Source organism: Oncorhynchus mykiss, chromosome 7 (genome assembly GCF_013265735.2).
Source record: "Oncorhynchus mykiss isolate Arlee chromosome 7, USDA_OmykA_1.1, whole genome shotgun sequence".
NCBI classification, from domain to species: domain Eukaryota; kingdom Metazoa; phylum Chordata; class Actinopteri; order Salmoniformes; family Salmonidae; genus Oncorhynchus; species Oncorhynchus mykiss.
In genome coordinates this window covers 30,456,138-30,528,226 of record NC_048571.1, presented here as the reverse complement: position 1 = coordinate 30,528,226, position 72,089 = coordinate 30,456,138, and the positions used below count along the sequence as shown (strand labels likewise).

The 72,089-nt window shown below is 42.1% G+C and overlaps 2 protein-coding genes across 3 annotated transcripts in view; both read right to left on the bottom strand.

Annotated features, from left to right (window-relative positions):
- LOC110527643 (charged multivesicular body protein 4b) overlaps positions 1 to 18,966 on the bottom strand; it is a 26,867-nt gene extending 7,901 nt beyond the window's left edge. The window contains exons 1-2 of one of the 2 annotated variants that reach the window (XM_021609051.2): positions 18,605 to 18,966; positions 503 to 680 (exon numbers count right to left, since the gene is read on the bottom strand). In XM_021609051.2, the coding sequence (XP_021464726.1) occupies positions 503 to 680; positions 18,605 to 18,788 (362 nt within the window). In that variant the 5' untranslated portion in view covers positions 18,789 to 18,966. Of the gene's footprint in view, positions 1 to 502; positions 681 to 17,966; positions 18,461 to 18,604 lie in introns of those variants that run through there. The other variant, XM_021609052.2, reaches the window with a different exon arrangement.
- A 9,701-nt stretch (positions 18,967 to 28,667) lies between these two features.
- On the bottom strand, positions 28,668 to 66,868 carry LOC110527642 (uncharacterized protein C20orf85-like). The gene is made up of 4 exons (XM_021609050.2): positions 66,753 to 66,868; positions 66,217 to 66,295; positions 62,339 to 62,437; positions 28,668 to 30,264 (listed from the first exon to the last, which is right to left on the bottom strand). Exons 1-4 carry the CDS (start codon positions 66,815 to 66,817, stop codon positions 30,109 to 30,111), a joined length of 399 nt encoding a protein of 132 aa, XP_021464725.1. The 5' UTR covers positions 66,818 to 66,868; the 3' UTR covers positions 28,668 to 30,108.
- Between the last annotated feature and the right edge of the window lie 5,221 nt (positions 66,869 to 72,089).

Sequence of the window (72,089 nt, the reverse complement as noted above, 5' to 3'; positions counted from 1 at the left end):
GTGTTACTTTTTATTTATTTTTTACTTTAGTTTATTTGGTAAATATTTTCTTAACTCTTTCTTGAACTGCACTGTTGATTAAGGGCTTGTAAGTATGCATTTCACGGTAAGGTCTACACTTCTATTAGGCGCATGTGACAAATAAAGTTTGATTTGATATTTCAGTTTTTTATTTTTTTATTCTAAAAACCTGTTATTGACTTGTCATTGAGGTATTGTGTGTAGATTGATGAGTGTGTAGATTTAATCAACGTAATAAAATGTGGAAAAGGTCAATGCACTGTATATAGTGTGTGACTTTATTTTCATATAGTTTACTCTCTGTTATTCAACACCTCTATAAACATTTGTGGGTGCATCACCTTGTGCTTTTTACTAGACAAATATGAAGTAGAACAATGTGGGCCTGGGTCAACAGAGGCACTCTGTTGCATTCTTGGAGGTGTGGGTGTGTGTGTCTTTCATGGAGCATTTGTGAAACAGAAGTGGAGGTGGCCCTTACATGTTTTCATGGGCTGCCTTCATGGCCTTGGCAGCAAAGCCCATGTTCTTCAGCACTTCGGTGTTGGTGTTGGCGTTCTCTAGCGCCTCCCTCTGGAACTCGATGGTGGACAGCGTGCCATCGATCTGGCCCAGCTGCTTCTCGTACCGCTTCTTTCGTTTTAATGCCTGCAGAGCAGCTGGATGCAAGAGGAGAGGAAGGAGAGACAACTGTGAGAGGATATGTGGGGTGGGAATACTAATGGAGCAGCATAAGCCTAAAGCACTGCAAGAGGAAATACAAAATATAACGCTGTTCATTTGAGTCGTTTAACTCTGTATTCACTGGGAGACCTTGTATAGGCTTACAATACGTATTTAATTGAGTCGAGACATTATCTGAAGTATCTTAGATGTGATAAGATGCTTTCACTGCATAGCTTGTAGATTTCTAGATCACATCTTACCTTGAACCTCCCTAGAACTAATTTCAGACATGGTTCAAATACCTGACTAAACTCAACAATATATACAGTTGATAGAATAATTTGTATGTTTAAGATGAAATGTGTTAGAGTCATAATCCAATAAGGTGTGTGACTAGGCCATTGTGTTACTATTTCGCAATATGAGCTGGGTATAGTTGAGACATTCAAGGACAACTGAACTGTCGACTTGTGATAACGGTAAAACTAATAACTGGAAAGAGGCCTCCCCACCCTAGGGAGGAGAAAAACAGTTAGAAATGTCTAGGCTTGCAGAAGATGATGAAACATGTTGCAGAAGGTTGATAAACGATGTATGTGAACTTTGGAAAAAAACAGCCCACCTAAAGAGAGGTGGAGTTTCAACTGATGCGAGTTCATTTCTGTGTTAATTTCTATTGCAGAATCTGAGACTTTGTCTAATTCTTTATTAACCGGAGATTTACGACCTCTGGGAAATAGACAAAGCTTGAGTGATAGTTGAGTTCAACCATTGAGATAGCAAAATTCTTGTGACAACAGTACTAGCCAAAAGTTTGGACATACCTACTCATTCAAGAGTTTCTTTATTTTTTAAATATTTTCTACATTGTACAATAATACTGAAGACATCAAAACTAGGAAATACCACATATGTAATCATGTAGTAAACAAAGTGTTATAAAATATCTAAATATATTTAATATTTGAGATTCTTCAAAGTGCCACCCTTTGCCGTGACAGCTTTGCACACTCTTGGCATTCTCTCAACCAGCTTCACGAGGTAGTCACCTGGAATGCTTTTCCAACCATCTTGAAGGAGTTCCCACATATGCTGAGCACTCGTTGGCTGCTTTTTCTTTACTCTGCGGTCTAATTCATCCAAAACCATCTCAAATGGGTTGAGGTCGGGTGATTGTGGAGGCCAGGTCATCTGATACAGCACTCAATCACTCTCCTTCTTGGTCAAATAGCCCTTACACAGCCTGTTTTGGGTCATTGTCCTGTTGAAAAACAAATGAGTCCCACTAAACCCAAACCAGATGGGATGGTGTATCACTGAAGAATGCTGTGGTAAACATGCTGGTTAAGTGTGCCTTGAATTCTAAATAAATCACATTGCCACCAGTAAAGCACCCCCACGCCTCCTCCATACACGGTGGGAACCACCAAAGGACAGATTTCCACCGGTCTAATGTCCATTGGTCGTGTTGCTTGGCCCAAGCATGTTTCTTCTTCTTATTGGTGTCCTTTAGTGGTTTCTTTGCAGCAATTCGACCATTCGCACAGTCTCGTCTAAACAGTTGATGTTGAGATGTGTCTGTTACTTGAACTCTGAAGCATTTATTTGGGCTGCAATCTGAGTCTGGTAACTAATGAAATTATCCTCTGAAACAGAGGTAACTCTGGGTCTTTCTTTCCTGTGGCGGTCCTCACGAGAGCCAGTTTCATCATAGTGCTTGATGGTTTTTGCAAATGCACTTGAAGAAGAAACTCTCAAAGTTCTTAAAATTCATTGACATTTCTTAAAGTAATGATGGACTGTTGTTTCCCTTTGCTTATTTGTTCTTGCCATAATATGGACTTGGTGTTTTACCAAATAGGGCTATCTTCTGTATACCACCCCTACCTTGTCACAACACAACTGATTGGCTCAAACGCATTAAGGAAAGAAATTCCACAAATGAACTTTAAACAAGGAACACTTGAAATGCATTCCAGGTGACTACTTCATGAAGCTGCTTGAGAAAATGCCAAGAGTGTGCAAAGCGGTTATCAAGGCAAAGGGTTGAAGAATCTAAAATATATTTTGATTTGTTTAACACTTTTTTGGTTACTACATGATTCCATGTGTTATTTCATAGTTTTGATGTCTTCGCTATTATTCAACAACGTAGAAAAAAGTACAACTAAAGAAAAAGCCTTGAATTAATAGGTTTGTCTAAACTTTTGACTGGTACTGTAGATTGTTTCTCTCTCTAATGTCGGAAGTCCGGTAGCCTTCACATGTAGATTGTTGTTTTTGCCAGCCAATCAGAGCGGCATTACTGTCAAAATTAGTTCCATGTGTAGAAAGTGAAGTGAGAACTCAATGCAAAATGGGATTAAAATTCAGGAACAAAAAATTTGCTCGCTAGCTACGTTAGCTCAGCTAGCTTCTCTAGGTTACTCGGATTTGATGTAGTCAGGCCAGGCATTGTCAAATGGGATGATAGATAGCCATGCCAATTTAATGTTATGTTGGCTACTGTGTCTCTCCCTCTCCTGTCCACTCTGCTCCACACACACACAAAACACTCCATCCCAGATATGTAAATTACTTAAGTAGAAATAATTGAAAGTACTAAAGTAGTTTTTTGGGGTAATCTGTACTTTACTATTTATATTTTGGACAACTTTTACATCACTACATTCCTAATGACAATTATATACATTTTTCCTGACACCCAGAAGTGGTCGTTTCATTTTTAAACGCTTAGCAGGACAGGAAAATGGTGCAATTCACACACATCAAGAGAACATCCCTGTTCATCTCTACTGCCTCTGATCTGGCACACTCACTAAACACAAATGCTTCGCTTGTAAATTATGTCTTAGCCAGGGCACGCTCCAAAACGATCCATCAATTTAAAAAACAAGAACATGGTGCAGTCTGATTTGCTTAATATAAGGAATTTTAAAATATTTATACACTTTTACTTTTGATACTTAAGTATATGCAAAACCAAATACTTTTAGACTTTTACTCAAGTAGTATTTTACTGGGTAACTTTCACTTGAGTCATTTTCTATTAAGGCATCGTTAGGCATAGCCTCTGCACAGGCTTTCAACAACATTATCTTTCGTCATGATTATGCATCCAATTGTAGCATAATCATGATAGGACAAAGGTTGACATCGCCCAACCCTAGTACATGATATCTTTAGGCAGAGGTAAGACCAAGTCACAAGCAAGTCTCAAGTCACAAGGTCCGAGTCTCAAGTCACAAGGTCCGAGTCTCAAGTCACAAGGTCCGAGTCTCAAGTCGAGTCCCAAGTAGGACAGGTCGAGCCTTGAGTCAAGTAAATCATACATTCTTAAGAGGAAGTCGAGTCACAAGTTCTAAGTCAAGTCAAGTCTGAAGTCAAGTAAAAAAAAAATTAAAAAATCTATATATGCAATGACTTGTTCAACAAAAAATATTTTTTGAGGCTATCAGACAGCCCTTTTCGTTATTTTGTCTTCAACACATTTTGATTCTGTGATTGTAAAATAGGGACCTGCATTCTGCATGAAATCAGCAGAAGGCAACGCAGGTTGACGTGCTCATTGTGTAGAGTCTTGGTAATCCAACGATGAAAGTTGATTTACCAAATATACACGTGCAATATCTCAAAATAAATAGCCTCTGTATTAGACTTAACATGTACTATTTGAACAGACACAGGTAGAGGGCAAGACTGCACAGTGTCCCCTTGAGAAACCAAATTGAATCTGTCAAACAGGTACATAAGCACTTAGCCCCTGCCAGGACCATACAATTACCCAATTACAACCAATACACTGATTCTACAATGTAAAAGGAAATTTCCACATACATTGGTACATTCGACTTAATCAGACTTAGTGATTATTAATTACATCAACATTAATACATTGAACAATCATTTTCTCTTATTCAAGGTACTGACTCCAAGGCTACAGCCTATTTCTATGCACACTGAGGCTTGCACTCCTATCACGCACAACCAGAATGACAGAGACATAGGACACAGCACTCCAATATAACCTGAGAAGTATGAACAAAGGAAACCATACATTAATTTAATTTAACAAAACTTATGCCTAATGAGTCTTGATCATTCATGTTCACAATAAACATTATGCCCACTCAGAGGGTAAGAAATGCTAGGCTAAATGAAAATGTATTGCATCAAACATGAAACAGAAATGTCTAACATGCTGGCCACAGCGTTTGCGTCGCGAGTAGAGGTCGACCGACTATGATTTTTCAACGCCGATACCGATTATTGGAGGACCAAAAAAAAGCCAATACCGATTAAATCGTTCGATTTAAAAAAATTTTTTACATTTGTAACAATGACAATTACAACAATACTGAATGAACACTTATTTTGACTTAATATAATACATTAATAAAATCAATTTAGCCTCAAATAAAATGTTCAATTTGGTTTAAATAATGCAAAAACAAAGTGTTGGAGAAGAAAGTAAAAGTGCAATTTGTGCCATGTAAAAAAGCTAACGTTTAAGTTCCTTGCTCAGAACACGAGAACATATGAAACCTGGTGGTTCCTTTAAACAGGAGTCTTCAATATTCCAAGGTAAGACGTTTTAGGTTGTAGTTATTATAGGACTATTTCTTTCTATACCATTTGCATTTCATATACCTTTTGACTATTGGATGTTCTTATAGGCACACTTTAGTATTGCCAGTGTAACAGTACAGCTTCCGTCCCTCTCCTCGCCCCTACCTGGGCTCGAACCAGGAACACATTGACAACAGCCACCCTCGAAGCAGCGTTACCCATCGCTCCACAAAAGCCCTCTGCAAGGGGAACAACCACTCCAAGTCTCAGAGCGAGTGACGTTTGAAACGCTATTAGCGCGCACCCCGCTAACTAGCAAGCCATTTCACATTGGTTACACCAGCCTAATCTCAGGAGTTGATAGGCTTGAAGTCATAAACAGCTCAATGCTTGAAGCACAGCGACGAGCTGCTGGCAAAACGCACGAAAGTGCTGTTTGAATGAATGCTTACGAGTCTGCTGGTGCCTACCACCGCTCAGTCAGACTGCTCTATCAAATCATAGACTTAATTATAACATACAGTAATACGAGCCTTAGGTCATTAATATGGTCGAATCCGGAAACTATCATCTCGAAAACAAGACGTTTATTCTTTCAGTGAAATCCGGAACCGTTCCGTATTTTATCCAATGGGTGGCATCCATAAGTCAAAATATTCCTGTTACGTTGCACAACCTTCAATGTTATATCATAATTACGTAAAATTATGGCAAATTAGGCAGCCCAAACTGCAAAAGCGCATTTGTTAAATCCTCCCCCGTTTGGCGAAGTTGGCTGTCTTTGGAAGATTTTAGATTTTAGATTTTTTCGCGAATACGCACCGCATCGATTATATGCAACGCAGGACACGCTAGATAAACTAGTAATATCATCAACCATGTGTAGTTAAATAGTGATTATGATTGATAGATTGTTTTTTATAAGATAAGTTTAATGCTAGCTAGCAACTTACCTTGGCTTCTAATGCATTCGCGTAACAGGCAGGCTCCTCGTGGAGTGCAATGAGAGGCAGGTGGTTAGAGCGTTGGACTAGTTAACTGCAAGGTTGCAAGATCGAATCCCCGAGCTGACAAAGGTAAAATTCTGTCATTCTGCCCCTGAAGAAGGCAGTTAACCCACCGATCCTAGGCAGTCATTGAAATTAAGAATGTGATATTAACTGACTTGTCTAGTTAAATAGATAAATAAAAGGTGTAATATATATATATATATATATATATTTTTTTAAATCGGCCAAATCGGTGTCCAAAAATACAGATTTCCGATTGTTATGAAAACTTGAAATTGGCCCGATTAAAACCGATTAACCGGTAGACCTCTCGTCGCGAGCGTTACAAAATAAACTTAAACATACATGTTATTGTCAAAGACCCCAGCCACCCCAGTCATAGACTGTTCTCTCTACTACCGCATGGCAAGAGGTACCGGAGTGCCAAGTCTAGGTCAAAAAGGCTTCTCAACAGTTTTTACCCTCAAGCCATAAAACTCCTGAACAGGTAACCAAATGGTTACCCGGACTATTTGCATTGTGTGTGTCCCCCCCCCCCCAACCCCTCTTTTACGCTGCTGCTACTCTCTGTTTATCTTATATGCATAGTCACTTTAACTATACATTCATGTACATACTACCTAAATTGGCCCAACCAACCAGTGCTCCCGCACATTGGCTAACTGGGCTATCTGCATTGTGTCCCACCACCCGCCAACCCCTCTTTTACGTTTCTGCTACTCTCTGTTCATCATATATGCACAGTCACTTTAACGATACCTACATGTACATTCTACCTCTATAAGCCTTGCTACTCTTTTTTCAAATGTCTTTCTACTGCGGTTTTATTTATTTCTTTACTTACCCACACACACACACACAACTTTTTTTTGGCACCATTGGTTAGAGCCTGTAAGGTAAGCATTTCACTGTAAGCTTTACACCTGTTGTATTCAGTGCACGTGACAAATAAACTTCGATTTGATATTCAATTATTGCGCCAATGAGCGTCTGTGTTGCCAAGAGCTAAAATAGAAGTCAGTCGTTCATGTAACTATGAAAGTTAGATGTCAATCGCCATATAAAGTCCAAAGAAGAAAAAGCCTGGAAGGAGGAGATGACTAGAAACGATTCGGTTGACCGTGTTATGTGTGGATTAATTGTCGGAGCAGAGGACCTTGTGCATTTCAGGTAAAATAACAACTGCAAGCTAGCTAGCTAAATAGCCATAAATGTTTAATGCTTTTTGACCTGTCCCCAAATGAATATAATTGGTTCAGAGTTTGTTTTTGATATTTTAACCTGTGTGTCGTGATTGTGCTTGGTGTGGGGGGACAAAATCAATTTGCGCACGATGTCATGCGGCCGGTTGGGGTACTACAGTGTAAGTGTTGCAATAAATGTTAAATCAAATCAAATTTATTTGTCATGTGCTTCGTAAACAGGTGTAGACTAACAATAATGTACAGAGAAAAAAAAGAGAAATAGAAAAGTAATAAATATACAATGAGAAATTATAACTTGGCTATATACATGGGGTACCAGTACCGAGTAGATGTGCAGGGGTACGAGGTTACGGAGAGGGAATGATGAAACGCTAGCAATTATTGTAGGATTAGATGGAATATACACTGATACAATATACAATATACAATATATACAGTGTACAAAACATTAGGATCAGCGTACTAATATTGAGATGCACCCCCTTTTGCCCACAGAACAGCCTCAATTTGTCGTATTCCATAGGGATGCTGGCCCATGTTGACTCCAATGCTTTCCACAGTTGTGTCAAGTTGGCTGGATGTCCTTTGGGAGGTGGACCAGTCTTGATACAGTGCCTTGCGAAAGTATTCGGCCCCCTTGAACTTTGCGACCTTTTGCCACATTTCAGGCTTCAAACATAAAGATATAAAACTGTATTTTTTTGTGAAGAATCAACAACAAGTGGGACACAATCATGAAGTGGAACGACATTTATTGGATATTTCAAACTTTTTTAACAAATCAAAATCTGAAAAATTGGGTGTGCAAAATTATTCAGCCCCCTTAAGTTAATACTTTGTAGCGCCACCTTTTGCTGCGATTACAGCTGTAAGTCACTTGGGGTATGTCTATCAGTTTTGCACATCGAGAGACTGAAATGTTTTCCCATTCCTCCTTGCAAAACAGCTCGAGCTCAGTGAGGTTGGATGGAGAGCATTTGTGAACAGCAGTTTTCAGTTCTTTGCACAGATTCTTGATTGGATTCAGGTCTGGACTTTGACTTGGCCATTCTAACACCTGGATATGTTTATTTTTGAACCATTCCATTGTAGATTTTGCTTTATGTTTTGGATCATTGTCTTGTTGGAAGACAAATCTCCGTCCCAGTCTCAAGTCTTTTGCAGACTCCATCAGGTTCTTCCAGAATGGTCCTGTATTTGGCTCCATCCATCTTCCCATCAATTTTAACCATCTTTCCTGTCCCTGCTGAAGAAAAGCAGGCCCAAACCATGATGCTGCCACCACCATGTTTGACAGTGGGGATGGTGTGTTCAGCTGTGTTGCTTTTACGCCAAACATAACGTTTTGCATTGTTGCCAAAAAGTTCAATTTTGGTTTCAGCTGACCAGAGCACCTTCTTCCACATGTTTGGTGTGTCTCCCAGGTGGCTTGTGGCAAACTTTAAACGACCCTTTATTGATATCTTTAAGAAATGGCTTTCTTCTTGCCACTCTTCCATAAAGGCCAGATTTGTGCAATATACGACTGATTGTTGTCCTATGGACAGAGTCTCCCACCTCAGCTGCAGATCTCTGCAGTTCATCCAGAGTGATCATGGGCCTCTTGGCTGCATCTCTGATCAGTCTTCTCCTTGTATGAGCTGAAAAGTTTAGAGGGACGGCCAGGTCTTGGTAGATTTGCAGTGGTCTGATACTCCTTCCATTTCAATATTATCGCTTGCACAGTGCTCCTTGGGATGTTTAAAGCTTGGGAAATCTTTTTGTATCCAAATCCGGCTTTAAACTTCTTCACAACAGTATCTCGGCCCTGCCTGGTGTGTTCCTTGTTCTTCATGATGCTCTCTGCGCTTTTAACGGACCTCTGAGACGATCACAGTGCAGGTGCATTTATACGGAGACTTGATTACACACAGGTGGATTGTATTTATCATCATTAGTCATTTAGGTCAACATTGGATCATTCAGAGATCCTCACTGAACTTCTGGAGAGAGTTTGCTGCACTGAAAGTAAAGGGGCTGAATAATTTTGCACGCCCAATTTTTCAGTTTTTGATTTGTTAAAAAAGTTTGAAATATCCAATAAATGTCGTTCCACTTCATGATTGTGTCCCACTTGTTGTTGATTCTTCACAAAAATACAGTTTTATATATATTTATGTTTGAAGCCTGAAATGTGGCAAAAGGTCGCAAAGTTCAAGGGGGCCGAATACTTTCGCAAGGCACTGTACACATGGGAAACTGTTGAGTGTGAAAAACCCAGCAGCGTTGCAGTTCTTGACACTCAAACCGGTGCGCCTGGCACCGACTACCATACCCGGTTCAAAGGCACTTGTTGGATTCTAGCTTGAAATATATACTTATTCATGTTACTATACTTGAACTACTTTACATGTATAATGTTATTGTCAAATCTCATGGATCCTATGGAGAGGGCCAAAGGGTAACAGTCTGGTTTCAGTCACTGATAAGGTTTGATAGCCGTGGATTAGGGAGGAGTGAGGAATGTGGGCCGAGGTCATGTCAGATGAAGTGACAAGGAACAGTTCTATTACACACACCACCTAAGTTTCTGCCTAGCAATAGAGACGTATTGGCTTTATAGACGAGCAAGGAGGAGACTCAGCCTAATAGGAGGGTATAAATACTTGTACTGATGGAAACAGGTCTATGTATTTTCAGCTGTTTGACCCAGTGGGTAAATAAACTTGGTTTCAGCTTTGACTAGTTGTCCGTTAGTTTTTCCCTCTGTTTGTCAAAACCTAAAACACTTAAATATTTTGTCTTGCCCATTCACCCTGAGTGTCTCAATTGTCTCAAGGTTTAAAAATCCTTCTTTAACCTGTCTCCTCCTCTTCATCTACTCTGATTGAAGTGGATTTAACAAGTGACATCAATAAGGGATCATAGCTTTCACCTGGTCAGTTTATATCATGGGAAGAACATGTGTTGCCGCCTTGGGTTATCTCAAGTTCAAGTTCGATGACCAAATAACTGAACTAAATATTGTTCAGAAACAAGAATTGGCAACGTCACTAAAGTTCAAAACATTAAGAAAGCACAAAGGTTTTGGGCTAAAGGGTGAGTAGTCATTTCAAATAGAAATATATCATATTCTTTGACGTTCAACAGATGTACAGCCGTTGGCAGGAAGAAACTCTCCCAACTGAGTTTAAAAGTCTCCCATTCAATGGTGTTTTCTTTCAAGTTGTGGGCACAAAGACCTATTTTGCCACCATGGGAAAGACACTCGACAAACAAAAGCCAAAGATAAATATATGCCAAGGCGGCATAAGTTCAAAGACAGATCACTGTAATTTATAATATACACTTTTATAACATTCATTTCATTTTAATAATGTTGCAGTACTAACAATGGAAGTTTCCCCTTACACTGTTAAGAGTCCTGAGTGTCGAGAAAGGTGCCATGTACAGTGGGGAGAACAAGTATTTGATAACCTGCAAAATCGGCAGTGTTTCCTACTTACAAAGCATGTAGAGGTCTGTAATTTTTATCATAGGTACACTTCAACTGTGAGAGACGGAATATAAAACAAAAATCCAGAAAATCACATTGTATGATTTTTAATGAATTAATTTGCATTTTATTGCATGACATAAGGATTCGATACATCAGAAGAGCAGAACTTAATATTTGGTACAGAAACCTTTGTTTGCAATTACAGATATCATATGTTTCCTGTAGTTCTTGACCAGGTTTGCACACACTGCAGCAGGGATTTTGGCCCACTCCTCCATACAGATCTTCTCCAGATCCTTCAGGTTTCGGGGCTGTCGCTGGGCAATACGGACTTTCAGCTCCCTCCAAATATTTTCTATTGGGTTCAGCTCTGGAGACTGGCTAGGCCACTCCAGGACCTTGAGATGCTTCTTACGGAGCCACTCCTTAGTTGCCCCGGCTGTGTGTTTCGGGTCGTTGTCATGCTGGAAGACCCAGCCACGACCCATCTTCAATGCTCTTACTGAGGGAAGGAGGCTGTTGGCCAAGATCTCGCGATACATGGCCCCATCCATCCTCCCTCCCCTCAATACGGTGCAGTCGTCCTGTCCCCTTTGCAGAAAAGCATCCCCAAAGAATGATGCTTCCACCTCCATGCTTCACGGTTTGGATGGTGTTCTTGGGGTTGTACTCATCCTTCTTCTTCCTCCAAACACGGCGAGTGGAGTTTAGATCAAAAAGCTATATTTTTGACCACATGACTTTCTCCCATTCCTCCTCTGGATCATCCAGATGGTCATTGGCAAACTTCCGACGGGCCTGGACATGCACTGGATTGAGCAGGTGGACCTTGCGTGCACTGCAGGATTTTAATCCATGACGGCGTAGTGTGTTACTCATTTCTTTAAGACTGGGGTCCTTCCTTTTTTTTTACTAGGCAAGTCAGTTAAGAACAAATTCTTATTTTCAATGACGGCTGGGAACGACAGATGTGTACCTTGTCAGCTCGGGGATTTGAACTTGCAACCTTCCGGTTACTAGTCCAACGCTCTAACCACTAGGCTACCCTTCCTCATAATCAGTGATACCCCACGAGACCTTGCATGGAGCTCCAGACCGAGGGTGATTGACCGTCATCTTGAACTTCTTCCCTTTTCTAATAATTGCGCCAATAGTTGTTGCCTTCTCACCAAGCTGCTTGCCTATTGTCATGTAGCCCATCCCAGCCTTGTGCGAGTCTACAATTATATCCCTGATGTCCTTACGCAGCTCTCTGGTCTTGGCCATTGTGGAGAGGTTGGAGTCTGTTTGAGTGTGTGAACAGGTGTCTTTTATACAGGTAATGAGTTCAAACAGGTGCAGTTAATACAGGTAATGAGTGGAGAACAGGAGGGCTTCTTAAAGATAAACTAACAAGTCTGTGAGAGCCGGAAATCTTACTGGTTGGTAGGTGATCAAATACTTACAGTGGGGCAAAAAAGTATTTAGTCTGCCACCAAATGTGCAAGTTCTCCCACTTAAAAAGATGAGAGAGGCCTGTAATTTTCATCATAGGTACACTTCAACTATGATAGACAAAAAGAGAAAAAAAATCCAGAAAATCACATTGTAGGATTTTTTATGAATTTATTTGCAAATTATGGTGGAAAATAAGTATTTGGTCACCTACAAACAAGCAAGATTTCTGGCTCTCACAGACCTGTAACTTCTTCTTTAAGAGGCTCCTCTGTCCTCCACTCGTTACCTGTATTAATGGCACCTGTTTGAACTTGTTATCAGTATAAAAGACACCTGTCCACAACCTCAAACAGTCACACTCCAAAATGCACTATGGCCAAGACCAAAGAACTGTCAAAGGAAACCAGAAACAAAATTGTAGACCTGCACCAGGCTGGGAAGACTGAATCTGCAATAGGTAAGCAGCTTGGTTTGAAGAAATCAACTGTGGGAGCAATTATTAGGAAATGGAAGACATACAAGACCACTGATAATCTCCCTTGATCTGGGGCTCAACGCAAGATCTCACACCGTGGGGTCAAAATGATCACAAGAACGGTGAGCAAAAATCCCACAACCACACAGGGGGGCCTAGTGAATGAACTGCAGAGAGCTGGGACCAAAGTAACAAAGCCTACCATCAGTAACACACTACGCCGCCAGGGACTCAAATCCTGCACTGCCAGACGTGTCCCCCTGCTTAAGCCAGTACATGTCCAGGACCGTCTGAAGTTTACTAGAGAGCATTTGGATGATCCAGAAGAAGGGAGAATGTCATATGGTCAGATGAAACCAAAAAATAACTTTTTGGTAAAAACTCAACTCGTCATGTTTGGAGGACAAAGAATGCTGAGTTGCATCCAAAGAACACCATACCTACTGTGAAGCATGGGGGTGGAAACATCATGCTTTGGGGCTGTTTTTCTGCAAAGGGACCAGGACGACTGATCTGTGTAAAGGAAAGAATGAATGGGGCCATGTATCGTGAGATTTTGAGTGAAAACCTCCTTCCATCAGCAAGGGCATTGAAGATGAAACGTGGCTGGGTCTTTTAGCATGACAATGATCCCAAACACACCACCCGGGCAACGAAGGAGTGGCTTCGTAAGAAGCATTTCAAGGTCCTGGAGTGGCCTAGCCAGTCTCCAGATCTCAACCCCATAGAAGATCTTTGGAGGGAATTGATAGTCCGTGTTGCCCAGCAACAGCCCCAAAACATCACTGCTCTAGAGGAGATCTGCATGGAGGAATGGGCCAAAATACCAGCAACAGTGTGTGAAAACCTTGTGAAGACTTACAGAAAATGTTTGACCTGTCATTGCCAACACAGGGTATATAACAAAGTATTGATATAAACTTTTGTTATTGACCAAATACTTATTTTCCACCATAATTTGCAAATAAATTCATTAAAAATCCTACAATGTGATTTTCTGGATTTTTTCCTTCATTTTGTCTGTCATAGTTGAAGTGTACCTATGATGAAAATGACAGGCCTCTCATCTTTTTACGTGGGAGAACTTGCACAATTGGTGGCTGACTAAATACTTTTTTGCCCCACTGTATGTCATGCAATAAAATGCTAATTAATTACTTAAAAATCATACAATGTGATGTTCTGGATTTTTGTTTTAGATTCCGTCTCACAGTTGAAGTGTACCTATGATAAAAAATTACAGACCTCTACATGCTTTAAGTGGGAAACACTGCCGATTTTGCAGGTTATCAAATACTTCTTCTCCCCACTGTAAGTCCATTCAGTTATTATTTAATATTTTGCCATCTTCCATAGCTTGAAGAACATGCTTTTGTACAGAGACGGAAACTGGTTAAAAAATACCAAGGTGGACTGCAGGGCTATAATAAACGTCGCCCACATTATCTACTTTCCTGTTTTGAAGCAATACTTCGGGATTTTGGTAATGAGGCCCTTTTACTACTTCCCCAGAATCAGATTCATTTTTATGTCACTGCATGCGGTTTGAAGGAAGTTTCTAACTAGTGCAATTGCTAAATAGCGCCTATTGAGGATAGTATATTCTGGCTGGGGGAGTTTTGTTAAGAGCCCAAATCTCTCATTCTGAACGTTAAAACGCATCAGTTGCTATACAGTTTTGGAAACATAAGGAACATATTTCATATCAGAGAGAAACAATTTTCTAAAAACAAAAAAAGGTTAAAAATGCACTATGCAGAAATCACTCAACTATTTCCTGGTTGCTAAAATTCTAATAGATCGCCTAATTCCAGTTTATGTGACAAAACAATCAAGTTGAATGTAGAGAATGATTGTACCATCTAAACCACTGTGAAATATATTTTCAGCTGTTTGAAGCTGGTGTACAAAACCGAAAGTAAAAGATGCAAATACAAAACAGATATATAACTAAAATGTCTATTTGTATTCGGGCCAGGATGCAAACAAGTTACATATTGCAGCTTTAAATTACTACAAACCTTTATTTATTATTTATTTTACCTTTAATTTAAACCGGGAGTCACCATTGAGGGGTCACAAGGGAGCCCTGCATATACAATTCAAATTCATCTTATATCAGATACAATGTAAAACAAACTAAAATACAGCACATCACAAATTTTCAAGAAAAAAAACCCATACAATTCTCAGTACTAAAGTCCCAAATCAATACTTTAAATTCCCAAATGGCACCAGAAAATTGAATTGTAATGTATTTTCTAGTTGGTTCCAGCATAAGGTGCATTAAAATTAAAAGCAGATTTACCTAGTCCAGTGGAGACCTGAGGAACCTCAACCCTGTGAATGTGTTTAGCATCTCATGTTTTTATACTTTAACAACAAAGTTGGATAAGTTTGAATCTCGTGAAGTAGAGCCTTGTAAACAAAAAGGGAATAATTAAGTGATTTAAGGGACTTTAATGAAGACCAGCCAACCTTTAGGTACAGGATGCAGTGGTGAGTATTTCAAATGGCGCTATGGTAGAAGGCATCCAAAGGTTTAAGAGTAGTGACTGCTGCAATCTGGTAAAGGATGTCACCATAGTCAAGAACTGGCAGGAAAGTTGACTGTGCTCTCTAAATAGCGGGAAGCAGATTGAAGCAAGATAAAAAAAAAAAGATGAAAAAAGAAATGTTTTAAAGTCCACTTTAAATCTTAGCTTTTTAACTAGCTCATCCATATGTTTTTTAAATATTAGTCAATACAAATGCCCAGATATTTATAGCTGGGGACCCGATCGATGGGAGAACCATCCAATGAATAAATATGTAGTCCATCTGAAAAATGTTTGGGAGAATTAGAAAACAAAATGTATATAGTCTTTACCGCATTAAGTACAAGTTTTAAACAAACCAGTGTTTTCTGTTAGAGCTGCAATCTGAGCTTGTTGCCTAACATAGCTTGGTCAATAGTTGGGGCCATGGCATACATACAGTCAGGTCCATAAATATTTGGACATTGACCAAGTTATTATTTTAGCTGTCTACCACAAATAATGAATATGAGGGTATTTACATCCAAATCAGATGAACGGTGTAGGAATTACAGCACTTTGTACATGTGCCCCCCTTTAATTAAGGGACCAAAAGTAATTGGACAATTGGCTGCTCAGCTGTTCCATGGCCAGGTGTGTGTTATTCCCTCATTAGTTAATTTACAAGTAAGCAGATAAAAGGTCTAGAGTTAATTTCAAGTGTGGCATTTGCATTTGGAATCTGTTGCTGATAACCCTCAAGATGAAGTCCAAAGAGCTGTCACTGCCAGTGAAGCAAGCCATCATTAGGCTGAAAAATTAAAACAAACACATCAGAAAGATAATTGATTTGGCCACACATAATGTTTCTACTATTTGGTACATTCTTAAAAAGAAAGAACACACTGGTGAGCTCAGGAACACCAAAAGGCCCAGAAGACCATGGAAAACAACTGTGGTGGATGACAGACAAATTCTTTCCCTGGTGAAGAAAAGCCCCTTCACAACAGTTGGCCAGATCAAAAACACCCTCAAGGAGGTAGGCGCATCTGTGTCAAAGTCAACAATCAAGAGAAGACTTCACCAGAGAAAATACAGACGGTTTACCACAAGATGTAAACCATTGGTAAGCCTCAAAAACAGCAAGACCAGATTAGAGTTTGCCAAAAAACATCTTTAAAAGCCTATGGACAGATTTTTTTTTTAATTTTTTTTATTTTACCTTTATTTAACCAGGCAAGTCAGTTAAGAACAAATTCTTATTTGTGGGTTAACTGCCTGTTCAGGGGCAGAACGACAGATTTGTACCTTGTCAGCTCGGGGGTTTGAACTCGCAACCTTCCGGTTACTAGTCCAACGCTCTAACCACTAGGCTACCCTGCCGCCCCAGGTGAGGCAAAGATCAACTTGTACCAGAATGATGGGAAGAGAAGAGTATGGAAAAGGGAAGGAACTGCTCATGATCCGAAGCATACCACCTCATCTGTGAAGCATGGTGGAGGTAGTGTTATGACGTGAGCATGTATGGCTGCCAATGGAACTGGTTCCCTTGTATTTATTGATGATGTAACTGCTGGCAAAAGCAACAGGATGAATTCTGAAGTGCTTAGGGCCATATTATCTGCTCAGATTCAGCCAAATGCTTCAAAACTCATTGGACGGCGCTTCACATTGCAGATGGACAATGACCCGAAGCATACTCCGAAAGCAACCCAATACTTTAAGGCAAAGAAGTGAAACGAAGGCGAAACGCCCAACGAACAAGCAGGAACTGAAGACCGCTACAGTAAAGGCCTGGCACAGCATCAACAGGGAAGAAACCCAGCATCTGGTGATGTCTATGGGTTCCAGACTTCAGGCAGTCATCGACTGCAAAGAATTTGCAACCAAGTATCAAAAACAATTTAATTTATTATTGTTAGTTTGTCCAATTACTTTTGAGCCCCTAAAATTGGGGGGCTATGTATAAAAATGGTTGTAATTCTTACACGGTTCATACAGTAATTTTGACAAAACCCTTACATTAAAGATGAAAGTCGACACTTTAAGCACATCTTGATCGTTTCCTTTCAATTCCATTGTGGTGGTGTACAGAGGCAAAATGAGGCAAATTGTGTCACTATCCAAATACTAATGGATCTGACTGGGTGTCGTCTGCATACATTACCGATTACCACTTTGCATTTGGAACGGTTAGTTTAATTATACCTAATAACCAAATCCTTGATGATCACTAGATAAAATAAAATGTCTCTCCTCTTCCCCTGCACACACATCATCACACTGTCTCTCCTCTTCCCCTGCACACACACATCATCACACTGCCTCATCTGATTGGTCGTTTAACGTGAACCGCAAGCCGAAATAAACGTCATCATACTCCTTGAACAGATTGGTTGAGTAGGCAGGCCTTCTGACTTTGTGGCTGTGGTATCTAGTGACGACCATTTCTATTGGAGAAGCAGTTTCTGCATATCTTGATACTGTATTGCAGGGGTTGGCAACCCAGTTGCTGGAGTGTCGCAGGTACTGCAGGATTTGTCCCGACTAGAATTGATCAGTTCAGTGATCGATTAATAATCAACATACCTGGTCTCAAGTGGCGCAGCGGTCGGTCTAAGGCACTGCATCTCAGTGCTAGAGGCATCACTACAGACCCTGATTCGATCCGGGGCTGTATCACAACTTGCCGTGATCTGGAGTCCCGTAGGGCGGCGCACAATTGGCCCAGCGTCGTCCGGGGTAGGCCGTCATTGTAAAATAAGAATTTGTTCTTAACTGACTACCCTAGTTAAATAAAGGTTAAATAAAAACGTTCCACTCAAAACCATGAAGTGCCTGTGGAACTCTTGGACTAGGGTTCCCTACCCCCACTATACCGTCTTTGCTTGAAGTTAGCTAAATCCATTACATTTGTACGATACAGCCTATTGACTTTGTGGCTGTGGTACTTCGTTCTTCCTGTGAAGTTGTTGGATAAAAAACTAGCCAGTTAGCTAATCATACCGCGTTCACGTGCTAGTCGGAACTAGGACATTTCCGTCTTGGAAACTCGTTTTAGAAACACGAGCTCCGAGTTCCCCGGTTGAAGGTTCCAGAATCAACTATTGCTATAGTATAAGAAGCTCTGCGCAAATACAACGTTCATTTTAACTAGTCTGGAGGTTCCGAGTTTAAGATAGTAGTTGAACATGGCATGATAAAACCGTATTTCTCATAGATCTCACCTCTTTTATTTTTTGTGCCATTCTTCTTCGCAGTGATGAGTTCCTGGTCAATCTTTTTCTCTAAAAAGTCCTGTTTCTTCGTCAACATTTCCTCAGTGTCTCGAAGTCGCTGGATCGCCTCCTGAGGGCTAGCAGATTTCCCACCTTTACCTCCAGCGCCAAATAACTTCCCCAACAAAGACATATTTGCGCTGAATAATAACAGCAACTGATATTACAAATTCTATAGCAATTAACAGGATTCAACTAGTCTCGTATTTTCTCTCTCGCTGTCACTCGCCCAGCAGAGCTGCTGTTGTTGTTATTTCTTCTTCCTCTTTCCAACCAGGCCTCGTGATGTCAGCACGTCACCAGGGCGTGGGTCAATGACGTAGTGAGAGGGAAAAAGTTAAATGTTTCACATGTTCCTATGTTAATGATCCCTTCACAGTATTCCTCCAACAGAAAGAAGATCACTGATCTGCCAGTATGGGTACACATCTGCATTACACATGGATTACTAATTTGTTACTTTTATTTTAATTGTTTTACTTATCTATTTTTTTTTACTCAACACTTATTTTTTTTAAATGCATTGTTGGTTAAGGACTTGTATGTAAGCAATTTCACTGTAAGGTGTTGTATTTGGCGTATGTGACAAATACAATTTGATTTGATTTGATGCAAAAGCTTATAGACCTATAGACCCTGTTGCAATAGCGATTTTAGCATGCAAATCTTGATGTGGCAATAACAACAAATATTAAGTGGGATGCATGCCAGCAAAGCCACAACACTAAACAATACATGAATTGCACTATAACGACAAACGGTGCCCACAAACTGTTAGGGCCTACATAAAGCTGTCCCAACATCTTAGCACTGCTACACCTTGCTATCAGCAGAGTTTTGTCTGGCAGCGAAACAGTTCATCCAGCCTCATTTACTGCCTTTAAAAAAAGCATAGCTGAATGGTTAACTTGCTTAAACAAATGTGGTTTCTAATGACAATTGAGATGTACAAACTATGGCATAAGGGGGATGACAAGCGGATAAGAGGCTACCTGTAATTTCGATTAAGACATTAATGGGTGAGCTAGGATGGACGTTGTCAATATAACTATTTTTTTTAGCACTTTTGAAATGTACAGCGACAGAATTCAGAACATGGGTCGTTCTTACAGTGTTCTCCCTGTACACCAAGTCAGAACCATAGGATGAATAAAGAGGGCATATAAGCAGACAATGAGAGCTCTAACAATATGTGATGATTACACTTCTCTAAAATAGGTTATAGGCTACATGTGCACCATCAAGTCAGAACAGTAGACAAAATTAAGAGGGGTAAATAGACAAAATTATGTTAGGGTGAGGCACAGGCACCTTGTTGTGCTGTGCTCACTTTAACAGGAAGGTGGCTCGGCGGTCCTTCATGGGCAAATTCTGTCATCAAAGTCTGGCATTCTCTGGATTTATGGTGCTTTCAAAAAAACTGGGAACTCAGAAAAAAATCAAATCATGATGACGTCATTGATCTTCAGGTCATAGCTCTAGAAAGAGGCCGGATGACCGTTCAAAACGTATTTTCCCAGGAGCTCGTTTATTCCCGACTTCCCAGTTGTCTTGAACTCACTGAAGTCAAATTTTTGAAGTTCCGAGTTAAAAGTTGTTTTGAGCACAGCACAAATCATGCTTCATTGACAGCATGGCCAACGTTGAATGTTTATGATTTTAAACTTGGAAAAGAGCCCCTTAATCCCAGATTTGGGCCCACACAGCCACTGTCACTGATTTCTTCCAAACCACTCATTGTTGAATTTGCGAATTCCAACTTGTTGTGTTTATGTCCAATGGCCGATGAGCACCAGTACATTTTATCTATAATTTTTCTTATTTATCTTCACATGACAAGGATTAAAAAGGATTTGTCAGTAGATTGTTAACTTGATTCATGATGATGACTGCTAGCTAAGATTTTGAAAGTATGATGTTGACATGATCAATCCAATCAAAGCAACTGTACATATAACGTGATTTGACGTCATTTTATCTGTGGGCAATGACATTGAGCCTTCTTGGATGGGCACTTCTAATGTAACTCTATGGCATCGCCCAAGGGGCTAGAATTGTCTAAGTCTACCCTTAGACTTGGCGGTGACGCAGTGTCCCCATGAGTGACAGAACACTGAGCCAATCACTGCGAAACGCTACATATTTTCTTCTGGCTTGCCCCACTACCACAGAAAGCACTGAAACACCTGCATTGTGGACCTGCCTTACTCAAGAAACCAAAATAAAGAGACCATGTTTGTATGCGGCTTTAATAACAAAATTATATCTATTTTTTGCATTGTTTGTAAACTGACACTTATTAATGCCAAAAAAACATGCTAAAAATGTGGGCACAAAACAGGTTGTCACGCGGGACTAGGTGTGTGTGCAGGAATCAGACGCAGCGAGAGAGTAATGGAGTAAAGTGCTTTACTATTGCACACCAAACTGATAACCCCAATAAAATACAGGGCGCAGGGCACTATACCAGACAACCCAAAACCACAGGGTGTCCAGTATAGAAAACAAAATACACCACGACCTAATATGTACACACGTAACAAAAGACAATCCCGCACAAAACAAGGGCGGGTCAAACTACTACATATAGGGAAGCTAATTAAACCAAAATACACACAGGTGAAACTAATAAGACAAAACCAACAGACAAACGAAAAAGGGATCGGTAGCGGCTAGTAGGACGGTGACGACGACCGCCAAGCACCACCCGAACAGGCAGGGGAGCCAACTTCGGCGGAAGTCGTGACACTGGTTGCATAAAAATAATGCTTTTTTAACTTTAAGTCAGTTGCACAAAACATTTTAAGGTGAATCCCCCCTTTGAAATTAAGTGAAAAAGTTAACTGTTTCATTCAGCTACTTAGCTAAACAATGGAAGATGCACAATCAATGGCAACAAAGCTAGCTAAAACAAGTTTATTAACTTCTGAATCTATTTGGTTATGCTGTCTTGATTGTAGAAGTTTTATTTTGCTCTCACAAAATAAATGCAATCTCTTTTTATGAGAGGTTTAGTCAGTGAATCAGGCCATCTCCACGGTAACCAGATACTCATTCTGCAGTACATGCCTTCCCTTACCAAAATGTGCCATGGTAATACTATGGTACGTTCATTCATACCATGATACTACTATGATATTTTCATTTATACCATGGTATAGTCTGAATCATGGAAATGTACCATGGTTTTAGCCTTGAAGTATGATGGTACTCCCATGCACCTAAATATTGCCATGGTATTGCCTCCTTTATACCATGGTATAGTTGTGGATCATGGAAATACCATGGTTTTAACCTGCATTAGACATTCTACCATGGTAACGCACAATTATGATAAATGTTACCAAAAGTTATCATTATGGTACCATCTTTATTAATTGTGCGTTGCCATAGTACAATGCTAGTATAATGCATTAAATAAGGTCAAAAGACGTCAGTTGGTTTTATATTGATTAATTTATACAACAGTATGGACTTGCTTCTGATAAAGTCAGAGGCAGGCTACTATTGTTGGTCCTAGTTTGTCTGTAACATCAAAGAAAAGGGGAAATTGTTTATGTTTTAATACAGAAATAGTAATACTTTCTGTATTAATAGTACCGTTTTTTCTCATGTTCCGTGTTGCTTGTTTCCACCCACAGAGGGAGCTGCTCGCTCTAGTAGTTGCTACAGTTGCACCATCGAGAGCATCCTGACCGGTTGCATAAGAGGGTAGTGAGGGAGGGTAGTGCTTACGGCCCAGTACGTCACTGGGGCCAAGCTTCCTGCCATCCAGGAACTATATAATAGGCAGTGTCAGAGGAAAGCCCATAAAATTGTCAGAGAATCCAGTCATCCAAGTCAAAGACTGTTTTCTCTGCTACCGCACAGCAACCGGAGCGCCAAGTCTAGGACCAAAAGGCTCCTTAACAGTTTCTACCCCCAAGCCATAAGACTGCTGAACAATTAATCAAATGGCCACCAGACTATTTACATTGACCCCCCCCCCCCCCCCCCCATTTGTTTTGTACACTGCTGCTACTCGCTGTTACTTATCTATGCATAGTCACTTCACCCCTACCTACATGTACAAATTACCTCAACTAAAGGTACCCACGCACACTGACTCAGTACCAGTACCCCCTGTTTATAGCCTCGTTATTGTCATTTTATTGTGTTACTTTTTATTATTTTTTACTTTAGTTTATTTGGTAAATCTTTTTTTAATTCTTCTTGAACTGCACTTGTTGGTTAAGGGCTTGTAAAGTAAGCATTTCACAGTAAGGTCTACACTTGTTGTATTCGGCGCATGTGACAAATAAAGTTTGATTTGATTTGATTGTTCACACACACTCCCTCTACAGTGGCTCTCGCACTAGCCTGTGAGTCAGTTGCATGAGAGCCAACTGAAAACTGAAGAGAGAAGTTAAACAAATGATTTTAAACGTTATTATCATGGTAAGTGAGTTATAAAGCATAGGATATGAAACACCAAGTTAAGCAGAGTGTAATGATATAATTGTTATTTATGACGTTTTGATAGTTTCATTTATAAAAGCATAGAAGCAAACCTTGGCTAAAGTTAGCTCCAGTCAAGCTAGCCTGTCGTCATGGCGACAAGACCAACAAACATTCACACAGTGTAAACAAAGATAAACATTTTAACTTGCTGTTTTTAGGGATATGTTGAGAATTATGCGATAAGATGCTAATGAATACCTTTTTCCAAATAGTTTTTTATTGTATGTTGGTTATTTAAGCAATAAGGCTCAAGGGGGTCACAAACCCCCGAGGTGCCTTACTGCTATTATAAACTGGTTGCCAACATAATTAGAGCAGTAAAAATAAATGTTTTGTCATACGTGTGGTATACAGTTTGATATACCACGGCTGTCAGCCAATCAGCATTCAGGGATCGAACCACCCGGTTTATAATTAGAATTATACAATGGGTGGGTCTAATCCTGAATGCTGATTGGTTAAAAACACATTCCAGCCGTTGTCTATTCCACAAGTTGCCAACAGCTAAATCTATGATGTTAAAATGCCTATTTAATCTGTTCCATTTGACTGCGCAATCCACCTTCTCATCAGCCCAGCCAGGCAAATTATAAACTTCATGTCCACTATAAAAAGCATCTAGACATTATCTCACATTTCTTTTAGACTAATATTAAGTTTTCAAAAGCGGAGATTTGTATAAACCTTGCTGTCTATTCAAATTTGATCTCTTGCTGTCTGTCCCATAGTAATGAACATGTCAGGAAGAGAGAGAGGCAGGCAGTGTTTCTCAGCCAGTCAAAATCATCAAACAGCTGGCATAATTTTTATGGATATATCCCAAAAAATGTAAATTAAATAATGTCAGCTAATTTGCAGTCTTTCCAGATTCAGTTTTAAGTGATTGGGTTACTGTTGTTGTGTTGTTGGTTAGCTCCTTTGAACAACAGTGTCCTGACGAGTCAGCACATTTTCTATGCCAGGCGACGACATCAACTACAATATGACTTGGGTTACCATGGAGAAGCTGGTGGGGAAGGGCATGACCAAGGCTATCGGCCTGTCCAGCTTCAACAGCAGACTTGCTCTCCGTAGCCAACATCAAACCTACTATACTTCAGGTGGAAAGCCATCCGTACCTGGCTCAGGTGGAGTGGCTGCGACACTGCAGGGACAGGGACAGGGACCTGTGTGTAAAATCGGAGAGGGCCTGTTGTCTGGTCCTTTGGCAGTCTCTATGGTGGTGCCACAGGGTTCAATCCTTGGGCCGACTCTTTTCTCTATATACATCAATGATGTCGCTCTTGCTGCTGGTGATTCTCTGATTCACTTCTACGCATTCAACACCATTCTGTATACTTCAGGCCCTTCTTTGGACACTGTGTTAACTAACCTCCAAACCAGCTTCAATGCCATACAACTCTCATTCCGTGGCGCAGCATCACTACCCTGGACGGTTCTGACTTAAAATGTGTGGACAACTACAAATACCTAGGTGTCTGGTTAGACTGTAAACTCTCCTTCCAGACTCACATTAAGCATCTCGAATCCAAAATTAAATCTTGAGTCAGCTTCCTATTTCACAGCAAAGCATCCTTCACTCATGCTGCCAAACACCCTCTTAAAACTGACTATCCTGCCGATCCTTGACTTTGGCGATGTAATTTACAAAATAGCCTCCAACATTTTACTCAGCGAATTGGATGCAGTCTATCCCAGTGCCATCCATTTTGTCACCAAAGCCCCATATACTACCCACCACTGCGACTTGTATGCTCTTGTTGGCTGGCCCTCGCTTCATATTCTTCGCCAAACCCACTGGCTCCATGTCATCTATAAAAGTATTTGCAAGGTAAAGCTCCGCCTTATCTCAGCTCACTGGTCACCATTGCAGCACCCACCCATAGCACGTGCTCCAGCAGGTATATTTCACTGGTCACCCCGAAAGCCAATTCCTCCTTCGGCCGCCTTTCCTTCCAGTTCTCTGCTGCCAATGACTGGAACGAACTGCAAAAATCACTGATGCTGGAGACTCATATCTCCCTCACTAGCTTTAAGCACCAGCTGTCAGAGCAGCTCACAGATCACTGCACCTGTACATAGCCCATCCAACTATCTCAGGATGACCTCAGGATGAGGTAGGTAGATTGGGTGGGCTATTTAGAGATGGGCTATGTATAACGGCATTGAACAAAGGCTGGTGCTACATTGTACCAACCATCACAGTTGATGGGAAGCCCGTCCCCAGGGATGCAGGACATCCACACGACACCTTCAGTGACCCCTACTGAGTAATGCCCCACACTGCTGCCCACTTTTGTGCCTTGGGAACACCCTCCCCTTCCTCAACTCCCTCTAATGTTGTGTCCCGATTCGATTAAATGGCTTCCTTTAGTCATCATCCTCCTGAGTGACTGATTTGAAAGGACTTTCTGTAGGGGAATGAAGGTTGGTAACAGGGAAATACTGCTTTTTGAGAGCATTGGGACATAGTATCTGTGTTCTTCGTAAATAAAAATGTTTTGCTACTGGCCAAAAATATATATATATTTTATGCAACCGGGCCCAGGGCCTATCTACAACTCTCCCAATGTATCAATAGTGTAACTATGTCTATCAGTCAGTAACACTGTGAACTTCAAACCTGTCTCTATTGTTTTAACATGGACCCTCTTTATTTTTCTCCTCTATCCATGACCCACTCCCTACCTCTGTCATGCACACATACGTGCACACATACGTACAAAGACACACACACATGTACAAAGACACACACACAAACACCGGCTTTGATGCTAATTGATTTATGTTTTTTTTTATATAATGCAGAAAGGAATGAAGAAATTCTAATAAAATCAATCAATCAATTGTATTTTATAAAGCCATTTTTACATCAGCAATTGTCAAAGTGCAATTGGCCTACAGAGTTTGCAATGCAGATGTAGAAGCACAGTGGCTAGGAAAAACTCATAGAAAGACAGAAACCTAGGAAGAAACCAAGAGTCGTGGCCAGTCCTCATCTAGCTGCACCGGATTGAGATGATAAGAGTATATGGACATTAAGGCCAGATCATCAGACGTTCATAGATGACTAGCAGGGTCAAATAATAATCACAGTGGTTATAGAGGGTGCAACAGGTCAGCACCTCAGGGGTAAATGTCAGTTGGCTTTTCATAGCTGAGCATTCAGAGGTTGAGACAGCAGGGGTGGCGGAGAGAGAGAGAAAAATAATGAGAGAGAGAGATCTGGAGAAATGCAGGCCATTAATGCAGTGGTCACTTCCAGGGTCCAGATTTAAAAGAACCATCTGAAAACGACTTGTATTGCTGTTATTGTGATAAATTAAATTCTCTGTTTCAAAAAACAAAGTTTACATGTGGTATTATGTCTGAATGCATTCTCCAGACTCACTACCCATTTGGGATCTTTCAGAACCTGACTGTCTGTCTTCTCTGCTGAGGTTGCACTCTGTTGCACTACTTATCCTACTCGTAGGCAAAACTGGAAAGATGGGAAGAAAGATGGCAGCTATCAGTATAGTTTCTTTAAAAAAACTAAAGAATGCTCCTGTTCATATAATTTAGATTGATGATAGAGGTATCAAAGTGTTAGGTATACAATACCTTCATAAAGTTTTTTTTTCTTCTCACCCATCTACACACAATACCCCATAATGACAAAGTGAAAACATGTTTTAGGAAATGTTTGCAAATGTATTGATAATGAAATACAGAAATATCTCATTTACATACAGTACCAGTCAAAAGTTTGGACACACCTACTTATTCAAGGGTTTTTCTTTATTTTGACATTTTTTACATTGTAGAATAATATTGAAGACATAAAACTATGAAATAACACATATGGAATCATGTAGTGTGCAAAGCTGTCATCAAGGCAAAGGGTGGCTACTTTGTTTAACACTTTTTTGGTTACTACATGATTCCAGTTTTGATGTCTTCACTATTATTATACAATGTATAAAATAGTAAAAATAAAGAAAAAAAATGTTTTTAGTCTCTAAAAGCTTTGCACTGAACCAGGTTATCCTCTAAGATTTTGCCTGTGCTTAACTCTATTCCGTTTCTTTTTTATCCTGAAAAGCTCCCCAATCCTTAATGATTACAAGCATACCCATGACATGATGCAGCCACCAATATGCTTGAAAATATGTAGAGCGGTACTCAGTAATGTGTTCTATTGGATTTGCCCCAAACATAACACTTTGTATTCAGGAGAAAAAGTTAGATGCTTTGCCACATTTTTTTGCATTATTACTTTGGTGCCTTGTTGCAAGGATGCATGTTTTGGAATATTTGTACAGGCTACCTTCATTTTCACTCTGTCAATTAGGTTATTATTGTGTAGTAACTACAATATTGTTTATCCATCCTCAGTTTGCTAATATCACAGCCATTAAACTCTGTAACTGTTTTAAAGTCACCATTGGCCTCAAGGTGAAATCCCTGAGGGGTTTCCTTCTTCTCCAGCAACTGAGTTAGGAAGGATGCCTATATCTTTGTAGTGACTGGGTGGGTGCATTGATACACCATCTAAAGTGCAATTAATAATTATTATGTGTAGGCCAGTGACACAAAATCTTAATTTAAACCATTTTAAATTCAGGCTGTACCACAACAAAAGGTGGAAAAAGTCAAGGGGTGTGAATACTTTCTGAAGACACTATAAGTAACCACCTACTTATGTGTCAAGCGTCTAGAAGAGTTTAGAATATTAAAAACAAAGTGGAACAGAATAAACACATTGTAAACACATTTTATTTAAAGGGGGTGCCCCTGGTAGAATATACTGTACCATGATGACTTCTGCTTCTGTACATCCACTTGATGGAGACATGTGCCACATTTTTTGAGTCATTAACTATTGAGTCAATAAGTATTCAACCCTTTTGTTATGGCAAGCCTAGATAAGAAACAACAAATATAATACAAATAATCTGAATATGAGGTGACCTGCATTCAATTACTCTATATGGGGCATTAGTCTCAAGGTACAGGGCTGAGTAACAAACACATACATACAAAAAATAATATGACTGGAATTACAAAACCTTTTGACATTAAAAAAATAAATGTTGTCTTCCAAATTCAAGTTATTCCTTTGAAAATGTATGGACCTGTGGCTACCCCCTTAGTGCCTGTCTGTGTTGTTACGTGAGAGACTAGGGTCTGTGGCTTTTTAACTCAGGGTAAGGGTCGCAGGGAGAGATGGTGCATGGCATGCGTGTTGTATAGATAGGTCAGTGCAGGGACAGGCCCACTAGTGTGTCTGTCTGACACATCAGTTTAGCAGACTGGGGGGAACGTTTGAGAGGAAGAGTCACCGCGTGGTCATGCTAAGAGTAGAGCACTGTCTGTGTGCCAAATTGCCAATACATCATAGCACATGCACCAATAACCATTCTATCATACTACCTTGACCAATGTTTTTGGCATTGTATGCATATGTACCCAATGTTACTCAATGGTGAAATAATAGTCAGAATACAAACATGTTTTCAGTTGTCCTCAATTTATATAACATTCACAGTAAAGTCACACTTCTAATAGAATATCAGTAGTCTCCTTAGCTTTATCTAGATTCATTGAGTCAGACTAGCTATATTCAGTAATAATAGCAGACATTTATCCAACATAATTGTCATTATTACATCCCCCTCTACTGTTAGACAGCTGTGTGACTTGAATTCCAGACAGCTTCATAATAGTAGATGGCCACATGTGGAATGTGTGTAATGCGTTGTGCCCTTAGGTAGAATTAATAAATTGCATAAAGAGAAAAAGCATGTCTGTTTAAATGTCAGTGCAGCTGTAGCTTTGCATTAAAAGCTCAGTGTGACACCGCCATATGTGTTGCCCTGATGGGTAAGACATTTGCCAGAATGAATCTGCTCAACACATCTTTTGATTGCACTTTATTTTGCTCTGCTGTTTTCATTGGTATTTAGGCCTACCTGGTATTTTGTAGGACATTATGAGTACTTTCTGGTACTTGGTAATCATTTAACGCAGCTGATAAATGGTGTCAAGTGATGCTTGATTTAATGAATCCACCAAAAAAGTAAATCTTAGATTATTACTATGTAATAACACTTTTCTATGTCATGTAAAATATTGCTACCCAGGTTTTTAATTTAATTCTTTCAAATACACTGTGCAAATAAAGAAATAAATATATTATGAAAGTGACACAAACAATTGCAAGATAAGACATTGATATTACTTGGTCAACTACTGCCATTGAAAAATTATACCAAAGTTAGCAAATAGAACAAACATTGTTTAAAATTAAAAATGTTATACCCTCCTAAAAATGCATCTAAATAAATATGCACTAATTCATATACACTTTGTAGCAACATCTTTTCAATAAAAATGTTGGCCCTTAAATGGGCAATCTGCGATTGCTACATCCATTTTGGACTTCAAATTCATGATATATGGCCAATGATTCTTGACAAACATGACTTATTATGCATCACGAGCTTAGTTCGTCTGTCGTACCCCACCAGAACCCAAAATATAAGCTTGTTTGAACTGCAGATTGCCCTTTAACTAATACATGACACTTGTGGGAATACAGCACCATTGGATATAGAATGAAATAACATAATATCCTATTAATAATAAAGTGATTTTCATTGGAGCAGCAAAATCAAGTACCCATTGCGCTAATTTTGTTGGATATAGTTTGCAAATTTGTGTTAAAAAAGTGTGAGAGAGACAGAAGTAAATAAAATCAGATTAAGATTGTGTATTGATTGAGTATTAATTGATTGCGTTAAATCAAATCCCAATGTGTTTTAGCTGACTGTGCTAATATCAGAGGACTTTAGAGTATTTGAGACAAAAAAGGAGGGAGCAAGAACCTGGACAGAGGGACACAAAGACAAACAAGAGCAGAGTATAAGGGAAAGTCATATATTGAGCAGCGAGGGCGGTGGGGGAGTTCCTCATATGCAGGCGTCGAAAGCCCAGCCAAGCTCCTTCAAAAAGCTCTTCTTCCCACACTTGACCTTTCCGTAGCGTTCCAGCTGCAGCTCGGGCACTGCTGAGCGCCAGCCAATCAGAGCCTGGGTGGTCTGCGGAACAGGGGGAGAGGGTCCCACCTGCAACAAACCTCAGTGTCACGCATGGCCAAGCATTTCCGTCTGCATCCCAAATGGCACCATATTCTTTACGTTTTGCAATACTATGTACACTCGCATCCATATGTATTTGAACAGTGAGGATAAAATAAAAAATCCATCAGTTTTGATTTGAGATCAAATGTTTCATATGCAGGCGACAGTACAGAATGTCACCTTTATTTGATGATTGTATGAAACTAACAGTCAGGTAAAAAATAATTGGCACCGTTGATAATGGTGAGCAAAAACTATATTAAAAATACTGAGCTACTGTATATTGTATGCTCCAAAAAAATTGAAAATGATTTTATACTAACAATGCCTTAGAGAAAGAGATTTTGCTTAACAAGATATATTTTTTTCTCTGAAAAAGAGAGGTCAAAATTATTGGCACCCCCGTTTTCAATACCTTTCAATGCCTCACCTACAGAAGCAACCAGGTTTTTGGCTAAAATGTCCTGGTACTGGGTAAAGTTTATGATGCCGTTGAACTTAAAGCAGGAATGCGCAGGTTGTGGGCGCCCCTACAAAAAAATACAAAATATGCATGACATTGTCTAGTGGTAACCTAGTGGTTAGAGCGTTGTACTAGTAACCGAAAGGTTGCAAGTTCATATTCCCGAGCTGACAAGGTACAAATCTGTCGTTCTGCCCCTGAACAGGCAGTTAACCCACTGTTCCTATGCCGTCATTGAAAATAAGAATTTGTTCTTAACTGACTTGCCAAGTAAAATAAAATAAAAAAATTGGAGGACCCAAAAAAGTCGATAGCGATTAATCGGGCAATTTTTAAAATGTATTTGTAATAATGACAATTGCAACAATACTGAATGAAAACTTATTTTAACTTAATATAGTACATCAATAAAAATCAATTTAGGCTCATAAATAATGAAATATTTTCAATTTGGATTAAATAATGCAGAAACAAAGTGTTGGAGAAGAAAGTAAAATTGCAATATGTGCCATGTAAAAAAGATAATGTTTAAGTTCCTTGCTCAGAACATGAGAACATATGAAAGTTGGTGGTTCCTTTTAACATGAGACTTCAATATTCCAAGGTAAGAGGTTTTAGGTTGTAGTTAATATAGTATTTATAGGACTATTTCTCTCTATACCATTTGTATTTCATATACCTTTGACTATTGGATGTTCTTATAGGCACACTTTAGTATTGCCAGTGTAACAGTATAGCTTCCGTCCCTCTCCTCGCCCCTACCTGGGCTCGAACCAGGAACACATCGACAACAGCCACACTCGAAGCAGCATTACCCATCGCTCCACAAAAGCTGTGGCCCTTGCAGAGCAAGGGGAACAACCACTCCAAGTCTCAGAGCAAGTGACGTTTGAAACGCTGTTATCGCGCACCCGCTAACTAGCTATCCATTTCACATCGGTTACACCAGCCTAATCTCGGGAGTTGATAGGCTTGAAGTCATAAACAGCGCTGTGTTTGCGAAGAGCTGCTGGCAAAACGCACGAAAGTGCTGTTTAAATGAATGCTTGCGAGCCTGCTGCTGCCTACCATCGCTCAGTCAGACTGCTCTATCAAATATCAAATCATAGACTTTATAACATAATAACACACAGAAATACGAGCCTTTGGTCATTAATATGTTCAAATCCGGAAACTATCATTTCGAAAACAAAACGTTTATTATTTCAGTGAAATACGGAACCGTTCGGTATTTTATCTAACGGGTGGCATCCATAAGTCTAAATATAATTACGTAAAATTCTGGCAAATTAGTTCGCAATGAGCCAGGCTGCCCAAACTGTTGCATATACCCTGACTCTGCGTGCAATGAACGCAAGAGAAGTGACACAATTTCACCTGGTTAATATTGCCTGCTAACCTGGATTTCTTTTAGCTAAATATGCAGGTTTAAAAATATATACTTCTGTGTATTGATTTTAAGAAAGGCATTGGTGTTTATGGTTAGGTACAGTCGTGCAACGATTGTGCTTTTTCGCAAATGCGCTTTTGTTAAATCATCCCCCTGCGTTGCATCGATTATATGCAACGCAGGACACGTTAGATAAACTAGTAATATCATCAACCATGTGTAGTTAACTAGTGATTATGATTGATAGATTGTTTTTTATAAGATACTAGTTATAATCACTAGTTTATAAATCACTAGTTTAATGCTAGCTAGCAACTTACCTTGGCTTCTACTGCATTTTCGTAACAGGCAGGCCCCTCGTGGAGTGCAATGAGAGGCAGGTGGTTAGAGTGTTGGACTAGTTAACTGTAAGGTTGCAGATTGAATCCCTGAGCTGACAAGGTAAAAATCTGTCGTTCTGCCCCTGAACAAAGCAGTCAACCCGCCGTCATTGTAACGATTCTCTTCTTGTGAAGTAGAGGCGGACCAAAGCGCAGCGTGGTGGTTGTTCATTGTATTTTATTCACGACACTATACATGAACAAACTAACGAAAAAACAAGAAACGTGAGAACTCAAAACCTAATACAGCCTATCTGGTGAATACTACACAAAGACAGGAACAATCACCCACAAACACACAGTGAAACCCAGGCTACCTAAGTATGATTCTCAATCAGAGACAACTAATGACACCTGCCTCTGATTGAGAACCATACTAGGCCGAAAACATAGAACTGCCCCAAAACATAGAAAAACAAACATAGACTGCCCACCCAACTCACGCCCTGACCATACTAAATAAATACAAAAACAAAGGAAATAGAGGTCAGAACGTGACAGTACCCCCCCCCCCCAAAGGTGCGGACTCCGGCCGCAAAACCTTGACCTATAGGGGAGGGTCTGGGTGGGCGTCTGTCCGCGGTGGCGGCTCTGGCGCGGGACGCGGACCCCACTTCGCCATTGTCTCAGTCCGCCTTATTGTCCGCCTCCGTGGCTTACTCACCATGCCCACCCCTCTCAATGACCCCACTGGACAGAGGGGCTGCTCGGGACAGAGGGGCAGCTCGGGACAGAGGTGAAGCAGCTGCTCGGGACAGAGGGACAACTGCTCGGGACAGAGGGGCGATAGCAGCTCGGGACAGAGGGACAGCTGCTCGGGACAGAGGGACAGCTGCTCCGGGCGGAGGGGCTCTAGCGGCCCCTGGCTGACTGGCGGCACTGGCGGCCCCTGGCTGACTGGCGGCCACTGGCTGACTGGCGGCGCTGGCGCTGGGCTGACGGGCGGCACTGGCGGCCCCTGGCTGACGGGCGGCGTTGGCGGCCCCTGGCTGACGGGCGGCGCTGGTGGCGCTGGGCAGACGGGCGGCGCTGGCGGCGCTGGACGGCGCTGGCGGCGCTGGGCAGACGGGCGGCGCTGGGCAGACGGGCGGCGCTGGCGGCGCTGGGCAGACGGGCGGCGCTGGCGGCGCTGGGCAGACGGGCGGCGCCGGCGCTGGCGGCGCTGGGCAGACGGGCGGCGCTGGCGGCGCTGGGCAGACGGGCGGCGCTGGGCAGACGGGCGGCGCTGGCGGCGCTGGGCAGACGGGCGGTGCTGGCGGCGCTGGGCAGACGGGCGGCGCTGGCGGCGCCGGGAAGCATCGATGGCGCCGGGCAGACGGGAAGCTCCGATGGCGCCGGGCAGACGGGAAGCTCCGATGGCGCCGGGCAGACGGGAAGCTCCGATGGCGCCGGGCAGACGGGAAGCTCCGATGGCGCCGGGCAGACGGGAAGCTCCGGCAGAGGCGCCGGGCAGACGGGAAGCTCCGGCAGAGGCGCCGGGCAGACGGGAAGCTCCGGCAGAGGCGCCGGACAGGCGGGAGGCTCCGGCAGAGGCGCCGGACAGGCGGGAGGCTCCGGCAGAGGCGCCGGACAGGCGGGAGGCTCCGGCAGAGGCGCCGGACAGGCGGGAGGCTCCGGCAGAGGCGCCGGACAGGCGGGAGGCTCCGGCAGAGGCGCCGGACAGGCGGGAGGCTCCGGCAGAGGCGCCGGACAGGCGGGAGGCTCCGGCAGAGGCGCCGGACAGGCGGGAGGCTCCGGCAGCGGCGCCGGACAGGCGGGAGGCTCCGGCAGAGGCGCCGGACAGGCGGGAGGCTCCGGCAGAGGCGCCGGACAGACGGGAGACTCCGGCAGAGGCGCCGGACAGACGGGAGACTCCGGCAGCGCTGGAGAGGAGGAAGGCTCTGGTAGCGCCGGAGAGGCGGGAGACTCCGGCAGCGCTGGAGAGGAGGAAGGCTCTGGACGGATGGGCCGGAGAGACAGCCTGGTACGGGGAGCTGCCACCGGAGGGCTGGGGTGTGGAGGTGGTGACGGATAGACCGGGCCGTGCAGGCGCACTGGAGCTCTTGAGCACCGAGCCTGCCCAACCTTACCCGGTTGAATGGTCCCGGTCGCCCTGCCAGTGCGGCGAGGTGGAATAGCCCGCACTGGGCTATGCAGGCGAACCGGGGACACCGTGCGCAAGGCTGGTGCCATGTAAGCCGGCCCAAGGAGACGCACTGGAGACCAGATGCGTAGAGCCGGCTTCATGGCACTTGGCTCGATGCCCACTCTAGCCCGGCCGATACGCGGAGCTGGAATGTACCGCACCGGGCTGTGCACCCGCACTGGGGACACCGTGCGCTCCACAGCATAACACGGTGCCTGCCCGGTCTCTCTAGCCCCCCGGTAACCACAGGAAGTTGGCTCAGGTCTCCTACCTGGCGTAGCCATACTCCCTGTTAGCCCCCCCCCCAAGAAATTTTTGGGGCTGACTCCCGGGCTTCCATCCACGACGCCGCGCTGCCTCCTCATACCAGCGCCTCTCCGCTTTCGCCGCCTCCAGTTCTTCTTTGGGACGGCGATATTCTCCTGGCTGAGCCCAGGGTCCTCTTCCGTCTAATTCGTCCTCCCATGTCCATACCTCCTCGCGCTGCTCCTGCTGCTGCTTTTTCCTTTGCCCATTACCACACCGCTTGGTCCTGTTGTGGTGGGTGAATCTGTAACGATTCTCTTCTTGTGAAGTAGAGGCGGACCAAAGCGCAGCGTGGTGGTTGTTCATTGTATTTTATTCACGACACTATACATGAACAAACTAACGAAAAAACAAGAAACGTGAGAACTCAAAACCTAATACAGCCTATCTGGTGAATACTACACAAAGACAGGAACAATCACCCACAAACACACAGTGAAACCCAGGCTACCTAAGTATGATTCTCAATCAGAGACAACTAATGACACCTGCCTCTGATTGAGAACCATACTAGGCCGAAAACATAGAACTGCCCCAAAACATAGAAAAACAAACATAGACTGCCCACCCAACTCACGCCCTGACCATACTAAATAAATACAAAAACAAAGGAAATAGAGGTCAGAACGTGACAGTCATTGAAAATAAGAATGTGTTCTTAACTGACTTGCCTAGTTAAAAATAAAGGTGTAAAATAATAGTAATAATAATAAAACAGCAAAATCGGTGTCCAAAAATACCGATTTCCGATTGTTATGAAAACTTGAAATCGGCCCTAATTAAATCGGCCATTCCGATTAATCGGTCGACCTCTATTCTGAACGTCACATAATTCGTAAATCTGCACAAACCACACAAATGCAATTGATTATTTACGCATAAGCTAAATGATAACATAATATACACATACACAGACAGTCTAGGTTATTGGTTAGAACTTAATACAAATGGCAACAGGTCCCTAGTTGACCAACACAATATGACACAGATTTAAAGAGAGAGAGCATGAGAGAAAAGCATACTTGGATACATTTGTAAACTATGCCTAGTTTAGCCCTAATACCATGCCCCAAACTGTCACTCTTATGGGTTAGAATTATAATGCATGTATTTATGTGTTGGTCTCCGTTGGGTATCTCGTCATAGACCGAGTTCTGCTTAGTGGGATAGGTTTGGCTGACGCCCTGGCCGACACCCTGGTTTGGCCGACGCCCTGTTCTTCGTTACCGGGTGTAAAGTCTCTGATTGTACACACGATGTCACAATGTCCTTTCTCTTGGTTGTCTGTTCCCTTGCACTCGTTCTGTGAGAATGGTCTTCTTGGGAGGCTAATCAGCCATGTCGACGCTCCCAGCTTGGGCAAGAGGGCTGTGTAGACAACCGATGACTTGAAGAGAATAACAAGTTGGTCCTTCTTGAATTCACATTCTTAGATACAGTAGGATTCATTATTAAGAGGTTCCTTTGTCCTCTTCAACCTCGTGTTGCGTTTCGGGGTCGCGACTACTTGTAAACCTTGCCTGCACTGCGTGGTAAACTTAGTCTGGTATGTAAATTCTTAACTCACATGTTTTATACCCCAGGGTTGAAAGGCGTTCCCGTCTTTATGACACACTCTCTGGGTTACCTGGGGTGTAGCTAGTTTCGAGGTATTATAAATGGCTATGATCTTGTTTAGACAACTAAAATCACAGTCTTATTGTCATCAAAACATTCTCCTTCATCTGGATATTTTCTACACAACATAAAGTATGTATGTAAACATCACATACACATTATGAAAACGCTTTAAGTTAATGTTTTCGTTATAGCGTCTTCTAACTTTTAATTAAATAACAAAATCGACATTCCTTTTCATATTCCATCTATCATTGTTACCACCATTTTGGCTGATGAAATATAATGTCCCAAAGTCTATTTATTGCATGTTACAGTTCCGAGGTAGAGTCTCCATAAGGAAGGCCCACACAGACATTCCAGTCCCAAACACTAAAGGAAGAAGGATTTATAACGGGCGTGAGGTGTCATAATGGTCGGGGATCTGTTTGTTAACTTGGCTTTCAAGGGTAGGATAGATATACAGTATGTCTGTAGCAGTTTGGGTCTAGAGTGTCTCCCCCTTTGAATAGGGGGATGCCCGCAGCAGCTTTCCAATCTTTGCGGATCTCAGACGATAGGGGTTGAAAGAATTTTGGCAGATCATTTTATAAGGAGAATGTCCAGATTGTCTAGCCCGGCTGATTTGTAAGGGGTCCAGATTTTGCAGCTCTTTTAGAACATCAGCTATCTGAATTTGGGTGAAGGAGAAATCTGGGAGGCTTGGGCAAGTTGCTGTGGGGGGGGGGGGGGGGGGGGGGTGCAGGGCTGTTGACCGGGGTAGGGGTAGCCAGGTGGAAAGCATGACCAGCCGTAGAAAAATGCTTATTGAAATTCTCCATTAGCACGGATTTATCGGTGGTGACAGTGTTTCCTAGCCTCAGTGCAGTGGGCAGCTGGGAGGAGGTGATCTTATTCACTATGGACTTTACAGTGTCCCAGAACTTTTTGGAGTTTGTGCACAGGATGCAAATTTCTGTTTGAAAAAGCTAGCCTTTGCTTTCCTAACTGCCTGTGTATTTTGGTTCCTAACTTCCCTGAAAAGTTGCATATCGTGGGGGCTATTCTATGCTAATGTAGTACGCCACAGGATGTGAAGCTGGTTGAGAGAATGCCAAGAGCGTGCAAAGCTGTCAAGGCAAAGGGTGGCTACTTTGAAGAATCTAAAATATATTTTGATTTGTACATGATTCCATGTGTTATTTTATAGTTTTGATGTCTTCACTATTATTCTACAATGTAGAAAATAGTAAAAAATAAAGAAAAACCCTTGAATGAGTAGGTGTCCAAACCTTTGACTGGTATGGTACGTTGTAAACTTTCATTCATAGGCTAGGTTTTAGCAACCTCATGATGGGTGTAGAGAAAATGATAGTATCATGTAGTAACCTAAACCTATCACTGTTACTTTGAACTGGGTGAATGGAATATAAATGAGAGTCATCCAATATTCTGTAATTGAAATAAGGCCATGCTCATGGAATTTTTTTGTTGTCCTCTTCATCTTAAACGGCACTGACTGTCACTGGTGTGCACTACCTGGTACAGTAGCTCTTTGCCCTCGGACTCTTGTTGGCCCTTCTCAGCTCTGTGAACTACAGTGGCTATCAATTAATAAAAGGGTCAATTGTGCCTGGTACAGTCCCCCAGTATCTAAAGAACTACTGTATATCACTACTGTTAGGGACTGTCATTCCTACGCAACGAGAGGCAGTGCCAAAGATTTTGTGTCATGTCGATTCAAGATTGATACTGGCCAGAACAAGTTTTTGAAATACGACTGGTAGAGTGGAATAAACTCCTGGCTGAGATAAAAACTGTTTCTGCCAGTCTTAGGTTCAAATACCACTGCAAGGCTTGGTTAATGTTGAGATGTGTAACATGTAAAGCCAATCTGCGCTAGAGGAGGTATTTGTTAGATGTTTATATATGCTATTTTTTTTGTATAGATCTAAATGTGGACATTGTGCATGATTGAATCTATGGCACGTGTTTGGCCCTGCAGCCACTTGCCTACCAATAGAGGACCACAATGACTTTTTGTGTATATAATCCTCTGCAATTTGGTATTAATATTGGTTGCCTGGTGTGGCTTCTTAAAGTATTTTAAATGGTCAAATAAAATCGATGGCACACACGTGCGTTCATTCTATCTTGTGAATTGAAATAAGGAGAAATAAAGTTGATTTAGTAGGTTTCTGGTGTAGCAGGTTGAACATCACATTGACACAATGATAGCGATGCATGTAGCTGAAGGGTTAGGCTGTTCGTCATCATCTATGGCTGACTTTGTTTCCTCCATCCAACAGGTACAAACTATCCTGTGCATTATAGGTTGACGTAGGAAACCATGAAATAAATTGTTACTTCAATCGTACATGGTACATTGCAATGTAATATTCCCGTATACACCCCACTGTTTCCTGTGTGTATGCCAAATAAACTATTTTGATTTGATAATTATTCATGGAAAAAGCGTACATTACAGCGACGACGACGTACGCACCGTTTATGAATTCAACCACCTCATCTTCTTTAATGCTCTCCAGGGTTGTGAATCACCATCAATGTTCTGTTGATTACAGCCACATTTGGGGGGGAAAGACATTACTACCAAATAAGTACATGTCACAACAGCAACCTTTACATACATAGGATGTGGTGTTGTGCTGTAACCAGTGTAATGTGTCATGCTAATGTAATAATCCTATTACTTGATGGCCCAACGTCCACCAATATGTCATGCAGATGAGCTATTGTTTACTTTGCTGACCACGCTGGATATTCATTCAAGTGTTCTGGTGGGTAGTTCACACTAGGTAGGAATAGGCTAACTATTTTTGGTCGATTACCAACTAAATAATTATTGAATCACAAAGCATAACAAAAAAATGCATACAGAATTTCTTACTTTTCTTTCAGAGTTGGGGTTTGCACAACTACAACTTGTACTGCCTCAGGTTCCCTCGAAATCAGACTGTCTCCACCAATATCTCGATGAGAAATACGTGTGTGATGTTACTGTAACGTTACCAAATAGCTAGGTGGTCGAGAGCATTTTCATCCAAGGACCACCCCAGAAAATGCTCTCGACCACCTAGCATGATCCTCTACAAACCAAACACACTAACTTTATCATGTCAACAGTCTGTAGTTGTAGCATTAGCTAGCTAGTGTTAGCTAGTTGAAATAAAGGCACTCGAGGGCCTCCTGGGTGGTGCAGTGGTTAAGGGTGCTGTACTGCAGTACTCTGTGCCACCAGAGACCCTGGGTTCGTGTCCAGGCTCTGTCGTAACCGGCCGTGACTGGTAGGTCCGTGGGGCAACACACAATTGGCCTAGCGTCGTCCGGGTTAGGGAGGGCTTGGCCGGTAGGGATATCCTTGTCTCATCGCGCATCAGCGACTCCTGTGGCAGGTTATGTGCAGTGCACGCTAACCAAGGTTGCCAGGTGCACAGTGGTGCGGCTGGCCTCCGGGTTGGATGCGCTGTGTTAAGAAGCAGTGCGGCTCGGCTTGTGTATCGGAGGATGCATGACTTTCAACCTTCGTCTCTCCCGAGCCCGTACGGGAGTTGTAGCGATGAGACAAGATAGTAGCTACTAAACAATTGGATACCACGAAATTGGGGAGAAAAAGGGGTAATTTAAAAAATAAATAAATAAAGGCACTCGGCACCTTGTGGGGTTTACAATGATGCTATTCCTTTGAGTACAAACCAGCCAGAATACAGAAAATGTTAGCTACCTAGCTAGCTTGAACATTTTACCATTGAACACAATAAGGTTAGCAGCTAACATAGCTAGCAGGCTAAAACACTTACCTAATGAGAACGGTGGTCATTTCGGCAACACCTTTCAATGTTAATTACAATGTTTATCCAGTTTCTGGATTGGTCACGAGGAGTCTTTCTCTTCTGGGGTCGAGTTGGTTAGGATCCAAGAACCGACAATGATGCTTGTTTCTGTTGTCCCTGCGACAAGGAGCTTAAATGCAACATAGTATGTGAGCAGAGTTGAGCTGTTGGAAATGACTCATGAGCGGTGCTTCCACTCACTTAAAACCTGCTCTAAGCTCACAGGAGAAAAAAAACCCCGCTCCAAATTCGCTACATTCATTCAAATCACAATTTAACCAAACCCAATCTATTTTTGTGACGACCTGTAAGAAATTAACATAATTTCAAATTGGCTACATGTCATAATAAACAGCATATACAGTAAATAGGTCATGAGCCAGGAAATCAATAATTTAGGCTATATTAGTTCAAGGCTTTAGCCTACAACGAAATACATTGTGAAGCATTTCCGAGAGCGACATAATAGACTGGTAGGGACATAAAGCGCTCAGCATTTAAACACCATTTCATTGTATGAAATCATTATAGTCTATATATTGCGCATACAGTGGGGAGAACAATGCAAATGAATTACTTAAAAATCATACAATATGATTTTCTGGATTTTTGTTTTAGAGTCCGTCTCTCACAGTTGAAGTGTACCTATGATAAAAATTGCAGACCTCTACATGCTTTGTAAGTAGGAAAACCTGCAAAATCGTCAGTGTATCAAATACTTGTTCTCCCCACTGTATAGGTTGTGACTTACTTAAAATAAAATACAAATTAAACTTTAAATGATTTATTAGTGCCTTTGAATTCATTTTTAGAAACAGAAGTTTGGCCCAGTCTGTGGCTTCAGGCTCAAGCAATGGTACCTGGACAGCCAGCCAGCAGCGGAGAATATCCTCTCCACCCTTTTGGCCACTCTTGCCAGACTGGGCAGAGATGCAGAGTTGTTTTAAAAATGTTTTTCTATAGGTAGGCCTAAAGGTTTTTAGGCAAAATAACCCAACCAAAACAGAAAGCTCCTTGAACGTGGGAGTATGTCAGGCGTATTGGGCAAAAATAATTTAAGGCCTATTGTATTGTAACGACCCTGGGTTTATAACCACGGAAATCGACTCTGCCGCATGAGTACGCTTTTACGTCACTGTCGATAGCGCGCCAGACCTCGGGCTAGAAGGATGAGGATTCGAGACCTGCTCCCTGTTGTTTCATTACATTGGTGTCAGAAGTGGGATCGACCACAGTATATAGATAACAGAACGAAAATGAACGAAACGTTTAATATATCAGATTTTTTTGTTAATAAACACTTTGCTACGATGACACACTCAGTTATCTACCAACCTCGTTCCTTTCTTTTAGCATATGCACGTAGTAAGAAGACCATCATACTTTTGGGATAAATGTATTTTCAGATTCCACAATGATAGTTGTAGATGTTTCATGTAGCCAGCGTGTAACAACTGCCATACATCCCACGCGTAGAACTATGGCATCCGGTCTATAACCTAACAGTTTAGCACCATACCAGCAGGTGGCATCCAAGCCTTACACATAACAGTGGACACTACATCACAACACTCCCTCTCTTGCTCCTCATCTTTGTAAGTCACCTTCAATTAGAACTTGTGTGTTTTATTTATTTCTTTATGAAAATATTTAGCGACCTCCATGACAGTAGCTAAAGCAAGGGGCTATTAGCAGTACACAAGTAGACTACAAATGCATGCTGGAGCGGACATGCCAAGTGCCTGAATTGAACGCTACTGGAGCGAAATTCGAGTGGTTGAGGCCAACACTCCAGTCTTTGGGAATCTCGCTCCAGTCAAATTGGGCACGCTCGGCTACTCGCTCCACTCCAGCACCGCTCACATCTGCAAACAAGTTAGCTGGCTTGTTGGCTTTGTCTGCTCTGTGTTTGTTTCTGGTGGCTGTCATGTTAGCTTGCAAGTGACTTTAACTTCCTCTCCACCTCTGGGACAGCAGGGTCATTCGAGTAGGCGGGTTTACGCAAAGACACACCAGACTTGTTTACGTGTTGCTGTGTGTTCTGTTGCCAACCTTACTTTGCTACCTGACAACTTTACGGTTTTTACTTTTTAATTACGTTTATATTTTTAGTTTTTCCCTCACTCAACTTTTTCTCATTCAACTTGTTCACTCCGGATGCTTTATCTGGACATGGTTCGTCAGGACTTCCAACAGCCGAAGCTAAGTAGTAACATTAGCATGAATCCTTCTAATTGCAGTCACTGTACTCCTAATATACAGGAGAACGATTGCCTTACGGCGAGGATAGCTGTGCTGCAAGCCCAGCTATAGACACAATCGTAAGGCAAGGGTAATTTCAGCATAGGAAAGGATGAAACAGCATCTGCGCCAGCAGTAAGTACAGATAGTAACATTAGTACAAATCCACCGCACGGTCCCCGCAGCCGGACAACTTTCTCATGGCTTCTGGAGGGAAATGCTGTAGGAATGCTCAACCGGTGTCGCTCATTAAGCCGACAGAAACTTTCAACCGGTTTTCCCCATTAAGCAGCAAGTCGGAGTCTGAGGCCAAGCCTTCTCTGGTCTCTACTCCTCCCGTTACGGGGTCTGAGACGCCGAAGCTTCCCACCATTAGCTCTGACAAATTGAAAGCCCTAGTCATTGGCGACTCCATTACCCGCAGTATTAGACTTAAAACGAATCATCCAGCAATCATACACTGTTTACCAGAGGGCAGTCATAGCAGATAATATTCAAATTTTTTGTGAATTTAATAGTCACACGGAAAAGTCCACAGACCCACTCCAAAAGGCTTTCGGAGCCATCATCAACTCAGTGGGTTTTGTCCAACATGTCTCTGGACCTACTCACTGTCACAGTCATACTAGACCTAGTTTTGTCCCATGGAATAAATGTTATGGATCTTAATGTTTTTCCCCTCATAAACCTGGACTATCGGACCACCATTTTATTACGTTTGCAATCGCATCAAAAGTCGTGCTATAAATTCACAGACAACACAAAGATTCCTTGATGCCCTTCCAGACTCCCTCTGCCTACCCAAGGTCGTCAGAGGACAAAAATCAGTTAACCACCTAACTGAGGTACTCAATTTTACCTTGCGCAATACCCTAGATGCAGTTGCACCCCTAAAAACTAAAAACATTTGTCATAAGAAACTAGCTCCCCGGGAATACAGAAAATACCCGAGCTCTGAAGCAAGCTTCCAGAAATTGGAACGAAAATGGCGCCACACCAAACTGGAAGTCTTCTGACTAGCTTGGAAAGACAGTACCGTGCAGTATCGAAAAGCCCTCACTGCTGCTCGATCATCCTATTTTTCCAACTTAATTGAGGAAAATAAGAACAATCTGATATTTCTTTTGATACTGTCGCAAAGCTAACTAAAAAGCAGCATTCCCCAAGAGAGGATGACTTTCACTTCAGCAGTAATAAATTCATGAACTTCTTCGAGGAAAAGATCATGATCATTAGAAAGCAAATTACGGACTCCTCTTTAAATCTGCGTATTCCTCCAAAGCTCAGTTGTCCTGAGTCTGCACAACTCTGCCAGGACCTAGGTTAAAGAGAGACACTCAAGTGTTTTAGTTCAACATAGGAGGGCCAAACACAGGAAGCAGCTCTTTCAGTAGTTTAGTTGGAATATGGTACAGTATGCAGCCTGAAGGTTTATTTTCATCATTGTGTCAAGAGATAGAGTACATAATAAACGGCTCTCTATCCACCGGATGGGTACCAAACTCACTAAAAGTGGCAGTAATAAAGCCTATCTTGAAAAAAACAAACCTTGACCCAGAAAATATAAAAAACTCTCCGCCTATATCGAATCTTCCATTCCTCTCAAAAATTGTAGAAAAGGTTGCACTTGTAGCACTGAGACTGCACTTGTGAAGGTGGTAAATTACCTTTTAACGGTGTCAGACCGAGGCTCTGCATCTGTCCTCGTGCTCCTAGACCTTAGTGCTGCTTTTGATACTATCGATTGGCACATTCTTTTGGAAAGATTGGAAACCCAAATGGGTCTACACGGACAAGTTTTGGCATGGTTTAGATCTTATCTGTCGGAAAGATATCAGTTTGTCTCTGTGAATGGTTTGTCCTCTGACAAATCAACTGTAAATGTCGATGTTTCTCAAGGTTCCGTTTTAGGACCACTATTGTTTTCACTATTCATTTTACCTCTTGGGGATGTCATTCGAAAACATAATGTTAACTTTCGCTGCTATGCGGATGACACACAGCTGTACATTTCAATGAAACATGGTGAAGCCCCAAAATTGCCCTCGCTAGAAGCCTGTGTTTCAGACATAAGGAAGTGGATGGCTGTAAACTTTCTACTTTTAAACACGGACAAAACAGAGATGCTTCCCAAGAAACAAAGAGATCTTCTGTTGAATCTGACAATTAATATTGATGGTTGTACAGTCGTCTCAAATAAACTGTGAAGGACCTCAGCGTTACTCTGGACCCTGATCTCTCTTTTGACGAACATATCAAGACTCTTTCAATGATAGCTTTTTTCCACCTAAGTAACATTGCAAAAATTATGAAACTTTGTCCAAAAATGATGCAGAAAAATTAATCCATGCTTTTGTTACTTCTAGGTTAGACTACTGCAATGCTCTACTTTCCGGCTACCCGGATAAAGCACTAAATGCACTTCAGTTAGTGCTATATACAGCTGCTATACTCCTGACTAGAACGTGCATAAGGCTGGGCTGAGTGAGAGTGGCGAGGTTCATGCGCGTCAGGCCTCCCTTTGCCATGACTATGATGCCTGGTTTCTGGGCTGTGGGTTCCACAGTGGTGTAGCCTGACTCAGCTGTTTTCTACGTTCGATGGCCCGCTCAGCCGCGGGGCCGAAGAGCAGTCCGGGGACCACTGGGAGCTTTCTCAGTGTCCGTCTGGAGTCAGACATTGGGGCTTGGGCGAGCCAGACCTGGTGACGAATCTCAACAAGGGTGGACATTAGTCTGCCCAGCTCTCTGGTCATGAATGCAAACGCTTGAAGAGATGCATTGCAGAGGTCCAGGTCTGCGTGCTCCGGGTGAAGCATCCTGTTCTGTGCTAGCTTGAGCACTAAGAAGGAGTTCCCAATGCGAACCGCTGTGTCATAGGCCCATGACAGTAGCTCATCCTGGGCCCTGCACTGAGGTCTGGAGTCATCTTTCAGGGCTTCGTCTGGGGAGAGCATTAGCTTTGCTATGCATTCATCCACCTTAGGCATATGGTCCAGACCATGTTGTTTTGCGCCGCGCATGGCAGATAGTGCCTTACTGTCCTTGCCGTGGTGGGCAAGGGCCCACGGGTCGGCACAGCATCTCCGAAGCTCCGTGAAAAAAGCCTTTGAAGGTGGCACACTGAATGGTGTAGCTGCCGGGGCCTTCTTAAAGAATGGGTTAGCTGCAGGGGGGTTGGCTTTAGGGTAATCAAGCTCTACCCTAGCAAAGGCCACAAGCAGGACCAGGCGATGTGAGGCAGAGCTTCCTTCTGGCTATGTCTGACCCAGAGCCTCGGAATGACTCCTGACCCATCTTTAGTGTTGAGACTGAATGTGTCCACAACACTGGTTGGCACCTCCTTCACCATGTTGGGTGTGTCATCATCCTGGCCACTTGGGGCAGCAGGGTAGCCTAGTGGTTAGAGCGTTGGACTAGTAACCGGATGGCTGCAAGTTCAAATCCCAGAGCTGACAAGGTACCAATCTGTTGTTCTGCTCCTGAACAGGCAGTTAACCCACTAGGCCATCATTGAAAATAAGGATTTGTTCTTAACTGACTAGCCTAGTTAAATAAAGGTAAAATAAAAAAGTGCTGGTTGGATGCCTGAGTAGACAACCCCTGACTCAGGGGGCTTGAAGGAACACAAAATTGTTTTTTGCTGCTCTTTCAGTGGATATGGAATCGACCTTCTGAGTGAGGCTCTTATTTAAAAAAAACTTCATCGGGTTGGCGCCATCGGTTTTGTGCCTATCCCTCTTTTGGTTGCCCTGGGTGGGTTCTGGCAAACAATGCCGGATGCTGGTATGTTATCTGTGAAACCAGCCACGCTTCCCTTACCTTCACAGGCAAGATGGCGCAGTCAACACAGGGGTCACGCAGGTGGCCAAAGCCTAAGCTGGCTTGGCACAGGTCATGACCATCTTCTACTTGTAGTTCAGCTCCACAGGTGGAGCAGCCATGTATGCCCACTATAATGGTGATGCGGTGTTCTCTCAGTTCAGAATGTGCAGAAAATAAATGATAAAATATATCTTATGCAATACACGGATTCATCAAATGAACTAATATAATAGTAACCTAAGACTGTATACAACAGCTACCATAATACAAAGTAAGGGTAGAGAGCTACAATAACCTGGTGGGAGCTGTACTGCACCAAAAAAATGTTACCTCCTACTCTGGGCTGGAGTAGGAGATAACATATTTAAACGTAGGCTTATTTATGTGAAAACACGCAAAAATGGCTGCCGTTTGGTAAGCCAAGCTGACAACACACAGTGGCAGCTATATGGAGTTGGTAAACTAGCTGATGACACACAGTGGCAGCTAGGTTGAGTTAGTAAACTGGCTAGCTAGCTTGTAGCATGCTAGTAATACCAGAGGAGAGGGATGCCTAGGGGAGGCAATCCAAATCTCACGTCATATAACATTAGCTGGCTAGGCTAACAATTTTCCTAGATCTGATTCTAGGGAAGTGACTCGTTCGAGTTTTAAATAGTTGAAGGATGACTAGTGCCCTGCGGCCTCGATAACGAGCACAGCAGTGGAGAATATCTTGACAAGGTTAGCACCGGAGTATGGTGGCCAACACACACACTAGCTGGTGGGCTAAATCAGCATAAGACAATGAAGCCCCGATATCTTCCGATAAAAGGGAAAGGTAGGTAAGGGAGAGCCGTCACACAGCCTTGGATGGCGAATTTCACGCTCTGACTGTTGGTGACAGACTGACATTACACACTGTCAGTCTGACAGTACACACAACTACTGAGTTTAGCTTACCCTACCAGGACCTGGGAAGATGCAATCTGAAAAACGGGACTAGCGGAGCAGTCACCTTGTGCAATATGGCTAAGTTAACTTTGCGAGAACAAATAAGAGACCTACGCACTGTTTTATATGAACTGTGGGGCATGTCCTCCCACAATGTGACGTCACCGACATGACTTTGTTGTTATTATTACTCGACCTGAGCAGAGAGCGAGGGATATAATCCATACTTTCAACCATACTGAAAGTTATGAAGTAGAACTGGGCAACTTACATTGAACGACTGGAACAGGACTTCATTGCAAAAGTCATTTTATTTGACCTTTACTAGGCAAGTCAGTTAATTAAGAACAAATTCTTATTTTCAATGACAGCTTTGAAATGGTGGGTTAACTGCCTTGTTCAGGGGCAGAATGACAGATTTTGTACCTTGTCAGCTCAGGGATTCGATCTTGCAACATTTCAGTTACTACTCCAACACTCTAACCACTAGGCTACGCTACCGCCCATTGCTGATAACAAGAGAGTACCAGTGTTGTTGAGTTTTAAATGTTTGCTCACAGAATCAGATCTAACTTTTGCAAAGGCTGTTCAAATTGCTGTAGCTATGGAAATCACGACCAAAGATGCAATTGAGTTGCAAAGTAAAATAAATATACAGACCTATCACAAACTTCCCTGCATAAGTTACAGCGCGCACCTGTGTGGCTGAAAAATGCAACAGGTGTGACAGAGGAGAGGACTGCCATTTTGAAAATGAAATTTATCACGAAAGCAAAATACGGTCACAACAGGAAACTGAAAAAAATGAAAGGGTCTGTGAATGCATTAGCAGAGATTCAGATGAACAATTAATTGGTACAACGGAGTTAAACATAGTAGCTGTGTTTGAATACCCATACTAATCTACTGTATACTACATACTTAACGACTACAGTACCAGTCAAAAGTTTGGACACACCTACTCATGCCAGGGATTCTTTATTTTTACTATTTTCTACATTGTAGAATAATAGTGAAGACATCAAAACAATGAAATAACACATAAGGAATCATGTAGTAGCCCAAAAAAAAGTGTTAAAACAAATCAAAATATATTTGACATTTTTAGCCACCCTTTGCTTTGATGACAGCTTTGCACACTCTTGGCAATCTCTCAACCAGCGTCATGAGGTAGTCACCTGGAAGGCATTTCCAGGTGACTGGAGGCAGACCTTCATAAATGTAATTTGTGGAATTTCTTTCTTAACGCGTTTGAGCCAATCAGCTGTGTTGTGACAAGGTAGGGGTGGTATGCAGAGGATAGCCCTATTTGGTTTATTGAACAGCTCAAATAAGCAAAGAGAAACGACAGTCCATCATTACTTAGTCAATCCGAAAACATTTCAAGAACTTTGAAAGTTTCATCAAGTGCAGTCGCAAAAACCATCAAGAGCTATGATGAAACTGGCTCTCACGAGGACTGCCACAGGAAAGTAAGACCCAGAGTTACCTCTGCCGCAGAGCATAAGTTCATTAGTTAACTGCACCTCAGATTGCAGCCCAAATAAATGCTTCACAGAGTTCAAGTAACAGACACATCTCAACATCAACTGTTCAGAGGAGACTGCGTGAATCCGGCCTTCATAGTTGAATTGGTGCAAAGAAACCACTACTGAAGGACAAAAATAAGAAGAGACTTGCTTGGGCCAAGAAAAATTAGGAATGGACATTAGACCAGTGAAAATCTGGCCTTTGGTCTGATGAGTCAACTTTGAGATTTTTGGTTCCATCCGCTATGTCTTTGTGAGATGCAGAGTAGGTGAACGGATGATCTCTGCATGCGTGGTTCCCACCGTGAAGCATGGAGGAGGTGGTGTGATGGTGCTTTGCTGGTGACACTGTCTGATTTATTTAGAATTCAAGGCACACCTAACCAGCATGGCTACCACAACATTCTGCAGCGATACGCCATCCCATCTGTTTTGCGCTTAGTGGGACTATCATTTGTTTTACAACAGGACAATGACCCCAAAACACACTTCCAGGCTGTGTAAGGGCTAATTGACCAAGAAGGAGAGTGATGGAGTGCTGTTTCAGAAAACCTGGCCTCTACTATCACCCGACCCCAACCCAATTGAGATGGTTTGGGTTGAGTTGGACTGCAGAGTGAAGGAAAAGCAGGCAACAAGTGCTCAGCATATGTGGCAACTCTTTGAAGACTGTTAGAAAAGCATTCCAGGTGAAGATGGTTGAGAGAATGCCAAGAGTGTGCAAAGCTGTCATCAAGGCAAAGGGTGGCTACTTTGAAGAATCTAAAATATTAAATAAAGATTTGTCTAAAACGTCTTTGGTTACTACATGATTCCATGTGTTATTTCATCGTTTTGATGTCTTCACTATTATTGTACAGTGTAGAAAATAGTTTTTTTTTAAATAAAGAAAAACCCTTGAATGAGTAGGTGTGTCCAACATTTTTGACTGGTACTGTATATACAAAGATTTTTAAAAGTGATTAAATTAAACAATTAATACTAAAACGTACTTGCGTGTCCGATGTCATCAATCTAAGAAGCATCCTAAAATACTACATACAGTATTTGGCGACGAGGATGACAATGGATGACTGCGTTGGATTTGTTTGCCACAAATTCAACGGAGTGTTTGGCGTGAGTGTTTGGCGTGCAACGCTGGATGTGAGACTCAAGTGAGCTGTGGAAGGTTCTGAAGGATTGATTCCCTGGATACGGGTAGGGAAAATGATTGACTGTGTGAGGGGAGAGAGAATCAGAAAATGGCTTTGGCAACAATAGACCCGAGGAGCCGAAGGTAAAGAGAATGGCTAGCATCGGGAAAATAGGGATCTGACGGGGCCGAATTGAAACAAGTCATGGTCAGAAGAGGCTGAAAATTACCATTATATCAATCTAATGTGCCTTTCCCTGTGTTACAAACCAATAATGAACACCATCTCTGCATATGAGTGCACACATGACAATGCCTTTTGTAAATTATTTATAGACTCCGGTACCAGCCTGGAACTGCCCCCACATTATTTGGCAGGGAATGGCTTTCAAAAATAATGCTGAACTGGTGTGATTTGAAAATGCTCCACACGTTCCAGTCCAAAGGGAAAGGCACAGAACAAACACTGGAACACTTGCTGAAGAAATACAACACAGTTTTCAGTGATCAGATGGGAACAGTAAAAGGCTTCACAGCAAAACTTGTACTGAGAGTTGACGCAACCCCAAAATTTTGCAAAGCCAGATCTGTTCCATACTCCCTGAGACCAAAGGTGGAAGCGGAAATCAATCTCTTGCAGGATACAGGGATCCTGATGAAAGTGGACAGAAGCGAATGGGCCACACCCATAGTTACTATTGTAAAGAAAGATGGGTCTGTTAGAAGGTGTGGGGACTTCAAGGTAACTGTGAATTAAATGTTTCATGTGGACCAATACCCCCTACCACGTCTGGATGACATCTTTGCTGCACCAGCTGGTGGGAAACACTTCAGTAAAATCGATCTGAAACAGGCATACCTGCAGCTACCGGTTGAAGAGAGCTCCAAACAGTACCTGACAATAAACACACAAAGGTCTATACAGGTATAACCACCTGGTTTTTGGTATTGCATCAGCCCCAGCCATTTGGCAACAAACTATTGACCAGATTTTGCAAGGAATCCCAGGAACCCAGTGTATCCTGGAGGACATGATCATAACAGCATGCACCGACAAAGAACACCTGGCTTACCTGGAAGAGGTCCTGAAAAGACTGAAAGAGCATGGTCTACAGGCAAACTTACAGATTGTGTGAGTTCTTCAAAGACAAGACTGTCTTCTGTGGACATGAAATTGACCGAAATGGATTTCACAAAACACAGGACAAAATCGATGCAGTGGTGCAGCACCACAACCACAAAATATCACAGAAGTGAAATATTTTACGGGACTGATCAATTACTACAAATGATTCCTCCCAAACCTTTCAGCAGTAATCCAGACTCGAAATCAGCTCCTGGAAAAGAATAGGACATGGCGGGGGACAGAACGGTGTGAATATGTGTTTCTTGAGGTAAGATGGCTCATCACATCTGAACAGGTCCTGATGCACCACGACTCTAAACTGCCAGTGAAGTTGGCTTGTGATGCGTCCCCTTATGGCTTAGGGGCTGTCCTTTCACACACACTGAAAGATAGGTCAGAGAGGCCAGTTGCATTTGCGTCACGAACATTGAATAATCCAGAGAAAAACGACTCACAAATCGACAAAGAAGCACTGGCGCTAGTGTGGGGCATCAAGAAATTCCACGCATACCTATATGGCAAGCGTTTCACACTGGTTACGGATCACCAGCCGTTGCTTTCCATTTTCAGTCCAAAGAAAGGCATTCCGGCAATGACAGCGGCCAGGTTACAGCGATACGCCTTGTTCCTTGCCAGTCATATGTATGACATTGAGTTTAAGCCCTCGTCCCTCCACACATGCAGATGGATTATCCAGACTGCCGTGTACAAGAGAAAGACAAAGGAGTATGGATGCAGTGGACATTTTCCATGCCACTCAGCTCGAGGCACTACCGGTCACAAGCACAGTTATCAAACAGGAGACAAGTAAATGTGTAGATGTAGAAGTAGATGTTACCTTGTCAAAAGTATACACCTACACCATGTCAGGATGGACAGCTACTGGCAGAAAGGAGCTGACTCCGTATTTACAGCGGAGAAACGAAATTACAATGTACCAAGGATGTTTGATGTGGGGAATGAGATTCATGATACCCCAGAAATGCCAACTTCGGGTTTTGCAGCAACTACATGAAGGTCATGTTGGAATTGTCAAAATGAAGCTGCTCGCAAGGAGCCACTTCTGGTGGCCCGGTCTGGATCAACAGATAGAAAAAATGGTGAAGAACTGTAGGGGATGTTTGGAAACACTTCAAATGCCTGCTCCTGTCCCAGTCCACCCATGGGAATGGCCCACAGAGCCATGGCAGAGAATTCATGTGGACTACGCTGGTCCCTTTGAAAAGCATATGTTGCTGGTTATAGTTGATGCCCATTCCAAATGGCCAGAGGTGTTTTGCACTGAGTCCTCCACCTCAGCTCAGACGATAGAGTGTTTCAGAACAACGTTTGCACGCTTCGGATTGCCGCTGCAGCTGGTAAGTGACAATGCACAAGCTTTTGTAAGTGACGAGTTTACAAGATTCATGTCAGTAAATGGAATCAAACATTCAACCTCAGCTCCGCACCACCCTGCCACCAATGGGCTGGCAGAACACTTTGTGCAAACCTTAAAGCAAGGACTCCGTGAAGCATAACGAGACGAATGGACTTTGCAAACAAAACTGGCCAAGTTCATGGCCTCCTACCGAAACACCCCACATGCCACTACAAATGAAAGCCCAGCCGCACTCAGGTGGACATCATGAAGCCAAACAGGCGTAATGACGTGCTGAACAAACAAGCCAAGATGCTCTCCGGTGGCCAGGAGCGCCATCTCCAAACAGAACAGGAAGTGATGTTGCAAGACTACAGAAGGGGAGGGAAGTGGACAAGAGGGACCGTACATACACAAACGGGGCCCAGACATAATGTGGCAGCGTCATATTAACCAAATGCATTCCCTGGAAAACAGCACAACAATCGAGAGAGAACAGGCACAGAGAGCTCCTGAGAGTGACACACAGGGAACTGTAGAGGTCAGTGGGGCAGTAAAGAGACCCTAGGCTGAAAAAAAGGGAACGTGTTGCTGCTATAGCAGAAGCTATAATGGAGCAAGCACACACTGAGGATGTTCAGGAGCCTCCTGACAATCCAAGGCGCTACCCAGAACGAAGGCACCGTCCACCAGACAGACTGGACTTATAAACAAACAAACAAAAACAAACTGTTCAAGTTCAAATTAAAAGATGCAAAATAACTACAACAAGTTCTGGGAAATGTTTCAGTTGTGGTTTGGTAAAAGTAACTCTGAATGTATAAGAGAAGGAGTGTTATGTTCTGTTAATTACTGATGTCCCCTTTAAGAATGGAGCACCCTTGCTCATGCGCAGTGTTGTTCTATGTTATTCTGGTACTAACTCGTTTTAGTAAATGTGAAACTCCGGTTCAGTTTATTGTATTCAGTCTTTCTTATTATATAAACAAGTAATAAGAGCTAAGACGCTACATCCTGTGTGTAGTGTCACACTGAACAGTTCCCAATTCAATGAGAAATTGAAAAAGGTGAAGTGCCTAAACTGAGGGACACCCCCCATCAACTCAAAACGTACACAGGGATGAAAATCACTGATTGGAGTTGCTGACGTTCAAGTGGAATATCAAGGACAAAAGAAAAGTCTGCCTCGCTTATTAGTGGAAGGTACGGTTCCCAGCTTACTAGGGAGAGGGTGGTTGGAGGACATAAAATAATATTTTATTTGTTACATACACATGTTTAGCAGATGTTATTGCGGGTGTAGCGAAATGCTTGAATAACAAACAAAAAAACAAAATACTGCAAAGTTGCTTCGAAGCTAGACGCAGAGCTGCCCTATCTGTCGATACCATCTTGAACTGGGATGAAATCAAACATATCACTACAGAGACATTGACACTGCAGCAGGTGCTTTCAAAGCATGAGCATGTTTTCAAAGAAGAGATAGGGACATTAAATTGGGTCCACGCTACCATTCATGTTTCTGCAGATGCTACTCCCAGATTCTATAGGCCAAGATCAGTTGATATGCTATGATGCCTAAAGTGGATGTCGAAATTGACAGAGCATATCATTATTCCTGTCAAATTCTCTGAGTGGGCAGCACCAGTTGTTCCCATACTCAAACCAGATGGTTCCATCAGATTATGTGGTGACTACAAGCTGACTGTAAATGGAGTTTCATCACTGGTTTCATCAAGTGCAAATAGATGAAGCTTCACAGAAGTACATGACCATAAACACCCACATAGGGATGATTACCTATAAACGCTTACCTTTCAGGGTGTTTTACGCACCAGCTATCTTCCAAAGAAGCATGGATGGAGTTCTGCAGGCGATAGCCAAGGTAGCGGTTTACCTCAACTACATTCTGGTCACGGGAGTCACGAAGGAGGAGCATCTCAGAAACTTGGGTGAAGTTTTGAGGAGGATGGAAGAGGCCGGTCTCCGGCCGAAGAGGTGCAAGTGTACACTGTTAGCTGATGAAGTGCAGTACCTGGGTCACAAGGTGGATGGGGTTACACGCTGTCAAAGCTAAAGTGAGGGCTGTTGTGGAAGCTCCAGCTCTGACAAGCATTACAGAGCTGAAAGCCTATCTAGGCTTACTGAACTATTACAATTGCTTCCTCCCTAACCTCTATGCCCTCTTAGCTCCAATGCATCAACTGTTAATAAGGAAGGATGTGGCCTGGAGACCTCATCTTATTGTGTGACACCTCATCGTATGGTGTGGGGGCGGGTATCACATCGGAAGGAGAATGGTGCAGAGGAACCTATCGGGTTCATGTACAGAACATTGTCGTCAGTGGAGAAAAAGTACTCCCAGCTGGACAAGAAAGGACTGGCTGTCATATTCGGAAGACAAAGATTCCACAAGTACTTATACGGGAAAACATTCACTATTGTGACCGACGATAAGCCTCTGATCTATCTGTTCCATGAACAAAAGCCAGTACCAAAAGCCAGTACCACAAATGGTCTCTCCAAGAGTTCAACAGGCTGTGTGTCTCTGGCCTACAATTACAGAATAATCTACAAGCCAGGTTCAAGATGAGTGTGTTCTGTGGGGCTCAAGAGTAATTATCCCACCACAAAGGCAACTACTGCAGTTGTCGCATCCAGGTATGTCGAGAATGAAAGGCCTAGCGAGGTCATACGTCTGGTGGCCAAAGACGGACCAGGATGTGGAAAATTAGGTTAGCCGGTGTGCAGATTGTCAGAGTAACAGGAAGTCACCGCACCATTACATCCATGGGATGGCTGGAAAAAATATGGACACGACTACATGTGGACTACGCTGGACCCGTCCTAGGGCAAATGTTCCTCGTGCTGATTGATTCTGATTCAAAATGGATGGATGTTTACCCCATGAACACGACAACATAGAACGCTACGATTGAGAAGTTGAGACAAAGTTTCAGTGCCATGGGATTGCCTAAAATGTTGGTTGGCGGCAATGCTACTTGTTTTACAAGAACATAATTCACAAGTTTCATGAAACAAAATATAATTCAGCATGTAATGTTTGCCCCTTTTCACCCATCTTCAAATGGATTAGCAGAACGTGCAGTTCTGACCTTGGATGAGGAAGATGCAAAGGTGTCAAGATTCTTGTTTAGCTACAGGATCACTCGTCAAGCTACAATTTGATTGTCACCTGAAGAAATGCTGATGTCAAGGAGGTTAAGGTCAAACTTGGATCTCATCGGGCCAGACTTGAAAATGAAAATACAAAAAAAGCAATGGAATCAAAAACGTAATCATGACAACAGAGCCAAACTAAGAAGTTTCTCACCTGGAGACGATGTCTGCACAAGAAACTATGGGTTTGGTCACAAATGGATGCCAGCTACAATTGAGGATTGTTCAGGACCAGTATCAAATACTGTGATCATCGGAAGTGGACAAAGACTAAGAAGACATGGATCAGATCCGAAATCGAATTCCAGTTCCATCCGTGGACATGGATCAATGCTTAAACGAGCAGGACAGGACATTAGAACGTTCCCCAGAGTTGCAGTTGGACCAACAACCTGAGACCAACAAGGCTCAATTGACCACCAGTACGGGACGACCTCCTGTGAAGTTGCCACAAAATGACTTTGTTTCACCGTCATGGTGGCACCGCCTACTCCACCTCTGAGACGCTCTATTAGAGAGACACGTCCTTCAGACTATTTCAGATCCTAAGGGAGATCATGTTCCCAGAGGTCGTAAAAATAAATAAAAAGATGTGATTGTTATGAGAAAATCATAAATGTTTAGTTGGCAGCCTAGCTCAGAAAGGAATTAAGTTTGGTTATGAGCCTTAAAGGGGGGGATATAGTCATCTGGTATATTTATGCCGTAATAAAGAGATGCTCTGCTTTTTTGACACTACACTCCAAAAAGCAAGTTGCAGGTTCTAATTGAGTCTAATCTTGATTATTGTCCAGTCGTGTGGTCCAGTGCTGCAAGAAAGACCTAGTTAAGCTGCAGCTGGCCCAGAACAGAGCGGCACTTCCTTCCATCTCATATTGTTCAAATAAACAGCAAACCTGGTTTCAAAAAACAGATAAAGCAACACCTGCCCGGCACAACGCCTCTCCTTTATTTGACCTAGATAGTTTGTGTGTATGCTGTAGTATGTAGTTCTGTCCTTGAGCTCTCCTTGTCTAATGATGTTCTGTATTATGCCATTCTGTATTATTATTGTGTTTGGACCCCAGGAAGAGTAGCTGCTGCTTTTGCAACAGCCAATGTGGATCCTAATAAAATACTAAATTCCAACATATGGACAGCTACCAATACCTAGGTGTCTGGCTAGACTGTAAACTCTCCTTCCAGACTCATATTAAACATCTCCAATCCAAAATTAAATCTAGAATCGGCTTCCTATTTCGCAACAAAGCCTCCTTCACTCACGCCGCCAAACATACCCTCGTAAAACTGACTATCCTACCGATCCTCGACTTCGGCGATGCCATTTACAAAATATCTTCCAATACTCTACTCAGCAAACTGGATGCAGTCTATCACAGTGCCATCCGTTTTGTCACCAAAGCCCCTTATACCACCCACCACTGCGACCTGTATGCTCTAGTCGTCTGGCCCTCGCTACATATTCGTCGCCAGACCCACTGGCTCCAGGTCATCTATAAGTCACGATAACAACACTCACCCGTAGCACACGCTCCAGCAGGTAGATCTCACTGGTCATCCCCAAAGCCAACACCTCCTTTGGCCACCTTTCCTTCCAGTTCTCTGCTGCCAATGACTGGAACGTATTGCAAAAATCGCTGAAGCTGGAGACTTATATTTCCCTCACTAACTTTAAACATCAGCTATCTGAGCAGCTAACCAATCGCTGCAGCTGATCATAGCCCATCTGTAAATAGCCCACCCACCCAATCTACCTCATCCCCATAATGTTTTTATTCACTTTTCTGCTCTTTTACACACCAGTATCTCTACTTGCACATCCCCAACTGCTCATCTATCACTCCAGTGTTAATTTTCTAAATTGTAATTACTTCGCTACTCTGGCCTATTTATTGCCATACCTCCTCACGCCATTTGCACACACTGTATATAGATTTTCTTTTTTTTCTATTGTGTTGACTGTACGCTTGTTTATTCCATATGTAACTCTGTTGTTGTTTGTCACACTGCTTTGCTTTATCTTGGCCAGGTCACAGTTGTAAATGAGAACTTGTTCTCAACTAGCTTACCTGGTTAAATAAAGGTGAAATAAAAAAAAATAAAAACAATTAAATATGTTAAGTATAATGATTACCAATAGATGGAAGTATTGATTAATACGGGGTTTGCTTTCCCCAATCCGTAGCCGTTTAAATATCTACCATATATATCGTGCTCGAGAGCGTCCGGTAGTTTAACGCCAGGTACATTCCAGTAATGTTATTCAAAGTTAATAAGTGCTAAAACGTACTCGCGTGTCCGGTGTCATCAATCTAAGAAGCATTCTAAGATACTACAATGACAGACTGACCAGGTGAATCCAGGTGAAAACTATGTTCCCTTAATCTATGATCACTTATTAAATCCACTTTAATCCGTGTAGATGAAGGAGAGAAGACGGGTTAAAGAAGGATTTTTAAGCCTTGAGACAATTGAAACATGGATTTTACATGTGTGCCATTCAGAGGGTGAATTGACAAGACGAAATATGTAAGTGCCCTTGAAGAAGTTAGGTTTCAGGATTCCCAGGAGCACCAGTTTTTTATCAAGAACTGCAATGCTGCTGGGTTTTTCATGCTCAACCGTTTCCCGTGTGTATCAAGAATAGTCTACCACCCAAAGGACGTCAAGGCAGTGAGGCAGGCTGCTGTTGCTGAGTGAGTGAGTGGTGGCAGGGAAGGAGCTTCATACAGTGGGGCTCCCGAGTGGCGCAGCGGTCTAAGGCACTGCATCTCAGTGCTAGAGGCATCACTATAGACACCCTGGTTTGAATCCAGGCTGTACCACAACCAGCCGTGATTGGGAGTCCCAATGGGTGTCGCACAATTGGCCCAGCATTGTCCGGGTTTGGCCGGTGTAGGCCGTCATTGTAAATAAGAATTTGTTCTTAACTAACTTGCCTAGTTAAATAAAATAACTACAGTTGTTGGAAGGGAGTTGTGTGTGTGTAGTACTGCTGAGAAAGAGTGCTTCTGCTGCAGCAGGCAGTTCAAGTTCAGCTGACTCATGTCAGTGAGAGGAGAACAGCATGCACGCACATCATTCAACAACGAATAGCAGCGCTAGCTAACTACATACTTCTCCCTGAATATTATTCTTTGCGTCATTTTTTTTGTATCCTGACCTACCAATCATTACAGCCAATAGAACAAGGGAGAAAAACTGAGAAAAAAATCAGTTTCAGAAAGCAGGAGAAAGGGTTGAACAATGTCTGGGTATTTAGCTAGCTAGCTAACATTGGCCAGAAAGTTGAAGTCAGAGGAGAGAGGGAGTAACATGCAGAGATGAGAACATATGAATGAACCTCTTTGACACGCTAGTTTACTGGCTAGATACGATTCTACTGTCAGTATGCCAGGTAAATGGGGAAAAATATGGGCATCCCAGGAGAGGACAGAAAAGTATTCTGTAGGTACAGGGCCGGTCTTTGCTGTTCTGCCTCATAGGCCAGACCAAAAAACAAGAAAAAAGCAGGGTGAGTAACTTTCACAAGCATTATTTTTGAGTCTACATTCCCCCTGTGGTGATGGGGAATGGCAGCAGCGCCAACTTGTATGTGGATCACCAGCATGTATCTCCTTTGGCCCCTCACTGGCTGGAACCCTGTTGCTCAGTGTCCTCTAAAGTTCAATAATTGGCTTCAACCTGGTAGTGGGGCTCCTGGTTGGCCTAACCCAGCACTTTGGGGGTGAGCAGAACACACACACACACACACACTTCCTTCAGTCATGTCTGTAAAGTCTCATTCCCTCTGTTTATCTAATCCCTCATTATAGCGCTGCCTGTTCGTCTAGTCTCTGTAGAGCAACATATGGGGAATGGCAGCAGCAGCACCAACTTGTATGGGGATCACCTCATCCTCTAGATGGAGCTAATATCAAACCAGCACTACTGTTTTGGTGAGTACTTAACTCTACACATTAATTTACATTTATTATTCAATTCAATTATCCAAAAATCAAACTGCTTTTAGATTTTTAGAATCCAGATTAAAGGAATACTATTATTTTAGAGCAATGTGACTTGTATTAACACTATTTCACAATAATGTTTTCTGAAGATACCTCTTAACCATTTACTATCAATCACTTCTATAGTTCAGATTAAATAAATTGGTGTGATGAACCAATAACAAAAGGGGGAAATGCAGTGAAACACAAGTATTTAGATTGTTATTATGGATACACCTATTGGATAAATGTGTAAACTCCTCTCTTGCTTCTGAAAAAAATGGGGCTAGTTTTCAGGCCTTGTGGGTTGGTTTTGAGTGGTCATATCTCTATAAATTTTAGCTTGACCTAGCAACACTGCCAATGAGAAGCAATCTGCCAGTCCGTCAAAGTAACAGATTACTGACCATTTCAAATCCCACCATACCTTCTCCGCTATGCAATCTGGTTTCAGAACTGGTCATGGGTGCACCTCAGCCACGCTCAAGGTTCTAAACGACATCATAACCGCCATCGATAAGAGACATTACTGTGCAGCCGTATTCATCGACCTGGCCAAGGCTTTCGACTCTGTCAATCACAACATTCTTATTGGCAGACTCGACAGCCTTGGTTTCTCAAATGATTGCCTCGCCTGGTTTACTAACTACTTCTCTGATAGAGTTCAGTGTGTCAAATCGGAAGGCCTGTTGTCTGGACCTCTGACAGTCTCTATGGGTGTGCCACAGGGTTAAATCCTCAGGCCGACTCTCTTTTCTGTACACATCAATGATGCTGCTTTTGCTGCTGGTGATTCTCTGATCCACCTCTACGCAGACGACACCATTCTGTATACTTCTGGCCCCTCCTTGGACACAACTAACCTCCAGACGAGCTTCAATTCCATACAACTCTCCTTCCGTGGCCTCCAACTGCTCTTAAACGCAAGTAAAACTAAATGCATGCTTTTCAATCGATCGCTGCCCGCACCTGCTCGCCCGTCCAGCATCACTACTCTGGACGGCTCTGACTTAGAATACGTGGACAACTACAAATACCTGGGTGTCTGGTTAGACTGTAAACTCTCCTTCCAGACTCACATTAAGCATCTCCAATACAAAATTAAATATAGAATCGGCTTCCTATATCGCAACAAAGCATCCTTCACTCATGCTGCCAAACATACCCTCGTAAAACTGACCATCCTACCGATCCTCGACTTCGGTGATGTCATCTATAAAATAGCCTCCAACACTCTACTCAACAAACTGGATGCAGTCTATCACAGTGCCATCTGTTTTGTCACCAAAGCCCCATACACTACCCACCATTGCGACCTGTATGCTCTCGTTGGTTGGCCCTCGCTTCATATTCGTCGCCAAACCCACTGGCTACAGGTTATCTACAAGTCTCTGCTAGGTAAAGCCCCGCCTTATCTCAGCTCACTGGTCACCATAGCAGCACCCACCCGTAGCATGTGCTCCAGCAGGTATATCTCACTGGTCACCCCCAAAGCCAATTCCTCCTTTGGTCGTCTTTCCTTCCAGTTCTCTGCTGCCCATGACTGGAACGAATTGCAAAAATCTCTGAAGCTGGAGACTCACATCTCCCTCACTAGCTTTAAGCACAAGGTGTCAGAGCAGTTCACAGATCACTGCACCTGTACTTAGCCTATCTGTAAACAGCCCATCTACCTACCTACCTCATCCCCATACTGGTATTTATTTATTTATTTATTTTGCTCCTTTGCACCCCAGTATCTCTACCTGCACATTCATCTTCTGCCGATCTACCATTCCAGTGTTTAATTGCTATATTGTAATTACTTTGCCACCATGGCCTATTTATTTCCTTAACTTACCTCATTTGCACTCACTGTATAAATACTTTTTGTTTTCTTTTGTTCTACTGTATTATTGACTGTATGTTTTGTTTATTCCATGTGTAACTCTGTTGTTGTATGTGTCGAATTGCTTTGCTTTATCTTGGCGAGGTCGCAGTTGTAAATGAGAACTTGTTCTCAACGAGCCTACCTGGTTAAATAAAGGGGGAATAAATAAATATCTCAGACAAGGACATGAGGGGAAACAGAGGGTTAAATACACAACATGTAATTGATGGGAACAGGGGGGGGAAGGAAGACAAGACAAAACCAATGAAAAATGGATCAGTGATGGCTAGAAGGTTGGTGACATCGACCGCCGAACACCGCCCGAACAAGGAGAGGGACCGACTTCGGTGGAAGTCGTGACACCACCTTCTTTTAGCCACCTTCCTCAGACGAGTTTTTAGTCACAAGCTTGACGTAAGGAATATTGGAACAAATACTAATATTTTGATTACTTTGATACACTAAGTGAATTTGTCCAAATACTTATGACTTTTTCGAAAGCGGGGACTAGATACATGAAGTACTTTCATTTCTAAACAGTGAAACATATATGAAAATAACTTCATATATAAGGATGACATTATGTTCTGTCGCCTCATATGAAACATTTGATCTCAAATCCAAAATACTGGCGTATAGAGCACATTTTAAATGTTAGCTTTACTGTCCACGTTTGTTATACAACTGGTGCAATACTACATAGTGCAATACTTTTGACCAGGGACAAACTTGACCAGGGCCAAAAAGAGTTTGTATGGACTCACCTGGATGTATTTCTCAGGTGGGGATGGAGGACGTGTTTTAAGATGCTGGGGCAGCTCTAATCTTACAACTTCCTTCAGCTTGTGGCTCTGCTCCTGCGTCTGTAAACATTACATGGAATATCTGAACATCTGAAGAAACTCAGATACAGTGCATTCAGAAAGTATTCAGACCCCTTTACTTTCCACTTTTTGTTACATTACAGCCTTATCCTAAATGTATTACATCGTTTTTTCCCCTCAATCTACACACAATACTCCATAATGACGAAGCAAACAGATTTTTAGACCTTTTTGCAAATATATTAATAAAAAAACAAATAATACATTAACATAAGTATTCAAACCTTTTACTCAGTACTTTGTTGAAGCACCTTTGGCAGCGATTACAGCTTCGAGTCAGCTTGGGTATGACGCTACAAACGTGGCACACCTGTATTCGGGGAGTTTCTTCCATTCTTCTCTGCAGATCCTCTCAAGCTGTCAGGTTGGATGAGGAGCGTCGCTCCGCAGCTATTTTCAGGTCTCCTGAGATGTTCGATCGAATTCAAGTCCAGGCTCTGCATGGGCCACTCAAGGACATTCAGAGACTTGTCCTGTTGTAAGGTGAACCTTCGCCCTATTCTGAGGTAACAAGCACTCTTGAGCAGGTTTGTATCAAGGATCTCTCTGTACTTTGCTCTGTTCATCTTTCGATCCTGACTAGTCTACCAGTCCTGACTGCTGAAAAACATCCCCACAACATGATGCTGCCACCATCATGCTTCACCGTAGGGATGGTGCCAGGTTTCCTCCTGACTTGGCATTCAGGCCAAAGAGTTCAATTTTGGTTTCATCAGACCAGAGAATCTTGCTTCTCGTGGTCTGAGAGTCCTTTAGGTACCTTTTGGCAAACTCCAAGCGGGCTGTCATGTTCGTTTTACCGAGGAGTGGATTCTGTCAGGCCACTACCATAAAGGTCTGATTTGGTGGAGTGCTGCAGAAATGGTTGTCCTTCTGGAAGGTTTTCCCATCTCCACAGAGGAACTTTGGAGCTCTGTCAGAGTGAGAATTGGCTTCTTGGTCACCTCTCTGACCAAGGCCCTTCTCCCTCGATTGCTCAGTTTGGCTGGGCGGCCAGCACTAAGAAAAGTCTTGGTCATTCCAAACTTCTTCCATTTAAAAATTGTGGCCACTGTCTTCTTGGAGACCTTCAGTGCTGCAGACATTTTTGATAAACTTCCCCAGATCTGTGCCTCGACACTCCTGTCTCGGAGCTCTACGGACAATTATTTCGACCTCATGGCTTGGTTTTTGCTCTGACATGCACTGTCAACTGAGGGACCTTATATAGACATGTGTGTGCCTTTCCAAATCATGTCCAATCAATTGAATTTACCACAGGTGGACTAAAATCAAGTTGTAGAAACATCTCAAGGATGATCAAGGGGAAAAGGATGCACCTGAGCTCAATTTCGAGTCTCATAGCAAAGGGTCTGAATACTTACAGTGGGGCAAAAAAGTATTTAGTCAGCCACATATTGTGCAAGTTCTCCCACTTAAAAAGATGAGAGAGGCCTGTAATTTTCATCATAGGTACACTTAAACTATGACAGACAAAAGGAGAAAAAAAATCCAGAAAATCACATTGTAGGATTTTTAATGAATTTATTTGCATATTATGGTGGAAAAGTATTTGTTCACTTACAAACAAGCAAGATTTCTGGCTCTCACAGACCTGTAACTTCTTCTTTAAGAGGCTTCTCTGTCCTCCACTCGTTGCCTGTATTAATGGCACTTGTTTGAACTTGTTATCAGTATAAAAGACACCTGTCTACAACCTCAAATAGACACACTCCAAACTCCACTATGGCCAAGACCAAAGAGCTGTCAAAGGACACCAGAAACAAAATTGTAGACCTGCACCAGGCTGTGAAGACTGAATCTGCAATAGGTAAGCAGCTTGGTTTGAAGAAATCAACTGTGGGAGCAATTATTAGGAAATGGAAGACATACAATACCACTGATAATCTCCCTTGATCTGGGGCTCCACGCAAGATCTCACCCCGTGGGGTCAAAATGATCACAAGAACGGTGAGCAAAAATCCCAGAACCACACCGGGGGGACCTAGTGAATGACCTGCAGAGAGCTGGGACCAAAGTAACAAAGCCTACCATCAGTAACACACTACGCCGCCAGGGACTCAAATCCGGCAGTGCCAGACGTGTCCCCCTGCTTAAGCCAGTACATGTCCAGGCCCGTCTGAAGTTTGCTAGAGAGCATTTAGATGATCCAGAAGAAGATTGGGAGAATGTCATATGGTCAGATGAAACCAAAATATAACTTTTTGGTAAAAACTCAACTCGTCGTGTTTGGAGGACAAAGAATGCTGAGTTGCATCCAAAGAACACCATACCTACTGTGAAGCATGGGGGTGGAAACATGATTGTTTGGGGCTGTTTTTCTGCAAAGGGACCAGGACGACTGATCCGTGTAAAGGAAAGAATGAATGGGGCCATGTATCGTGAGATTTTGAGTGAAAACCTCCTTCCATCAGCAAGGGCATTGAAGATGAAACATGTCTGGGTCTTTCAGCATGACAATGATCCCAAACACACCGCCCGGGCAACGAAGGAGTGGCTTCGTAAGAAGCATTTCAAGGTCCTGGAGTGGCCTAGCCAGTCTCCATATCTCAACCCCATAGAAAATATTTGGAGGGAGTTGAAAGTCTGTGTTGCCCAGCAACAGCCCCAAAACATCACTGCTCTAGAGGAGATCTGCATGGAGGAATGGGCCAAAATACCAGCAATAGTGTGTGAAAACCTTGTGAAGACTTACAGAAAATGTTTGACCTCTGTCATTGCCAAAGGGTATATAACAAAGTATTGAGATAAACTTTTGTTATTGACCAAATACTTATTTTCTACCAAAATGTGCAAATAAATTCATTAAGAATCCTACAATGTGATTTTCTGGATTATTTTTTCTAATTTTGTCTGTCATAGTTGAAGTGTACCTATAATGAAAATTACAGGCCTCTCTCATCTTTTTAAGTGGGAGAACTTGCACAATTGGTGGCTGACTAAATACTTTTTTGCCCCACTGTATGTAAATAATGTATTTCTGTTTTATTTGTAATAAATTTGCAAACATTTCTAAAATCTGTTTTTGCCTTCTCATTATGGGGGATTGTGTGTAGATAGATGAGGAACATGTTTTATTTAATACATTTTAGAATAAAGCTGTAACGTAACAAAATGTGTAAAAAGTGAAGGCATCTGAATAGTTTCCGAATGCATTGTATGCGATTGAGTGACCTTATAACTATAATTGAATTGTTTTGATTCAAATGGAGACCAGTTCAGTATGTCCCTGACTGGCTAATCAAAGGAAGCTGATAAGGTTGTGTAGTTGTATTCACAGGAAATATATATTTTTTATTTTTTTACCCCCTTTTTTTCCTACCCAATTTCGTGGTATCCAATTGGTAGTAGTTACAGTCTTGTCTCATCTCTGCAACTCCCGTACAGACTCGGGAGAGGCGAAGGTCGAGAGCCACGCGTCCTCCGAAACACAACCCAACCTAGCCGCCCTGCTTCTTTACACAATGCACATCCAATCAGGAAGCAGTCTCACCAATGTGTCGGAGGAAACACCATACACCTGGCGACCTGGTCAGCGTGCACTGCGTCCGGCCCGACACAGGAGTCGCAAGTGCGCGATGAGACAAGGATATCCTTGCCGGCCAAACCCTTCCTAACCAGGAAGACACTGGGCCAATTGTGCGCTGCCCCATGGCACTGCTAGCACTGTGATGCCTTAGACCACACCGCCACCTGGGAGTTATTGGAAGTAGAACTCTTGTTCTGTGTTTATACCGCATCATGTTTCACTGGCTCACCTTGTAGGACGTGGTCAAGAATCCCCATTTATTGGGCCAGGCTTTGGCTGACTCAAGCTCTATTTTGACGTGAACTTTCCTGAAAATTAAGACACAGAGAAAGCTTTTTGAAAGAACATTGGGCCTGCATAAAAACGCCAAACGCCAAACATAGCTCAGAGAACCCTACTGACCTCAATCTATATTAAAAGTATAGGTTTTTTTAGGGGTAATCTACCTAGCTATATCTCTTCAGACACGGTTACTACTCCTGTTATCCCAATACTAGGCTACTAATACTGCTGGCTTACTTCTTATTCTACAACTACTATTACTACTAGCCTTCTACTACCACCACCATGAACGACTGTTACCAATCCACCATTACCACAACAAACAAAAACTCGTGGCTAATCCTCTTTAACAAAAGTGACAAACCTTGTGCTATATCAAAAAAGAAAGGCTAATTTGTTAGCAAAATACAAGGAATACAATTCAAAATTTCATTGCACTTGTTTTGTTGTGAACCCATAGACTTTTTAAAGAGAAGAGTTTACCAGATTTTATCCTGATCCACAAAGTTGAATTCTTTACCAGATCCAGGTTGTTTTGGGGCTGCCATCTATGCCGGCAAGCTTGTCTGTCTCTGTGACTTCTTACCTTATGGTCTCTGTAAGTTATACTGACAGATATGTTTACCGTCACCATAGCAACATATTGTAGTGACACTATCCTTTTGTGTATCCTGGGATACAATGACAAATAATTTTAGTGTCACACAGAGATCACACCATACACTGTGTGTGTGTAAAACAAGAAACATGAGTACATAATAAGGTGTTTACAGTGATGGACTATACAGTACCTATGTAAAGGTCTACACATCCTTTGCACAGTGTTCACGTTGTTGCCTTAAATTTCAATCTAAAAAACGATTAAGTAGGATTTTGTTTACTACTGATCTATAGAACTTTCTCCACATTTTCAGTGTAAAAAAAATTATATAACATTTTCTAAATAAATAACAATTGAAAAGCAAAGATGTCTTGATTTCATGCAGGTCGAAGCTCCTTTAGCAGGAATTACAGCTGTGAATTATTTTGAATAAGATTCCAATAACTTTTAGCATACAGTACATCCATTGTTTTTGTCAAAATTGCTCAAGCACAGTCAATTTGGTTGGGAATTATTGATGGACTACAATATTCAGATTTAAGTCAGCACTGAGAATGGAGCACTCAGGAACACTCAACAGCTCTTGGAAAGCCATGTGTCAGTGACTAACATGTACGCTTGGAGTCAGGAAGCAGGTGCAGAAGGGGAGTTGAATGATAAGAAAGGCAGATAAACAAAAGCAGGAGAAGCGTACTGAACTCGACCAAAAGCAGTACTGTCTGATGACTGAGGCTACTGAGGGCTAAATAAAGGGAGAGTAATCAAGGTGATGATGAGGTCCAGGTGTGCGTAACGATGGGGAGCAAGTGAGTGTAATGATGATGCCAGGACCGGTGGTTAGTAGACCGGCGACATTGAGCCCCGGAGCAAGAGAAGGTGACAGTGACAAGAATACCCATAACAAGATGCTGCCACAACAATACATATAGTTTCACTCTGATGTGTTGTTAGATTTGACCCATAACTAAATTTTTTTCATTTAGGCCAAAAAAGTTAATTTATTTGTGTTATTACTTAAGGGACTGTAATTTTAAGAAATTGAAATGTCAGACTAATAGAATAGAGAATGATTTACTTCAGATTTTATTTCTTTCATAAAATTCCCAGTGGGTCATAAGTTTACATACACTCAATTAGTATTTGGTAGCATTGCCTTTACATTGTTTTTCTTGGGTCAAACGATTCGGGTAGCCTTCCACAAGCTTCCCACAATAAGTTGGGTGAATTTTGGTCCATTCCTCCTGACAGAGCTGGTGTAACTGAGTCAGGTTTGTGGGCCTCCTTGCTCGCACACATTTTTAAGTTCTGCCCACACATTTTCCATTGGATTGAGGTCAGGGCTTTGTGATGGCCACTCCAGTAGCTTGACTTTGTTGTCCTTAAGCCATTTTGCCACAACTTTGGAGGTATGATTGGCGTCATTGTCCATTTGAGAGACCCATTTACGACCAAGTTTTAATTTCCTGACTGGTGTCTTGAGATGTTGCTTCAATATATCCACATATTTTTCCTGCCTCATGATGCCATCTATTTTGGAAAGTGCACCAGTCCCTCCTGCAGCAAAGCACCCCCACAAGATGATGCTGCCATCCCCGTGCTTCATGGTTGGGTTGGTGTTCTTCGGCTTGCAAGCCTCCCCCTTTCTCCTCCAAACATAATGATGGTCATTATGGACAAACAGTTTCATTAGACCAGAGGAAATTTCTCCAAAAAGTACGATCTTTGTCCCCATGTGCGGTTGCAAGCCGTAGTCTGGCTTTTTTATGCCGGTTTGGAGCAGTGGTGAGCGGCCTTTCAGGTTATATCAATATATAGGACTCATTTTACTGTGGATATTGATACTTTTGTACCTGTTTCTTCTAGCATCTTCACAAGGTCCTTTGTTGTTGATCTGGAATTGATTTGCACTTTTTGCACCAAAGTACGTTCATCTCTAGGAGACAGAACGTGTCTTCTTCCTAAGCGGTATGACGGCTACATGGTCCAATGGTGTTTATACTTGCATACTATTGTTTGTACAGATGAACGTGGTACCTTCGGCCGTTTGGAAATTTCTCCCAAGGATGAACCAGACTTGTGGAGGTCTACAATTTTTTTTCTGAGGTCTTGGCTGATTTCTTTTGATTTTCCCATGATGTCAAGCAAAGAGGCACTGAGTTTGAAGCTGGGCCTTGAAATATATCCACAGGTGAACTTCCAATTGACTCAAATTATGTCAATTAGCCTATCAGAAGCTTCTAAAGCCATGTCATTATTTTCTAGAATTTTCCAGGCTGTTTAAAGTCACAGTCAACTAGTATGTAAACTCTGACCCACTGGAATTGTGATACAGTGAATTATAAGTGAAATAATCTGTCTGTAAATAATTGTTGGAAAAATTACACTTGCGTCATGCACAAAGTAGATGTCCTAACCGACTTGCCAAAACTATAGTTTGTTAACAATAAATTTGTGGTGGTTGAAAAACGAGTTTTAATGACTCCAACCTAAGTATATGTAAACTTCCGACTTCAACTGTAATTATATTATTATTATTATTATAGAATTGAGAGAATCCAAAATGGCTTTTCCTCCCAAACTTGTTAAACAGTGCCCTCTGTAACTATTGAGACGGTGAAGCATTTTTTCTTCTTTTAGCACTATACTCCAAAAGTTTGGATTTGAAGACCAACAATGACTATGCGGTTAAAGTGCAGACTGTCAGCTTTAATTTGAGGGTATTTTTCATCCATTTTGGGTGAACAGTTTAGAATTTACAGCACTTTTTGTACATAGTCCACCTAGAGTCTATTGACGCATCTAAGTAAGATTTAAAAGATCCCCATCAAATTCCGTCAGTTTAAGCTACAGTATCTGTTTTTTGTATGGGTTGCATCTCAATCCACCACATCCGCTTATTTGTTGACTTTCTTTTCTGCTATTTATGAATGTGTTTGTTATTCAATGCATTTCTATGGGCTATAGTAGAGTAATTCCATAGTAAGGTCAACCTGAGCATGAAAAAACTAAATAGCTTATTTCCTAATTAAACTACTTTCATATTTACCTTGAATGTGTGTATTTTGAAGTAAAGACTACATTTGGCCTTTATATTTGCCAAATGTTACGTTATAGTTACTACAAAGTAGGATACAAAGTCTCAAAATAAGTTGTTTCAGTCAACCAGATTTCATAGCTTTTGGCAATGCCTCACAGAACTTGTTTTGGTACTCACAACTGTCCACCTGTGTTTCTGACCAAGTCGGAAGGTTAATGAAACAATATCAAACAAATGTTTGTCCATTGAGTGCCAGTGTAGAATTCTACAGCCTAATGAAGATTAGACTGCTGATTTGGACAGGCAGTGTCACATCCGTAACGTTTTTGAGAAAAGGTTGTTATTGTGGATGCGTTTCGAGTATGATTGTATGCAAACTTCCTGTGCAAAGCAAACTTTCATCAAGGGCTTAGGTGATGTATTATTGGTTTCCTTTTTCTTTTTGTCAGTACTCGTTTTAAGCATAACAGATTTGACCGTTACAGACGCTTCATAACATGATCAATGACTCACTAGTCAGCATCAGTGCATAACGCTCTCATGATAAAATATTCATGCACTTCCTACCGCCTCCGAAGTGTGTTTATGTTAACAAACAAGCTAGCAGGCAATTTTTATCTTGGTGATCTATTTCGGGTATACTCATGTTCTCATATGTACTGCAAACATGTGTTGTTCTGTTAACTGGAGCATTGCATGTGATCATGTGGCATAATAAAGGTCTTAAATATCCATAAACCTTCACCAGTTATGCTGAGTTTGTTTACTTCCTTGAGCAAGTACGGGTACCCACCAGCGACAATATTGGTTTGTATCTGTGTAGTCTGCCCTGCACGTGCTTGTGAACTGCAGCAGTCAAGCCTGAGTTGATTTACGGTCTGACAAGAAACGTCTACGTGCAAACCCAGTGCCAGTGGTAGGTTGTAATTCAATTAAAACATTTTTTTCCTATTTCGCCTAACAAAAATTAAGTTTAACCCGTCATAGGAAATACATCAACGTAATGGCATACAGTATGTCAAGGTATAGTAGAGATGATAAGGTATGAGTCCAGCAAGCTCAAATAAACACTGTAATGAAATGGGTGTATCAATCCCTGAATCTACAAAACATGAAGAACTTTCCATGACATACACTGACCAGGTGACAGCCATGATCCCCTATTTATGTCATTTGTTAATTAAATCCACTTCAAATCAGTGTGGATGAAGGGGAGGAGACAGGTTAAAGAAGGATTGTTAAACTTGAGACAACTTGAGACAAACATGGATTGTGTATGTGTGCCAATGGGCAAGACAAAAAAATGGAGGCTGTTCTGAGGGTAAAGCCTTGGGTGGCTGCAGGTCAAGTTGTCCCTGTGTCCTTTTGTGGTACCATTTCATAGAGCCTGTGCTGGCAGATTAAAGGGTGTGAGATTAATACAAAGCATGAGTTTATAAGAAAATGTTGAATTGACTTGAGTTTTTGTACGTGTATTACTGTTACTTAGGTGATTGATAACATTTGATATTTTAAACAAAACATGTCATTAATGATTTAGAATGAAATTACTAAAGCGTTATGAATTTGAAATGGAGTGCATCATTTCTGTCTGTGTTTTGGGACCCTGTCACAGCTATAAACGCAAAATATCACATCCATAACATTTTTCTCAAATGTTATTTTGAAGGTGAAAATATTTATATAATTGTTGGGGTGTGCAGGACTCTAATTCGCAAAATAAAATAGATTTTCAAATAAATTGTAAATGCATTTAGCGCATTTGTGCATTTCTGGTTGGTTAGGACGGGACCACGTGTGCACTTTGATAGCCTATGCAATACCTATTCAAGATACTGGTGATTTCTTGGTTCTTTGTGGTACACTGCATTTTCAGATGAAAACAAAAGTATTATTAAGGTGATTTTTTAAAATGATATATAAACACTTGTTTTGCACAGCATCACATCCATAACAGAGAATGTCACATCCATGACGATACATTTTCATCTGTAAAGTATGACAATTTGAATATTTTCATCATTGTTGTCTGTGTGTAGCCAAGCCTTACTTTCAAAATGTCTATTAACATTTTAACCTAAGACTTTGAGATTCACATAGTTTTGCTGATATGTCCATTCTCTCAAAAATGCCTGTTCATTTCCATCACATCCGTAACACAAGTTTTGGTGTTCCGTTACTT

What these genes read in the sequence shown, in the direction of transcription:
- LOC110527642 (XM_021609050.2), bottom strand. Translation starts at nt 66,817, where the DNA reads ATGGCAGCCCCAAAACAACCTGGATCTGGTAAAGAATTCAACTTTGTG. An exon ending in GTGGATCAGGATAAAATCTG is followed by an intron (nt 66,296 to 66,752) that starts GTAAACTCTTCT and finishes CTTAATTTTCAG; the next exon opens with GAAAGTTCACGTCAAAATAG. An exon ending in CACCTGAGAAATACATCCAG is followed by an intron (nt 30,265 to 62,338) that starts GTGAGTCCATAC and finishes GGTTTGTTGCAG; the next exon opens with GTGGGACCCTCTCCCCCTGT.